The following is a 72,089-nucleotide window of genomic DNA, read 5'->3' as shown; positions in this document are numbered from 1 at the left end:
ATCAGATTATGGGTTCCCTTCATCTTCACCATCTTCCAAGCTTGCTACTTCCAAGGCTGCTAATTCTTCAACCCAAATTTTAGTTTCTTCTGGTGTTCAATCTCCACATCGTCGTTTGAATTCTCGTGGAGTTTCAACATGAACATGTACCCTTTGCAGACCAACCTGTTCTGGTACATGAATGTGATTACTGCTTGTAATGTTTAAGTGTTCAAGTTTGGCTTTTCAAGTTAGAATTTGCAAGTGTGTGGAAAACCAAAGGAGTCCTACGCTTGGTTAGTAGTATTGTGAAATTGTAAATATTGGTTGTGATTCTTAAGAAAGTGTATGTAATTCATGGCCAAAGGGTCATCATATACTATGTATGTGCTTTTAAAAATATATTAATAAGTGAAGTGAATGGGTTTCTTGGCCTAAGGGGTCATGGAAACTATGAATTTGTAGAATATCAGACAGCAATTGTTTGTTTGTTTGTTTGTTTTACTTTATGTTCTGATTTTTATTCTCAGTTTTGTGGGATTGGTTAATGTTTCTTAGATGTTATTGGCATTCGAAGCGTGGGTCTCTGAGAATTGGTGATCTAAAAGAAATAGCAATAAGAGTGAGAGCATATTTTTTATTTATTTGAGAAATTAAACTATCTTTCTAATCAGTAAAATACTGTTTTGGTAACCATCATCTAACAAGATTTTTATTAAACAAATTTTCAAGTATTTATTTATATCTGGTTTGGTGGTTGATGGCGTGTAAAAACGGATATTGTTTTCCCAAGTGGGCTCACTTGTGCCATGCCAGGTATGCTTACATGGATGTTTCAATATGTAAACCTAATCCAACTTGAAAATTTTCATTGTGCTGATTCTTATCCTATTGCTTTTTTGCTTCGTGGTTGGTTTTGAAAAGTATTGAACAGCAGATATCACTTATTTTTTTGTTTGTATCTCGTATATGGTTGGTTTACTGATAAACCTGTGTTTGAGACTATATTAGTATAGGAATTAATGTTTCTTATGTTATAGAGAACAATTTCATCTCCTTAACACACGTAAAAGTGTGTAGAGCTCATGAGAAGAGAAAAGAAAAAAATTGTAGTATAAAATTTTAAAATCCGTGTGCATTTTTTTTTCACCCACAGGATTATACATGCAATTAGTCCGTACAGAAATAACACAGGTACAAATGCAATTAGGTAGGTTTCCTCTTTTTCTGTCCTTCAAAAGAATTGCGTATTTCCCGTTAAAAAATAACTGAAAGGAAAAAAATAAAATAGATACAAAATGGAAAAATGGTTGTGTATAAAATCACTTGAAGTTCGTAATTTTGTGCTCATATTCATATATTGTGATGGGTCAAGATCAAAGTGTAAGGTATATTTTAGAAAATAATACGGAGGTTTTCAAAAGTAAATAAATAAATAACAATAATAAAAGAGAAAAACTAAGACGGTATTAAAAAGTGTAACAAGGTTATTATTATATTAATGTAAAAATAAAAAATCTTTCTCTCATTTTTTATTATTGATTCATTTGTATCCAATAACTCATATAATTAAAAAATTAAAACTATTAAATAAAAATAAAATTAACAGTTAACATTAAAAAATGTAAATTATACCAGTGTATAAAATAATCCTCACCCTTGACAAATATTGATTAGAAACTAATTTTCTTATTATAGAAGACTCAATAGTTATCATGTCACACACGGAAGTTCAAACTCCATTAATACTACTTAAACAAAATAGCATTTAATCAAAATTGTTTTATTTTTATTTTTTTCAAGCGAGAGTGCCTCTTTTCTTATTATTATTGTTGTCGTTGTTTATAGCATGTAAACATGGACTTTGCTTTCTAAAAGAGGCAAGTGATTTTTACCTCCTCGAAATTTTGTGGAATATTATTACTTTCTTGATTGCCGCATAAAACGTAGAAAATAAAGTTTTGTATTAAAATGAGCAACCAAATGTTTTTGTTATCCAGCTTAAATAAACCACATGCACACAAAGGTTTCTTAACACCTATTGTCTCCCTACATATCATGAAGCATTTGAGCCTAAATGGATTTCATTTTTTATTTTATTTTTTAAAATTCAGAGTTTCCTGCATGAAATTGTAACTAACATGATTCTACCTGCCCTTCATAATCCCCTGTATACAGATACCATAGATGCCATATTTTACATTAGACTTTTCAAGCATTAGAAATAACTATAGTAGGCTAATAACAATAGCCGTGTAGGTAATACAAAAATTAACTCCCTATTAAACCCCGCTTTGAGAGTGTAGATAATATAGCTAGTAAATAAGAATTACAATAGTTAACCCAGTCAAAGTAAAATAATATATGCAATCTGTATATAGCATGGATTTTAAATTATAATAAGTGGAATGAGACTCTAGTTGCTTTCCAAGTTTTACAGGCTACTAAATTACTAAATATATATCTTGGCTACAATAAGCAAGAAAGATAACATAATCATATCAAAGGGCCTAGATTAAACCAGAATCTATACCTAGATTGAGGCGTGGCAAGATTGAAGAAAGAAAAATCAATCATTGTTGAGCAGGGACAAGAAGGAAAATTATGCCCATATGTCATGGCAAGTAACATTCAAACAAAATTTACAAGAGCTATCAAAGATACTGATATGTGGACGGTGGTCAGAAATAAGTTAAGCTAAACTGAGGCCAAGATCCAAAACATCACATGTGATGACATTGCTGTAAGAACCCAGGTGATAAAAGCCATGGCAATAGAAATCTGGTACCTGTTGCAAGGGAGATTCTTACGAGTCGCACATAAATCCAGGTCTCTTGCGTATAAAACAATAATTCCTGCTGATGAGCATGCTGCTGCCAGTGACAAAGTAGCTGTTACCTGCATTTCATAAATCAATATGATCTGACCAGCTAATCAACACAATTTTCATCAGAATATAAATAATGTGATGCCATTAAAAAAAAAAGGAAAATAACAAAGGTTTGATTACAATCCCAAGACAAAACCAAACCAAAATCACTTTTCATTAAACTCAGACTAACGAGGATGGAGTGAGGGCAATCCTTGAATGCAGTCTTACCCTTACATATTTGCAAAGAAGCTATTTCTCGGATTCGAACATGTGACCTTTCAGTCACAAATGATCAGCTTTACCTCTGCTCTAGCCTCGACTTCTTTAAAATAAAATATGGAAATTGCCGCCCAATCAATACTTCACTTGAGTCTTAATTTTCATCAAGCATTATTTAAACAAATAGAGAATACTATTCTGCATTAGTACATAGATGTTAAAGCAGTAAGTGATGTTGCAGTTGGTACTGATTCATTAGTTGCTATTTAAAAATAAGAGCTCTCGCAAAAATTGAAGACATATAGACATTCAGACTTGAGAACCTGCAATAATTAAAATATTTAACTACAGATAGCAATTTTGTGTTTATTGCAAGTAATTAGTAATTACCAACCATAAATTAGCACAAATTGAATCCATGTTCAATTACATGATGCTTATGTTTACGCATATTTTTTTCTCCTCGGACTTTCTTTTGAGGAACTTATTTTTCCGCATGAAAATAGGAAAAAAGATAAGGAAAGTAAAATGATTATTACCCAATCGCCTACAACAAACAGGCTGACCAGAATTGGATTTTGTAGGTCTCTCTTTCTCCTCAAGGCATAAATATCAAGACATGCAAGTCCAAAGCTCCAGAAGACTTGAAGTCCCATTGATGCAGTTAAATAGCTGAAGTGCAGGAAAGTACTAGAGGGTTATGTTCACAAGAAAATATGACAATTTATTTAAGCACAGAAAAAATTAAAAAAATAATAAACAAAACGAAAAGAAGAAAGGAAACACTGTTTCTACTAAAAGAAAAACCAAAAACTTAACATTAAGTTGTAAACATTTAAGCATATTTTAACCAGAAAACAATGCTATCTGAGAATCCAGTGCAGTAAGAAATGACTAAGCACACACGTGCCATGGAAGATACAGAAAAAGAAATGCACTATCATCTTACATGACAAAGAACTCCAGTTGCTAAATTTAACCAAACTATTCTGGCAGCAGCAAGCAACCAAATTCTCTAATTCCCATTGCCAAGAACCCTAGAATTCGTGAATCTCCAGGGTCAAGGCTAGAGTATTACATTCATATTCATTGCTCAATTTCAACCAAGAATGTGAAATATTGAAAAACATTACCATTAGGATTTGGAACAAAACAATGCAACCAATTTCTAGTGAAAAAAATTAGAATTTGGACATTTTTAAGAAGAGTAAACATATATTTGGTGAGAACACTGTAGCAAGTGAATTGAAAGAGTACAAGTGTACAACACACATAATTATAATAGAGATTAGATTTAGAGGTGTCTAATTGGACCAGCCCCAGCTCACCACAGCCCTCGTAAGATAGGACTTCACGGGACCCAAAAGCCGACATGTTAAATGGTTTGTCAAAATTGTAGCCGGCCACCAATTTGCGGGGCTAAATGGGCCAGACCATAGGCAAAATCTCATTTTAAAACCTCAATCTAGAATATTCTATAAGAATCTAAAATGCTAGCAGGCTTAAACTAGTTTCCAACTTAACTATAAGCATGATCTAATCATGCCATTGCTCAAAAATGTCATGCTGAATATAGCGAGGCTCTTATTATGACAGAGGGTATCCAAGATAGCAATTTTTAAACTGCGAAAAAAGCAACATCAAATCCTGTGGAGTTCGAAAAATCTCATCTTCTTTTAGAGTGTGATCGGAAAAATTAAAAAAGGGATTTGATTTGATTTGTAAATCAATTCTTGTTTTTTGAACGTTAAAAAACATGAAATGAGTCAATTCGTAAAATCCCATGAATTTCATTCCTTTTAATTTAGAAATACTCTCTAATTTAGTAAGATTTGATTGATTTTTGAATAAATAAACTATTTTCCTTTACTATCCTCTTATAGTAAAAATTTAAAATAATAAAATAAATTCAATTCAAATTTTAATGAGTTCCAATCATGTAGATGGATATCAGGCAGAAAAACAAAGAACAGAGAAGAAAATCTATGGAATATATTTGATATATTGGAAAGAAATATAATAACTCACTCTTAGAGAGGTAAGCTCTCTCTCTCTCAGCACAAGTGCTGCCCAAATACTTCCCAAATTGACAGCCTACCTTAGGAACGTCATCCCTCTACCATTTTAATCATAACATCGACCTGAAAAAAGGATTGTATATATTGAAATTGTATACAACAGTAAAAAGAGGTCTCTATTTAAAGAGACTGAATGACTTATTGGAGTAAGTCCAAAGAAGATTCTAGGATAGAAAAATAATAAATTATAATTATTTACAACACTTCCCTTCAAACTGAGGAATAGATATTTATCATTCTCAACTTGCTAGTAAGCTCTTGAAATCTTTCAGAAGAAAGTCCTTTCGTCAGAATATCAGCTAATTGTCGCCCAGAAAGAATGTATGAAGTAATGATCAACCCGCTATCAAGTTTCTCTTTGATGAAATGGCGATTGACCTCAATATGCTTAATCCGATCATGTTGAACTGGATTATGAGCTATACAAATGGCAGACTTATTATCACAAAGCAGTTTCATAGGTCCTTCACATCTTATTTTGAGATCATCAAGTATAATTTTCAACCACAATAATTCAAAAATGCCTTGAGCAATAGCTCGAAATTCAGCCTCTGCACTTGAAATGGCATCCACATCCTCTTACTTACTCCTCCATGTCACTAAGTTACCAAAAAAAAAAATACAATAACCAGTGGTAGATCAACGATCACAATAACCAGTAGTAGATCAAGGATCAGTCACGGATCTAGCATCAGTATAAATTTCTAAAGAGAGATTGTCATCACGCTGAAATAACAGTCCTCTACCAGGAGTGGCTTTAAGATACTGAAGAATTCTCTCCACTGCCTACATGTGTTTTTCTTTTGGATTATGCATGAATTGACTCACAATACTAACAGCATAAGTTAGGTCTGATCTAGTATGAGACAAATATATAAGTTTCCCAACTAGCCGTTGATATTGTCCTTTATCAACTAGAGGACTCTCCTCTTCGTAACTCATCTTGTGATTCTGCTCAATAGGAATACTAAAGGGTTTACACCCAAGTTTTCCTGCTTCTTTAAGAAGATCAAAGACATATTTTCACTAACTGATAAAAATTTCTTCCTTTGAATGAGCTACCTCTATCCCTAGGAAATATCTTAATCTCCCAAGGTCTTTAATTTCGAATTCAAAGGCTAGTCGTACTTGTAGAACATGTCTCTCCGCAATATCATCCCCTGTTATAATAATGTCATCAACACACACAAGGAGCACAGTGAGCTTCCTATCTTGAGAGTGCTTAAAGAAAAGTGTGGTCTCTTGACTCTATTTGCATCCTAAGATCATCATAACTTTAGTAAACCTCCCAAACTAGGCACAAGGAGACTGCTTCAATCCCTAGAAGGCCTTCTTTAACCTACAAACTTTATTTTCTACATCCATAGAGTCAAAACCAGACGGGATTTCCATATAAACTTCTTCTAATTCACCATTAAGGTTCACATCAAATTGATTTATATCCTAGTTGTGATGGGCAGCAAGGGACAACAAGGCTCTCACAGTATTCATCTTTGCAATTGGGGCAAAAGTTTTTCATAATCAATGCAATAGGTCTGAGTAAAACCCTTGGCGTCTAATCGAACCTTATATCTCTCAAGAGTACCATCAGAATTATATTTTAGGACATAAACCTATTTGCACCCTACTGCTTTCTTTCCATTGGGTTTATCAACAATCTCCCATGTTTTATTCTTCTCCAAGGCATTTATCTCCTCTTGCATGGCCTAAACCCAATTCTCATCTTTTAATGCTTCGTGCATTGATTTTGGGATGGAAATGGAATCTAATGCTGACATAAAGCTTTTGTGCTGCATAGAAATGTTAGTAGAAAAAACAAATTGAGATATAAGGTGTTGGGTGCAAGATCTTTTTCATTTTCTTAAGGCAGTGGGTAAGTCATCAGAGGCAATAATATTATGTTTAGAAACAAGAGATTCAAGACTTACCAATGATTCAAACGATTGAGGTTGTTGGTGAAGCAGTATGGGTTGTTTTCTTCTCTGATATACCAATTCAGGTGTCAAAATTTTCTGTATCTCATGTGTATTTGAAGGTTCTGACACATCAGGAGTAGACACAGGAGGGAGAAGTGTAAGAGTAGACAAGGACGACCCAGACTCAAAGAAGAAAGGGGATGAGTCTTCTGAAGAGTTGTTCTCCCCCTGAGGATAAGGACCCGGGAAAAAACAGATTCATGAAAGGTGACATCCATAGCAACAAAAACATTTCGACTTGGAGGATGATAACAGTTGTAGCCTTTTTTATCAGGGGTATAACTAAGGAAGACACACTTAGGATCCAACTTGCTGCAATGTTGTTTATGAACTTGTTTATAAAACATGGACAAAGGCAACACACCCAAACACTCGTGGCAGAAGACTCTGCAAAATGGGAACAGAAGAAAGTCATGAAATTGATAGGATAGGTATTGTTAAGGACTCGTGAAGGTAAGCAGTTGATCAAAAAAGGTTACAGCTAACACGGCTTCTCCCAAATAAGAACTAGGAATAGATGTCTGGAAAAGTAGTGCTCTAGCGACTTCAAGGAGGTGACGATTTTTCCTTTGAGCAACCCCATTTTGTCGAGGAGTATCAACACATATGAGCTCATGAATCATACCTTTGTCTAAAAAGAATTGTGACAGACGGTGGTTGATGTACTCGGTACCATTATCAGATCTTAATCTTTTAAAATTTTTACCAAACTAAGTCTTGACCATATGATAAAATCGGATAAATATCTCTGGTACTTCAGACTTGTCTTTCATCAAGAATATCTATGTCACCCAAGTACAATCATCAATAAAAGAAACAAACCACTTTGCACCTAAAATACTATGCACTTTAGAAAAGCCCCAAACATCAGAATGAATAAGAGAAAAAAGTTCAATGCTTTTGATAGCACTAAAAAGAAAAGATACTCGATGGTGTTTTGCAAATTCACAAACATTGCAATAAAAGGTCTCGATTGACTGATTTAGAAACAGAGAAGGAGACATTAACTTCAATAGACTAAATGGTGGGTGCCCCAGAAGCTTGTGATGGAGCCAGATCATAGATTCTGAATTAGAAGGATAACGTGCCGTCAATAGCTGATTTTTTGTATCATTTGTAATGCTCTGGAAGGAGATAATACAACCTACCTTGCTCCTCAACAACTCCAATTGTCTTCTTCGTGGTTAGATCCTTAATAACATAATGAGAAAGGAAAAAGGTGATAGAACAATTCAAATCAATTGTAAACTTATGAGAGGAGATAAGATTAGTGGAAAGCTGAGGAACATAAAAAATATTTTTAAGAAACAAGGAAGGTTGAATTTGAATGTTACTAGAGCCAATAATTGATTTATGAGATCCATCGGCTACAACTATAGTACGATTATCAATAGTAGGACGATAAAAAAGAAAAGACTCAACAAGATAAGTCATATGATTAGTTGCACAAGAATCAAAATCCACGAGGTTTTAGAATCAGTGCAAGAAGCAAGAAGAGATGTAGAACATGTGTTCTTACCAAACAAGATCAAAGAACTGTTAGACGACTTACATAAAGTATCAATAATGGCCTTACACTTCTCCAACTCCCCTTGCCGAATATTCATATATGGAGTAGGATTATCACTCTTCCCATGAAGGCGAAAACATATGTCTCTTAATGTCCCATGGACAAAAACAAATCAAAGAGAACAACCCAAAAGAACTGGGTAAGTACCAGTGAAGTCACAGAAGTCTCCAGAGATCCCAAACAGCAACAAATATGTCAGATCCGATTAAAAGAGGCTCGAGTGGCTAAAAAAGATCCTACTTTTATGACATGATTGAAGACCCACTGTTGAAAAAATATCTAATCAAGCAGGTAAGGACAAATCTGGAACCGGGAAGACAAGACGATCAGAACCGTGGTGGTCCAAGGCAGAACGACGGCAGCACGCGCTGTCATGCGCCGGAAAGTGGTGGCAGGTGTCCCACGCGCAGAGAGTGCAGGGCTGCAGGCTGCCCGTGAAGGCGGCTGTGGGCACTTCACAACGGGGTCGCCCAGAGGTTACGATCCTGTCTATGGCTGGTCGGAGTTCAAAAGTTCACCGGAACAGTGTTTTTCGGTGAGAACAATGGCATTTTGGGTTATTTCGGGGCTGTTTGGGTCGTTTTGTGATTAGGAAACGTCCATAGATTGATAAATCTGGGAAAAAAGAGTCAAATGGTGGTCCTCTCAATCCAAAAGGTCCCCGGAAAAAATTTTCAGTGGCGTCAAAAGGCAAACAAATAGGGTTCCACTCTAAAGGCGACAGTCGAGGGCTCTGATACCAACTTGAAAAAAGGATTGTATATATTGAAACTGTATATACAACAGTACAAAGAAGTCTCTATTTAAAGAGACTAAATGACCTATTGGGCTAAGTCCGAAGAAGATTCTAGAATAGAAAAATAAATAAAATAATAAATTACAATTATCTACAACACATCGTAACAGAATTCCCTCTCACTCTATAATCCTCCGTGTCCATATCAGCCACTAGAGAACAAGATTTCCTACATCTTGCTTACCCTTCCTAGAGTAAACTCCAGCGAATACTGGCCTAACAATACTTCTACCATTCAGTCACACCTTGTACTCAAGGTGGAATCAAGGGAATTGCGATTGCATCTCCTCATAGGTTTCTTGGGTGTTTTCCCAAAGGGGGAGGTCCTGCCACTGAATAAAGATCTCTAACTTGCCTGCTGCAGAATAACAAGTGTCCAGCAAAGCCGTAGAAATGAGATGCAAATCCATATCTTCATTTATGCAGCAAGGCAGGGGTTGTGGATGCACATAGGGGGAGCCCAAACAGGAGAGACCCACATCAATGGGCTAAATAGGAAACCCAAACCACAATAAGTGGATTTGACACCACCTTTCAACCTAAAACCTTAATGAGTTTATGGCTTCTTTCACTTTTTTGGTCCTTACCTAGTCTATCCTTAACCAATTTGGACCTTCATTATTGACTCACATGAATTTCTAACAATCTCTTCATCAAGTATGAGATGAGTTAATATGCTATCCCCTCAATACACCAACCAAGAGTGGACCAGTCTTGGCTCCACAACATTGGTTTGGCAACCACAAAAGTGAATGCCAACCATCGTTTTCAAATATTCTCTAGAAGCAAACTATTGCCTTTTGTTAGAGAAGTATATAAACCATTGATGGGCCTTCACTTAACAGCTTAAACTTTTGGGTTGAATTGGTTCTTTCAAGCGCAATGCACTCTCGTGTGAGGGGTGTGTTAGAGATATATAAAACTATTAATGTAGCCTCACACATAAGCTTAAACTTTTGGGTTGAAATAGTTCTTTACATGGTATCAGAGCCTCGGTATCCCGGATTCAATCATCGATGCCCCCTATTTTCTTTGTAGAATTTCTCAGCACAGGTAAGCTGGGTCTGATGCATCATCCACCTTTCAAGCCCAATGGGCTCTTTTATAAGAGAGTGTGTTAGAGAAGTATATAAATCATTTATGAGCCTTCACTTAATAGCTTAAGCTTTTGGGTTGAATTGGTTCTTTACACCTTTGATACCAATTTGATGGATAACAAACAGGAAAGAAAAAAACAAAAAATAAATAAAAAATAAAAAAAGAAGAAAATCGGGGGAATATATTCGATATATTGGAAAGGAATACAATAACTCACACTCAGAAAGGTCAGCTCTCTCCCTCAGCACAAGTGCTGCCCAAATACTTCCCAAATTAACAGCCTACCTTACCAAGGTGATCCCTCTCTCTTTTTAATCTTGGAATTATAACAGAATTCCACTTATAACAGAATCCTCTCTCACTCAGCAATCCTGAGTGTCCATGCTCTTGTGATTGCTGGTCAATTACATACAAATAGATTTCCAAATCAATTCAAATCCCACTTTTTTTGATTTGGTTTCTATATCAAATCAAATCATTTCCAATTTTAGTTGATTCCAAGCACAACCTTATTGTCGATCTTAAGCACAATTATCAGCATTCCCTTAAACCATGAAAAAAAAAATCACTCCCCATTAAACCCAGACTAGTGAGGGCAGGGTTCTTAAACCATGAAAAAAGCAATAAATTAACATTCAATAGCAAACATTTGATAGCAAATGCTGTCAATGATTAGATTTTGCTCAAACTAAGCACTAAAAATGATACACAGAATGCATCTTCTTTATGCATTTTGATATCATCTGAATTGGTTACCTATTTGGGCACTTGTGTGTAGTTTGTTTCTTGGCATAGGACTTTGAAGACCCTCCACAAAACCCATGGAGATTTCAGCCCACACTTGAGTCAATACTGGTAATGGCTAAAGCAATCCTACAGAAGATAGTTCTTCTGTTTTATTGCGTTGACAACATAAGATAGTGCTTCAGTTTTATTGCATTGACAATCATATCTAGCAGTGAACTGCCAAATATCCTTCTTCATTCCTCCCAAAACAGCCAGGAAGTCAGTTTCTTGTACGTTTTAAAGAAACCTAAATGACCACCCAATGCATAACGGTGGAATTCTACTAGGATGGAAGGAATCATGGATGAATTCTTGGGCAGCACCAATCTTCCCTTATATAATAGCTTGTCCCCTTGTAGCTGATATCCTGGGGGTGACTCGGTATAGCTCAATAAATCTTACATCACTATACATAGCTCGGGATCTGCTTTAGTTTCTTCCAGCCACTCCTCCATGTCAGTGGAATGAATCTTAGAAATAGCAGCAAAAAACATCTTCCTTGAAAACGCATCTGCAGCAAGTTCTCCTTCCCAGGTTTGTACTTCATCTCAAAATGATACCCGATCAATTTTTGAACTGCTCATCACTCATCAATCACTGGTAATTCAAGAGCTTCAAGCTGCGCTGATATGTATGTATAATGAAATGTCTCCGCATGAGGTAATGTGTCATTTTTGGACTGCTAGAACTACTACCATCAATTCTTTTTCATAGACTGATTTGGCTTGTGCTTGTTCTAATAATCCTTGACTGAGATAGGCCACTGGCCTCCCATCTTGCAACAACACTGCCCCTTATCCCTTGCTAGTAGCATCCATTTCTAGTACAAAAGTCTTAAAAAATCTGGGACTGAAAGTGTAGGGAGATTGATCATTGTTGTCTTCCACTTTTCGATGGGTTCTTGAACTTCTTTTCCCCAATTAAAGTTGTCTTGTTTTAGAAGTTGTGTCAAGGGTCTAGCAATCATTCCATAACCTTGAACAAACCGCCTATTGTAACCAGTTAAGCCAAGAAATCCTCTTAAAGCTTTTAGATTTTGTGGAACTGGCGAAGTGCACATAGCTTTACTTTCTTTGGATCAGCTTCTACGCATGCCTAGAAATTATGTGGCCCAAATACTCAAGCTTTAGCAGCCCAAAGTAACACTTTTTCTTGTTAGCATACAACTGGTTTTCCCTCAACAGCCTTAAAATGATGCTTAAATGTTGAACATGAGTCTTTCCGGTGGGGCTATAGATCAAGATGTCATAGAAAAGGTAAAAATATAATAAAAATAAAAGAACAAGAACAAACTTCCCCAAGTATGGCCTCGCCAGTTCATTAATCAAGGATTGGAAGGTAGAAGGGGCATTATTTAGGCCAGAAGACATAACTAGGAACACATAATGCTCCTCATGAGTCCAAAATGTTGTTTTGAAATATCCTCCTCCTGCATTCTAATTTGATGATAACTGGAACTAAAATCTAATTTAGAAAAAATAGTTGAACCTCCTAACTCATCAATAATAGGGATAGGAAATTTGTCCGGTATTGTTATCTTATTTAAAGCCCAATAATCAATACAAGACCTCCAACCTCCATCACTAGGATAATGAAGCTTGAGTATGGACTCACACTAGGCCTAATAATAGCAGCATATAGCATCTTATTTACTAATTTCTCAATTTCAGTTTTTTGACAGTTAGGGTACCTATATGGACTCAGATTGGGAATTGCATCCCCTTCTTTGAGCATTATAGCATGATTGTGCCTTTAGTTGGGACTTAGTCCTTGAGACATTTCAAAAACATATGTAAATTCCCTCAAAACTCCTTCATGTGCTCCTTAAATAGCTATAGAAGCTTCTGGATCTGTTTGGATCTCTTGATAATCAATGAAAAATCCTTGCTACTCTTAACACCCTGAATCTTCCATCGACCTTCACCTTTATAGTTAAATCTTTTAAATTTGACCTTATTTCTCTGGGCCTAGTTAACCATTCCATTCCCAGTACCACATCAGCCCCCCTAATAAAAAAAAAAGTATAAGTTCTGCTGGATTGGCCATCCTTGAAGCCATAGGATCATTTCTAAATATATTCCATCATATGAAATTTTTCTGCCATGACCTACCTCTGCTTGATAGGGAGGTGTCCTCTTAATAGGTGATTTAATTTCTTGAACCAATGCTGAAGATATGAAATTGTGTGCAGCTCCACAATCTATCAGAACAATTACAACTTTCTCTCCTATTATTCTCCATAACTTGAGTGATCTCTTGGATTTCAACCCCATAGCACTGTACATAGACAGTTGCAACGCACGACACTGCCCTGTGGCTTGAGCCTCCATTTTTTCTTCCCCTTCACTGTCATTTCCTTATTCCATAAACATCAAATGAAGGTTCTTATTCTTGCAAATATGATCTGGTGGGTACTTCTCATCACATCTGAAGCTTAAGCCTTTCTTCAATTTCTCTTGGAATTCTTCTTCTAGCAGTCTCCAGAATCCCCGTCTTGCTCGTACTTCCTCCAACATTCTTGCTTGTATTACAGTCTAATACTGATACTGTTGTAAATATTAGGTTATTTTATTATTATTAGTATTTGTTGTATTGGGCCAAGCCCATTAGGTCAAGGATTAGGTTTTTTAGTCTCTATAAATAGAGACCTCTTTGTATCAGATTAATACACAATTCAATAATATTTCAAATACCCTTTTCTTTCAAGTTGGTATCAGAGCTCTCGATCCTGAGGGCTCTGCTTCCGCGCCTACGAAACCTTTTATTCTTTTTTACGTCTCTCGCTGCTATCAGCCGCCACCGGAAATTTTTTTTTTCAGGGGACCTCTTGGACCGAGAAGACCATTGCTTCACTATTCCTCTTTCTTTTTCTTGTCTATTACACAACAAGAAACAAACGTTCACAGAATTAACGTACAGAACCTAGAACCACCGTACAGAACCTGTTCATCGCGATTGGACCCTTTTTCCGGTGGATTTTTCACTCCGAACAGCCACAGAAACCATCACGCTCGTCGGACGACCTTCGCCTGAAAAACCCAGCACCATCGGAGGTCAGACGCGCCTCCACACGCCGCCCTTGTCTCTGCGCGTGAATCCCACGCGCCTCCAGCTTCACCGGCGCGTGATGGCGCGTGACGGCCGCGGACCACCACGGTTCTGATCGTCTCTCCAAGCCGGTTCTGGATCTGTGCTCTCCACTTTGATCGGACATCGTTTGGTATTTTTTCCGAATTTCTTGGCTTCTTGGAGTTTGTTCTTTCACCAATTTCTTGCCTCCGACCAGATCTGACGTTGTTTGGTATTTGTTCCGGCCACTGTGTTACTGTTTCGGCCGCTGTGTTACTGTTCCGGCCAGATCTGACGTTGTTTGGTATTTGTTTGTGATTTTTTGGCTTCTTGGTGTTATCCTTTGACCATTTGTGTGCAGTATGGCCTCTTCGAGTTCCTTTACAAAGTTTTCTGATGGTGCATCTTCTAGACCTAAGAGAGATGATCGATGGTGTTCTTATTGTAAAAGAACAGGTCATATCAAGGATCTATGCTTTCGCCTCCATGGAAAGCAAACCGTCTTAGAAAAGATGGCTAGAATGCGTGGTCAAGCGCATCTTACTTCCTCTGAAATAACTCCTGCACCTAATGAGACCCAACCTGCATTTCGTCCAGATGAATTGAAACGGCTCCGAACCATCCTTGATTATCTGAGTAAGCCATCCGATACTAGTGCTTTGGCTATGACTGGTATGAGCTCCAAAACTCATTCTTTCCTTTCTTCATGTAATGATTTTAAACATTCTTGGGTTGTTGATTCTGGTGCTACTGATCATATGGCTTGTTGTGCTGACTCCTTTACTTCTTATCATCCTACCATTGGAACTCATACAATAGCCATAGCTGATGGCTCACATACATCAGTTGTGGGTTCTGGTGACATAAACTTACAGCAGTCCTTACATCTTAAAGATGCTCTTCATGTTCCTAAACTCTACACGAATCTTCTTTCTATTCATAAAATTACAAAAGATTTGAATTGTACTGTAACTTTCTTCCCTACCCATTGTGTTTTTCAGGATCTCGCCACGGGGAAGACGATTGGTAGTGCTAAAGAGCAAGGTGGGTTATACTACCTGGTGTCACAATCTCCCGCAAATAAAGAAACAGATCACATCTTGATGTCTCATGGTCAATCAACTAATGATTCTTTGATTTGGCTTCATCATAAGCGCTTGGGTCATCCTCCATTTGGTTTACTCAAGTCTTTATTTCCGTCATTGTTTTTGTCTAAGCCTATTGAGTCTTTTCATTGTAATGTTTGTGAGTTTGCTAAGCATCATCGTGTGTCTTTTCCTTCTAGTAATACTAAGAGTATTGAACCTTTTGATCTTATTCATTCTGATGTTTGGAGCCCTTCTAAAGTCTCTCATGCTTCTGGAAATAGATGGTTTGTTTCTTTTATTGATGATTGCACTCGTGTAACTTGGGTTTACTTAATGCGTGAAAAGTCTGAGGTACCACAATTGTTCTTTCAATTTTATAAAATGATTGAGACCCAATTTGGTAGAAAAATCAAGAGACTAAGAACAGATACTGGTACTGAATATGTTAATCACAGTTTTTTTCCAATTTATACGAAATAATGGTATGATTCATGAACATACTTGTGTTGACACCCCTCAACAGAATGGGGTTGCTGAAAGAAAAAATCGTCACCTTCTTGAAGTGGCTCGTGCATTAATGTTTCAGACACATGTACCCAAATACTATTGGGGAGATGTTATTCTTACTGCAGCATTCTTGATCAAGCGTTTACCCACTCGGGTCCTTGACCATGTAAGTCCTATTCACTTATTCCAACTATAAGTCTTCCTCCACGAGTGTTTGGGTGTGTTGCTTTTGTTCATGTTCATAAACATCATCGCAGGAAGTTGGACCCTAGGGCTATTAAATGTGTTTTTCTTGGTTATGTTCCTGATAAGAAGGGCTACAAGTGCTATCACCCTGGTAGTAGGAAATTTTTTGTTTCTATGGATGTTACATTTCAGGAATCTGAGTCATTTTTCCAAGGTCCTCATCTTCAGGGGGAGAATCCTTCACCTCCCTTCTTTGAGTCTTCAGTGTCTACTCCTTTAGTTGTGTCAGTTGATCCTCCTGTGTCTGATCCTCCTGTGAGTGATCTTCCTGTGTCTGATCCTCCTGTGAGTGATCCTCCTGTGTCTGATCCTCCTGTGACTGATCCTCCTGTGAGTGATCCTCTTGTGACTGATACATCAAGTACACCAGAGATACGGAAGATTATGACACCTCAGTTGGTATATCAACGAAGAAAACAGCCCACATTGCCTCAGCAGCAACCTCAATCGTCTGAACCACTGGTAAGTCCTGAATCTCATATTTCTGATCATAATACTTCTGATGACTTATTCATTACTACTGATTCTGATGATTTACCCATTGCTCTTAGAAAAGGAAAAAGATCTTGTTCCAAGAAATCTTGTTCCTCTTGTCCCTCTTGTACTCAATACCCTATCTCCCATTTTGTTTCCTCTGCTAATCTTTCTGTGCAGCACAAAAACTTTGTTTCAGCACTAGACTCTATTGCAATCCCAAAATCAGTACATGAAGCCTTGAAAGATGGGAATTGGGCTCAAGCCATGCAAGAGGAGATGAATGCATTGGAGAAAAATAAAACATGGGAGATTATTGATAGACCTAATGGAAAGAAAGCAGTAGGGTGCAGAGGGTTTATGCCCTGAAATATAATCCTGATGGAACTCTTGAGAGATACAAGGCTCGATTAGTTGCCAAAGGTTACTCTCAAACCTATGGCATTGATTACGAAGAAACATTTGCTCCAGTTGCAAAGATGAATACGGTGAGAGTCTTGTTATCCCTTGCTGCCCATTACAATTGGGATATAAATCAATTTGATGTGAAGAATGCTTTCCTCAATGGTGAGTTAGAAGAAGAAGGAGCTGAAGTTCATGTGTACTAGTGATCTTTAAAAGAATAATGCTACTCGCACACACTTATACACACATCATTTCATATTTACACAGTTTTCACGATGTGATGACAACTAATCTTACCTCATTTTCCACATACTTGATTCTATCACCTATGCTCGATGTGAGGTATGTGCAACCACAAGATGTGTAGAAAGCATTATTCTATCTAATAATCAGATGTTTCCGCAGTTCTCAAACTCCCCAAAGCTAGCACTAACAAAATCTTGACACTTTCAACACCTAGGAAGAAGATCCCAATGCAAATTTCATCCCAATAACTCCAGTCCCCACTAAGGGTCTGCTTGAACAAGTAGGTAAAAAACTTGAAAAGTGGAAAATTAGGAATGAATGAACAGTGTTTTCTTACTAGGCATAACCAGAATAAAAAAATGTACTATATAAGTAACTCATTTCCACTCTTAAGAACCAATTTGCATCCCTTCCAAACAAATAAAAACGATGATTTTTTTTTTTGTTTCACGCAATTTTTCATATAAAGCACAAACCTTGAAATTTTTTTACATAAGACATGCATATACAACACACAAGTCTCACCAAAAGTGAACAAAGCGAGTCATTTTGAGAAATCCGTCATAAACAACCAAAAAACAATGACCCAACCTCATGACATTTTAACAACAGAAAACCTTCATTTCAAAATCACTCAAAACCCACATTGGAGAATCAAAGAAAAAAAAAAAAATCAAATTCGATGATTAATTTTTTTTTCTTTAAAAAAAAATGGCATAGTGGAATAGAATAGAGGAATACCAGAAAGCAGTGTAGCTAGAGAAACCAAAAGCAGTGACCATAACACCAATTGAAGCAGCACCAAACGCACATTGTCCTAACCTCAACAGGAACCCGCTTATCGTCCCTGGCCCACCCAACAACACCTTCATGATCCTCCTCCTTCTGTCCCTTTAAGAAAAAAAGAGGGGGAAAAAACCCTAGATTTCAGAATTGTTCCATTACTGGAGATTCTCTCTTCCTGTCTCTCTCTTCATTGGAGAGATTTCACTGCAAATTGTGAATTGTAATTGAAATTCTTAGAGAGGGAGAGAGAAAGGAAAGGGGAATCGGAAAATAGTGGAGTTTGCTGAAGATCACTTTTGAATAGTAGCAGTGAAGGGAATCTTTTGGTAAAGTTTGTGTGAAAATTATGGTTTGTGCTTCCTTCCTGATGTTGAGAAATTTTATTTTAGTATTTGTTGCCATGCAAGTAGGAGCAGGTTGATCCCTTTTTAGGTAAAAGAAAAAATATATATAATGATATATTATTATTTAGTATATATATCTACTTCATTGATTATACCATTAATTCGAATTTTTGGCTTTATCAACATGAAGAGCTATCTTAACTAATATTTTATGCTTATCACTCAATTTAATTACTCTAATATCATTTCTAAATTAAGAGGGGTTAATTTTTTATAAATAAAGAAATTATTTATAAGTAGTACGCAAGTTGAAGTCTAGGTTATTAAAAATTCGATTCTATTGTTTCATATTTCAAAATTTAATATGTTTTTAGTTTTTAATTAAAAAGTATGACTTGGATACAATTTCTTATCTGTCAAAAGATTATTACAATTGGACTAATATCGCAAGTGATAAAGTGAAATTGGCTGAAGGCAAAAACTAAAAACACCGTACATAAAACTTACTACTAATTGCTCAATTATTGAGTTTCTACATGACATAGTTGATGTGATTTCGGAACAATCTCAAAAGAAATACAGTTGTAGTAAAAAATACAAATTTATGTTTTCTATGGGAAATAGTAGTGTACCTGCTCCAGCCGTTTTTCTTTCTTTCTTAGGAAAGTAAATTAGTTTAAAGCAAAAATAAGGTATACATGATCCAAAGTAATTAAAAGGTTAGGAGAGTCATCCGAATTCTGTTATAGAGTAATAAAAGGTTAGTTTTTCTTCACTTACCGTCTTTAAATTTTGGGAATTGTTTTTCTCATGAAATATAAGATAAAAAAAAAATTCTACACACATATATAAAGAGTTGAGATTTATTTATATTTTTCTCTCTCTTATATTCTCTCTCCTCTCTCCTCTATATGTGTCTGTAAGAGAGAGATTTTATCTTATGTCACATAAGAAAACAATACCTCTTAAACTTTTGGATTGAAATAGTTTTTTATATAGTATCAGAGTTAAGGTAATTACGAGATCACGAGTTTGATCATCACTACCCCTTGAAAAATAGGCCTATAATATCTACGCTTCAATATCCAAAGAGCTCTTACGTACAGAGGAGTGTTTGAGAGACTCTTCATTTTATAAATTTAAACTTTTGAGTCAAAATGATTCATTACAAATTCAAATAATAACCAGAGAATTTTTTGTATGCTTGTACAGGGGGACTTCTCATAGATTATGTGACTTTAATTAACTGTAAATGTTGTAAATATATATTTAATAAGGGTTTAACATTTCTACTTTTGCTACAAAAAAAAAATTTATGTAACACTCACATCAAAGTGAGTTAATTCTATTATTTTTTGCTCTCTTTTCTTTTTAAAATGTGGCTCACTTGCTTTTATGTGAGTGTGACAGAGAAAAAATTTCTGCAACAAAAGAAGAAATATTTTTCTCATTTAATAAAGGTCTGATCGGATGGACTTTTACTTTTATATTTCTAGAAGAATTTTTTTAAATATTAAAACTATTTCGCATTTATATAATTATTTGATGTTAAAATTAAAAAGAATTTTTTATGCATGAATATACTAAAAGAATGTGTTAAAACAAACCATACTAACAATATTTAGTGATGTTGGTGACACGATGGTGGAATTGTGGGAGTAGTGGCATGTTGATAGCGACGACGACAATCATAGTGGTGATAAGATGATGATTGTGATGGCGATGAACATGGTTGCAGGATGGTGGTGATGGAGATAGTGTTAGTGGCAATGACAATAACAGTACTAGTGGTGAAAGTGATGGCGAAGTGATGGTGGTAATAACAATAGCTATCAAAGTTGGTCAAGATTGGGTTGGTGCGAATTTGTATTTTGAGAAAAGTATTTGACTTTAACTTAATTTTCTTTCTAGAACCTACAAACTTCGGCTTAAAAGAAAAAAAAGTGAGATTTTGACTTTTTGTAAACTCTACTTTTTTGAAAAACTAACATCCATGAGAAACATTTTTTTTAAATGAAATAACTTTTCAGAAGGGGAAAAATAATCTAAACAAACTCAGAGTATGTTGCTCAAGGGGAAAATATTCAACATACAAAAACATTTTTAATGACAAATGTTGTAACAGAAAAATCATCCTACCTGGGCTGAGCTTAATGACCTCAACGATAGATTAGCTAGATTGGTTGGCTATCACAGATAGATAATAATCTTCTTATTTGGTTTATGGAAAGTTGAGATAAGTTATCACCATGCATAGAACTACACATAAGCTAATAGGGCCAGTAGAAAATATATTTACTTCCTTTGAAAACAATATTTTGCTCCTTCATAGGTGTTTGCCTGATTATGCCTCTCACTTCATAAGCTCAACCTAATTTGGGGGAGAGCATTGGGTGAGATTCCCCCAAGTCTAACTCCAGATGAGATTTGGATCATATGTACTTATTTATTTATTTATTTAATAGTATGGACTAATTTTAATCATAGTAGTTAATTGCGTTGCAATAACGCCGCGAGCCGCGCTGTATGGGTGTTGCGGTGCCTCGCCGCAAGAAACCGCGCCGCTCCGCACCGGAACGCAATAGTGGCCATTGCGATCGCATTTGCGGCCATATTGCTGTCATAAGGCAAAATGTCAATTTTGTCCTAAAGTTAAATGTGTAACAGATAAAATTTAAGGATTTTTTAGTCTATTCGCGTCTCTTTCTGTCACTTCTGTTGTCTCTGCCTTTAAAAAATGTTTCTTTTTGTCATTATTTCTGTCATATATCTATTTCGCTATTTCTGCAACCGCAATCCGCTATGACGCTATAGCGTTTTTCAAGGTTGGCCGCGACATGCCGCAATCCGCATTTGATAACTATGATTTTAATCCTTTAGAGAGAAATATAAGGCTAAAGTTCCGCAAGAACATCATAATAATAACCACGAACCATGCTAAACAAAAGTTAAATTTTTATATCCTATCATTTGAGTTGAAGGTACAATTGTAATTTCATGATATAAGGTTTTCTTTTCTTCCATTATAAAACACCATTGTTTCAAAAAAAGCAGAATCAATACCATCAATAAAAGCTCCACGTGTTTATTCATGTTATTATCCCAATCAAGAAGTTTTCCCCAAATAAAAGATTGCATTTTGCATAATGCAAAAGCTCAAGAAAATCAGGGCAATCATATTCCACGGTTGAAAGGAGCTAAGTAACAATGCAAAGCCAAAAATTGAATGAATTTTCCTCATATCATATTTCACATTAGGAAAGATACCAATGAAATGTGACGAACCCTGTATGTATAAAGGCAAGCCTGTAAAATCCCAAGAACGAAGACATGGAAAAATGCTAACAGAGGACATGTTTACCAATAATAGCCATCATACACATTCAAATTCATCGTCTTCAAAAAGCAAAGCACACACACACCTTTGGATAATATGAGGATATAACACAAACAAAAACAGGGCTACATGTGAGCAGTAATAACATTTCCACAGTGCAGACTACTAATGTTGCTTTAAACCAAACCCAATTCTTTAACCAATCCAAAGGCGTATAAACATTTGGGACAGATAAGGAAAGAAAGTGTATGATACTTCTACAATCCTTAATATGTTAGAGGGGAAATAAATATCCACTTTGAAACAATTGTCTTAGTTCACAGCTAACTTCCACAGACCTGTGCTCAGCTCATAGAGAATATCAAGAGACAAGAAACACCATTGGTAAGGAAACTGAGAATTTACATATTATTTGATACTATTTAGTCTTCAAGAAGATCACAGTTCCTTTACCAGAATATGTTCCACCTCCCAGGGAATAGTAGACATTGAATCCTGAATAGAAGAGGAGGAAAAAATATATATTCAGAGTAGAGCTAACCAACGAGAGATATCAGTTACTTTTAAAATTAAAATCCAAACCTCTATAGAACTCTCAGTACATTTGAACAGTTGTTTTTTTTTTAAGTACAGAAGTAATATAATGAAAAAAAAAAAAAAATCCAAAATCTTAGGAAGTTAAATTTGACAGTGCAAATAAAGCATGTCTCTGCTAAAATTATCATGGCAGTAGGAAAACCATCAAAAGTATATAGGGAAAAGTAAACGAACATGTTTGTTTTTTTGGATTGCATCACTCATGGTAAAATGAATTAAGGTTTAGAGATAACGGAACATTGAACGGTCCTGTCACACTTGGCTTTGGCTTTTTATTGATATATTAAACCTGATACAAGTCAGAACTCAATATTTAGGACACTATCAATACATTTGAACTGAAACACTACATGACAATAAATGACTTCAGAACACTGCAACAGTTAATTAAACTGACAAAGAGTATTATCACGTGAGCACCACAACATTATTGTTAATCCAATAACTTCAAGCACAACGGTCAAATCAAAAATAAATAAATAAAAATAAAATTGAGAGTTAAATGGAAGTTGTTAATCTCACCTTGTTCCCTCGCTTTAGTAGGCCTTTACCGATCATTTCACGAAAAAGCTTCTCTACCTTTCCTTTCTCATTTTTATTCAAAAGAGCACGAATAATTGTTTCATAAGTTACTGCATCAGGAAGGCAATCATTGCCTTTCATTACTGAAAGTAAAGCTGTGGCTTCATCAAGGAAGCCGTGTTTACAGAACCCACTGATCATAATATTATAAGTCCAAACATCTATACGATAACCATGGTTCAAAAGATGATGAAAAAACTCTTCAGCTGTCTTTAGTCTCCCACCTTTGCACAAACCATTCAGAAGAATATTGTTTGCATACACATCTAGACGTATTCCTTTGTTAATAATTTTCTGAAATAATGCAATTGCCTCATCAAGAAGTTGGGCTTTGCACAGAGCATCTAACAAGATATTGTAAGTAATTAAATCAAGGGCCTGACCATTTTGATGCATATCATTTACAATATCTTGCACACATGTTATTCTCCCCGATTTGCACAAGCCATCAATAACAGAATTATATGTTACACGATTTGGAACCAAATTTTTGTGACGCATTTCATTAAAGAGAGTTACAGCTTCATCGACCTTTTTATTTTTGCAATATCCATCAATCATAATACTGTAACTCCAAACATCTGGTGTCAAACCTATTTTGTCCATATCATCAAATAGCTTTCTTGCCTCGTTCACTTTATTGATTAAAAAGTATCCATCCATCAAAGCACAGTGAGTGACAACATGAGGCTTAGGACCTCTTTCCAACATCATATCAAATAACTCTTGAGCTTCTACTATGCTTCCTTCTTTACATAATGCATCAATCAAAATACTAAGTGTATATAGGTCTGGGTTGATTTTTTGTTGACCCATTTCATTCAGCAATCGAGCTGCTTCTTTCAATTGACCGGCACAACAGAAACCATGAATTAGAGAATTGTACGTGACTATATCAGGGGAAATTCCCTGGGCAATTGCCTTAGAAAACAAATTGTTAGCCTCAGTTACAAGCCCATCTTTGCATAACCCGTCAACGATCGTATTGTACATGACTAAATTAGGCCTAATCTGTTGCCGCTCCAGCTTTAGCAGCAACTCAAGGGCAGCTCTTACTTCTCCCATTTTACATAACCCGTTGATCAATGTCCCATAACTAACCTCATCAAGCAGAAATCCAAATGCTCTTACCCTGTCATGAAATTCCAGAGCTTCCCTCATCTTCCTATTAATACAGAGTCCTTTCATTAGTGTTGTCAAAGTTATGGTATCCAATTCATAACCCATCTTGATAATCTTACCCAAAACAGAAAAAGCAAAATCCATCCGACCCGCGTGGCAATAACAATTAATCAAGATGTTCAAAGTAATAATGGAAGGAGCGATTCCCTTAGAGTCCATAAGAGCAAAGAGTGAAAGAGCAGTAGGGTATGCTTTCATCTTAACAATAGATCCCAAAATCTTATTAAATTCAATTACAGACGGAGGATGAGGCTTAGCGAGAGCGGACATGAAAGAGGAGACAGCATCATCAATGTTATGAGAAAGAGGAGAATATAACCTAATCAAAGACAGAGAAGCAGTGGAAGAGTGGGTGCATCTCAAAGAGAAGTGGAATTTGGAAATGGCATACCTCGTTGTTGTATTCAACATCGTTGTCCGTAAATGTTATCTATTCACCGCTGGGTTCCTCTTCTCTCCGGGCTTCTTACCCTAAGCTGAGGAAATGCTGAAGATCGACAAAAAAGCGTCCCAAAGTTGGCATATCGTTGATTACTTCTTGAACTTACCCAGCAACTTAATTTTGTGAAAAGTATTTCCTATTTTAAATCTTCTTCCCATTTTTTATTTTTTAATTTGAGATATTTGAATCGATTTATTATTTTGTGACTAATTTGACTTGAAGTAGACTTCAGGATTAAGACTTTAAATTTCTATAAAAAAAAATGATGCTGAGGATGCTCTCACCCCTAAATGTTTAGTAATGCCAACTAATCTATCATCATCTAGTTATGTTCTCCCCATTTATTAAAAAAATTATTTTTTTATGCATACTTTGTAACTTTTTACATGTTCTTCTAATTTTATCCGAATATGTATCAAAACACAGTCATTTCACAATAATGTGACCTTTAAAATATAATTAAAATGCCATGCAAGTAGGAGCACGTTGATCCCTCTTTTGGTAAAAGAAAAAAAAATATAATGACATATTATTTATTTAGTATATGAGTTTTATTAATATCATGTTAAAGGAGATAAGTTATCTCATGTTATAGAGATACATTTGTAGGATCCACCACCTGAAAAAAAAAGTGCACAATTATCAAAGGGTGTGTAAGAAAGAAATTTACCACAAATAATATAAGAGTAGTTTTTCCGTTAGTATATATATCTACTTCATCGCTAATTCGAATTTTTGGCTTTATCAACATGAAGAGCTATCTTAACTAATATTTTATGCTTACCACTCAATTTAATTACTCTAATATCATTTCTAAATTAAGAGGGGTTAATTTTTTATAAATTATCAAATATGTATCAAAACACAATCATTTCATAACGATGTGACCTTTAAAATGAAAAATATTTTTTCTTTAATTTTATTGATTGATTTATTTTTAAAACTTACACAACAATTAAGGGAGAAGTAAGTTTTTTTTTTTTTTTTAGAAAATGAAAATATGACAAAAATGAAAATATGTATAAGAGATAGGATCAATGTTATTAAAACCGGTTCGGTCAATGATCCGGTCGAGTTACCGAGTCACTGGTTCAATCACATGACCCGGTGATTATATATAAATCTATAATTTATATTAAAAAAAGGGAAAAATATTTATCCTTTTAAATGACATAACTTATATCATTTCACTTTCATAAAGAGGTGGGACCCACATCTTTACTTTTTGTCAACTCTCTCTCCTCCTTTATCTATCTCTTTATCTCTCTTAAAATGACACAATTTTACATCCTTTAAAATGATACACATTTTTCCTTAAAAAATTATAAATATACTCAAATAGCTGAAAAAATAATATAAATTCTAAATATTTTAATATAAAAAATAATAAATTATACATTGTTGTCCAATAAAGGATCAAACAAACACATAATGCTTGTTATATTGGTGTTTCAGATTCGGTAAACGACATCTCTAACTATCAAATCAAAATTCCCTTCATAATGCATAACTGAGATAATATTAGTATTGTAGGTACATAACTTATGTAAGTCAATAAGTAGCAGATCACTCAAATATGTCAATTATGATTTTTTTATGAAACTTTTTTTTTATGAATTTTTTTTTTTTAAAACCCGGGCTGAGTTACTGGTTTTTCACCAAAACCGGCCGGGTCGTACCGGGTCATATACTTGACCGATCCAATGTGATAATCGGACCGGTCAGATGACCGGTTCACCGGGTTCTGGGTCAACCAGGCTGGTCTGGTCCGGTTTTCCCAACATTGGATAGGATCAACTTATAACTACATAAAAATAATAAATCTTACATCTAATCTTAACTGTTGATTCTCGTATATCTAACGATTGTGATTTATTGGACCACATTCATTAATTAATTATTAATTTTTAATAAATCATAATCATTAAGTATACAAAAATCAACGATTAAGATCTGGTATAAAACTTATTATATTGCATAAAAATAAAAATAAAAAGCTATCCTTACCAATTTTTTAACTGAGATGTATATCAAGCTTCGAACTCGAGATCACAGATCAAGCTACAACAATCATCGAGTAGTGCTTGATGGTATTGAATCTAAATTAAACTTATATTCATTATTATTTATATTTTTTGAAAAATTTATCTTCATTAATTTGATAGGGAGATAATTGACTTAATAAAAATAAGCAAAATATAAGTGTGATGAAATAAACATTCACTAATCAATGGAACATTGATCAAGGGAGGTTAGGGACATAATAAATGAATATATATAACTTGGCTTTATTATTTCTCTTATTATTGGAAATAAAGTTTTCTCTTGTTATTGGAGATAAAGTTTTCTCCTGTAACCTTAAAACTACATCATTTTGAGGGTAATTAATGAAGAGTATTTTAGTAAAATTCATATAGTAAAAAAATAAACAAAATTACTGAAATAACCTTTATTAATTCTCCTAACTCTCAAAATGATATAATTTTGGAGATCTGAAGATAATTTTATCTCCTGTAATAAAAGAAAAAATATCAAACAAAACAATAATAGTTATTGGAATACATTTGACGAATGCATTCTTTATGAGAAAAAGATATTCAAATACTTTTGAAAAAGTAATGAAAAATCTTTTGCTACATTAAAATATTCAAATACTCTTTTATTGAAGCAAATCATAGAGCATATTTCAACCTGTTTTAGATTCTAATGACTTTCACACAATTCGAATGCATATTCTTGACTTGAGAAAATTATTGTAATGTTTTAAAAAGGGATGGCAAAAACGAGCTAACCCGTCGGGTTGGCTCGTAACCCGTAAAAAATGAGTCGGGTTGGGTTGGCAAAAATGAGCTGCCAACCCGACCCGAGCCAGCTCGGAAAAAAGCGAGCCAACCCGCGGGTCATGTAAAGAACCACTTCAACCCAAAATCTTAAGGTGTTAGGTGAGGGTCTTTTTAATGATTTATATTATTCTCTAATATACCCCCTCACGCAAGAGCCCTAGAAGCGTGGGTATTGCACAAGCCAAATTTTTTGTTTACCTTTTGTGCTTTTATTTTAATTCCACTTTAAAGTGGGGGGCGATGGCCGGTGAGGATCGAACTTATGACCTTGTAGTCACTCAAGCTCTGATACCATGTAAAGAACCACTTCAACCCAAAACCTTAAGGTGTTGGGAGAGGAACTTTTAATGATTTAGATTATTCTCTAACAGGTCAAATGAGTTAGCTCGCGGATTGAGTTTTTTTTTATATAAAATATACAAAATATAATATACAAAAATAGACAAAACTCACAAATGCTGTCATCGTCTTTCTTCCTTCTTTAAACCTGAGTCCCTAATCTTCTTACATCCCTGCCATTTTTATATTGTTAGGTTGTGCTGGCTCTGTTTGGTTCAAATATCTTACTCACTTGGTAACAAGTGGTTCTGATTGTTTCTTGATGTTGGTGTAAATTTGTTGTAAAAAAATTAGAAACTAGAATATTTTGCTTTTATTTATCATTCTGTAACCTTTGGTTAAGCTGATGGAAGCCACATAGCTGGTACATTAATACTACAGGTTCATTTAAATAGGCTGAAAACAAGTCAACCCGCGAGCAATTTTCGAGCTAACCCGCAAGCCAATTTTCGAGCCAACTCGCGAGCTATTTTTTCAAGCAACCCCCGAGCCATATTTTTGAGTCAATCCGCGAGCTAAGCCTAACCCGACTCGGGTTAGGTTGAGTTGAATTTCCTGGCTCGTTTTTTTTCGAGACAACCCTAACCCGACTCATTTTTTTCGAATTGCATGCGAGTTCTTGAATCAGCGTGTATATATATATATATATTGAATCAGCGTCTATATATATATATAAGCGTACGAGTTCTTTAATCAGCGTGTGTGTGTGTGTGTGTGTGTGTGTATATTGAATCATTGATTTGAAGCTGCTTGTTGCTGTCCAGTTTTTTTTTTTTTTTTGAGATTAATATGCTTGAAAGGAGATTTTTTTGAAGCTTGTTCTAATTTTTTCAGATTTTTTGGAAACCCATTTTTTTTGCTGTCCAGACATGTTATCTTATGGATAATAGTTAATGAAATTGGTCCTTTAATTGATTTTTTTGCTGTCCATTTTTTTTACTTGCTAAAAATATTTACACCTTTAGTCCTTTAATTAATATATGGAAGCATTGAAAATTGGTTCATCTTTGACAAACAAAAGGTGAAACATATAGTGGGGCTGAAAAAAAATATTACAAGATAACAAAAAAATCCATGTTACTTGAATGGTAGTTTTCAGTAGATCATTGACGATAGTTTGTTATCTCTTGCTAGCAATAAGGTGTCGAGGGGTTAATTTTTTTTTAAAGGGTAGTGTTGGTTTTTAAAAGACTAACACCGTTAACTTTAATTTGGATGGAAAATCAAGTTAGGGGAGTAAGTGATAAAAAAAAGTTTTAAGTAGGAGTGTAAATGATTAAAATTTTTGGGGAGAGGGGTAAGTGATTCTGAAGAGATTTATAAGGGGGTTTCTGAAATTTTCCCTAAAACTAATTAGAAGTTTCGCATTGGACCTCTTATACAAAAATATTATGGTACAAATTCTTGTATATATCCTAGTCTATTAAAGCGCTTGCTACCATCATGTACAAGAAAATAAGAAACATTAGCTTGATGCTAAGTCAGAAAAATTGCACCAATGTCTAGCCTTTAACAGAAATGAATACTAAAGCAATAGAAGAAAATATTAAAATCTTACGAAATACAGATCAAAACACATTTTATTTTCTTGCATTACCATGAAGGAAAAACCTAAGGGGCTGTTTGGTTGAAGGAATCTTGTGAGAATGATAGATAAATGGGTGGTGGGAATGTATGAAAGCAGCGTTTGGTTGAAGGTGGTTCTTTACTCTGCTACCTAGATCTGATTCCTAGCAAACGTATTTGCATAGGTATTTCAAGACAAAAAGCCGGCCAAGATTGCCCTTCTCGTAGGTGGTTTTCCTGAAAGGCTCGATATTTTCTCACACCACTTACAAACCCAAAGACGAGCGTACCCCTTGTTTGAAGTCATTTCTTGAAATGCTAATCTCAGACATAGAAAATCAAACAGAGGAGACAACAGCATTGGAGCTAGGTTCCAAGCAGAACAAAAATGCACAAATTCTTTCAATGCTTTTATATCCTTTCGGAACTTACATCTTCATCAGCATATAGACACGTACGGAATTGATAAAACTATCACAAATCGATCTAGGAGTGAAAAAAATCATTTAGGATGGGATGAAATCGAGCGGGGAGTAAGACAGTCGAGAATAGACCATGCACGGAGCTGGGTAGATGTGAAGCCTGGGATTATAACACCGGAGAGCTTGGAGTAGTCGAGCTCAGCACCATCGGCGGAGGAGGCTCCGGCGACGGCGAGAAAGGCAAAGAGGACGTTGGGAAATGATAATACGGATAAAGGGCAGCAAGGCTGTTGTTTCGTCATTTTTTAAAAACAAGGATATTTTTGTAATATCACATTTTCTTCCCATCTATATTTTATCAAAAGCCAAACATAGATTTTACAAAAGTTACCTAATTTCCCCAGTAAATTTCTTTCCTACCAAACAACTTTTTTTACATTTTTCTACCAAACTCACTTCCTAACCATTTCCCTACTAATCACATTTTCCTATGATTCATAAAAATTTCTCCTCAACCAAACGTCCCCTAACTAATTCATGTGTGATGCTCTCAACCTGGGACAAACCAAAGTTGTTCTAACTTTGAGCACAACTCATTGGTAAAACCTGATGTGGCACCTTTTTTTGGTAACGTGTCTATTCCTTTGACATCATTAGCCAGCGATAACGGTTGATTGAAGGAGGTTGTGACATTGCGTAGCTTACTAAATCGATCAAGTTACTAGATTATTAGGATTGAACCGGTTGACTCGATTTCAAAAAGACACTTAATGAGAATATTTTAATACTACTCCCGAATTTTATTGTAACTTTTTACTTAATTTGAGATTATGATTGGGTGACTTTTAATTTGAACAGTTTATTATTAATTGATGTAAACTTGCATAGAGAGAATGATGCTATTGTCCGAGAGCAATTATCGAGTGATAATTAGGACTTATCATTTGAGGCTTACAATTAAGTTTGGTTAAATACAATAATTATTGTAAGAGTAGACAATATGGGAACAAGGATCTGTGTTTTTTTTTCTTCTATTGAATCAAGGAGTTTTTCCACGTTAAATTTTTTGTGTTCTTGGCTTTTGGTCATTGTCTTTTAATATGAAAAAAATATTCAAAACAATTATTGAAAATTAAATTATCACTCAATTCAACCCCCCCGCTTAAGTACTTTTAGGATTGGTATCAAAGCTTGTCCCTCTTATAAATAGGCAACTCTTGGAAAATAGATCAACGCAATGAACGAAGTAGAGAAATTAATTCAAGAAGTGCATTCAACTCAAAAGCCTCCTCCTTTTTTCAATGGAAGATTTTATAGCTACTCCATGGATAAGCATGATGGAAATATTTTTAAAGGCTGAAAATTATCGGGTCTTAAATGTGGTGAGTAAAGGAGATTGTGCAGTTACTACACGAAATGAGACAGGTGAAGTTGTTGCAAAATGTGAGGAACACTACACCGATATGACCGGAGAAAGTTCAAATTTAATGGCCAAGTATACTCAAAATTTTGCTTTGCATTATGAGAAATACCCCGCAGTTATAGAAGGGTATTGTGATGCAAATTGGATCACCGGCTCTAACGATACTAGACCACAAGCGGATATGTGTTCACCCTTGGTGGGAGTGTTGTGTCTTGGAAATCGTCCAAACAGACTTGCATTGCAAGGTCAACCATGGAAGCAGAATTTATTGTTTTAGATAAAGCCGGTGACGAAGCCGAATGACTTCGTAATTTTTCAAGGCTGATTCTCTAAAACACTTGCAGAACCAGGAAAATGTCCCACGGCCAAAACGGGCACAACAAAGGACCAACAATGCTAGAGAAGCAATTGTGTGACTCCTATTGTCTATGTATACACTAAAGGTTGACGGTTCAAGTCGCCCAGACCATCGATTGACCGAGTATATCCGACAGGTTTTCACTAGAGAAGGTTCAAAGGTAACTCTACCTATCTCGATGCAGTTGTTTCTTGTTGAGGAAATTATACTTTGCATTTATATTCTTATGCATTCTAGTCACGATGAATTGACTTCTTATCCATGTGGGGGATTGTTGGAATTTATATATAAATTGTGTAGACAATCTATTGGTTATGAATAAGAAGTGAGTTAAGGAAGAAAGAGAAAAACGAAGTTGAAGGGGTGTGTGGGTTTAAGAAGTCCCACATTGGACAACTAGTAGGAGGTGAGAGAGTTTATAAGCTCTCACCTCACACTCCTAAATTGGCCCTTGAGTCACTACACATTTTGTGGAGGGGGAGGAGCTAGGTGGGCTTAGGTCCACCACACATACGCGCGCGCGTGCCGCCGTCCGTTCAGATCGGTTCGGTTCGGTTCAATAAGTCACTGGTCGTGTCCGATCGCGGCCGTGAGTCACGGTGGTTAACCGCCGACGGCAGTTTATCGTGACCGGTGAATATCTATAAATAGACCCTTCCCCCCAGAAAAATAATCCGATTTTCTGCACTGTTACTTTGCCTGAATTTTTCCTTTTTTCGATTTGCATCCTCCTTTTTGTTTTCTGGTGTACTTTCCTTTGGCAATTTGTTGTATTCGTTTGGGCTGTTGACTGGTGGTGCCACCACTCCTCAGACGAAATCCGTTCTATCCTGGGAGACACTTGTCCATCAACCTTTGGCATCAGTGAGGGGGGAAAATTGTCTTAAGGAGACACATTCTGTGGGCTCAGATTTTTTCCCCATTATTCTGCATACATTCATCTTTCTATTTCATTATACTAATATCAAGTAAGTCTACTCTAATTTCCATAATTGCATTGTGTTTGATAATTACTCTCTTATGCTCTTTACATGAGTTCAAACCTCTTAGTGATTTAATATCACTCACTGTCTTCATTAACAAGTGCACAGGTCATTAAGTAATATAGTGTACCGGAGTACAAGATCGTTCCCACGAGGATTGGTTTTCAAGCACTAGTTCGCTAACAACAATTTAGTTCGACAACCAAAATTGAGATGAAGAGAATTGAAATTAAAAACAATCAATAACATGTAAATTCAGAAAAAATAATAATTAAAAAGATGAGTTGTTTAATTATCAAGAACAAGCATAGTTAGGGTTTCGACTTCCTCCAATCTCTTCTTTATGCTATGAATTAAACAGTCAAGAATCTGCTCTTAATATAATGTCAATCAATTCTTTCTAAGTTATTATGGCTCAATTCCTTGTTACCCTAAATCTATGTGATCTTGGAAGAACCCTTGTTCCCCGATTGTTCATCAAGAAAACATGCATTAAAATCAAGAATTCAAAGATTGCACAATTGCCCTATGTCTATCCCTAGATCACAAGAATTATGATGAATTTATCAGATCAAGGTTCATGCACCAACATCCCTATTGTCATACAATTTTCGTAAATCAATCTATAAGGAGCAAACTCATAGAAAGCATTAAAAACAGATAAATTCATTCAAATATAGAAAGAGAAGAATTCGAAGACAATTTAATTTATAGAACAAAGATTCAATTGGGTTTCATCTTCCCCTAACTACATAAAAAATCTAGCCTAGCATATTGAAATTAATAACAATGGAAAAGAAAATAATTCCCCAAGACTCCATTGATGTGATGTTGTCTGGACTCTTTAGTGCTTCAATGCTCCGCAACAGGATTCCTCCTCTTGATTCTTCAAACCGCTCTTCTCAATTGTTCAAAAGCTCTATTCTCTTGAATGTGCTAGACCTCTTTTTATAGAAGAAACCATATCTTTTAATTTTCCATAATATCTGCAATGGAATCTTTACTATAATCTCCAATCATATCTTTAATCGAATTTTTAAAATCTTCTCTTTTATATTTAAAGGAAACAATCTCCTTAAAATTATTTAAGAGAATCTTCAATAAGATCTTCAATCAATTATATGATTTAGAAAAACAAATCCACTTGAGCTCTCCAATGTATCTTTTTATAGGGCTGAAAACTACTGCAAAATATAATAATTTTTATTAGAATATTTCTGAGAATAAAATAACACTTTAATTATAATTCTCATGACTTTTAATTACTTTTAAATCAATTTCATGCTCCTATTAACGCTTAATAGATAATAATTTGTAGACTCATCACCTTACTATACTTGATTACAAACTGACCTAATATTATATTTAGTGTAGGATTATGTGCTATATATTAAAATAATCCTAAGGAATCTCACCAAAAATCTGTCAAAATAATTTTGAGATACTTGAAAGTTGTAGGAAATTTATGCTTACGGTAACCCAAAGGTTCTTATTTTGATCTTGTAACTTTTAGTGATGCAAATTTTGCAGTGTAGATCTTGTTAATAAAAAAACCAATTCAAGTATGAAATAGATTGTTGGTCATTGCTTGATTTCTTAGGGTTCAAAGAAGAACAAATCAGCTGCCTTATCTACCACTGAAGTTGAATACATTGCAGCTACACTTTGTTGTGCATAATTATTGTGGGTAAAGCAACCATTACTAGAGTTTGGTGTTAATGTGATTGCATATTCTTATTTTGTGATAATAATAGTGCAATCAGCATTTCTAAGGACCTTGTGTTGCAAAATGGAGGCCTAATGCTTGAAATGGGTTAAATAGGCGCGTATAGCTACGTGCGCGAAAAGTTTGCTCTCTGGTAGGGTTTTCTGCGAAATTTGCTGGTTCGATGGGAAATTTGAAGGAGATTCAGTCTGAATCGTTGAGCGTGACAAAAAAAGAACACAAAGCGCACGAAGAATGGTGATGAGATCCCGACGGAGGGACGCATGCGCGAGGTGGTGGAAGAGTTCCAATCGGGGGAAAAAGTTCTCGCGAAACAGAGGTCATTTGCTGAAGTTACAGGGGTTGAAAATGGTGTTTCGGGCGAAGCATCACCCTGGCTGATGGAGGAGGAAGATCTGGATCTGGATCCTCTTGATCCGAACAAGGGAGCCGTGTCTGAATGGGGTTTCCAAACTCTGGTTCGAGATGATAGTCTGGTGGAAATCAAGAGTAGTAGTGAGGCTCGAGCTCGTATGCGGCAGCGTTGGAAGCATGTCTTGATTGTCAAGTTGCTAGGTAAGAGAATCGGTGTTGGCTTCATGAAAAGGAGATTGGTAGTGCTATGGGCCAAGGCAGGCAGCATTACAGTAGCTGATTTAGGGAATGGTTATTTCTCTGTTCGGTTCAGCTGCCTGGAGGATTTAAACTTGGCTATTTCGGGAGGACCCTGGGTGATCTTGGGTCACTATCTGGCAACTAGAAGATGGGAGCCTTGTTTTGATCCAGAGAAGGCCAACATCCACAAGGTTGCAGCATGAGTGCGTCTTCCAGGTATACCACAAGAGTTTGTGAGTTTCCTTTTCTCAACCATCTAGGATCTGTTATTGGGAAAGTCTTAAGAGTTGATAGGACTACCTCAACTGGTGATAGGGCTAGGTTTGCTAGAGTTTGCATAGAGATTGATCTAGCTAAACCTCTGAGAGGGATGTACGTCTTAGATGGCAGTTTGAAGAGAATTGAGTATGAAGGTTTGTATCTTATTTGTTTGAAGTGTGGGAGATACGGGCATAATTCTGAAATCTGTCCAGAGGTTGCCAAACAAACTCCTACAGATAAGACCTGTGAGAATCCTGTGAAGTCAGGAGAGAAGGCTGATGTTCAGGGGGTGGGGGAATGGATGGTAGTACAGAGAAGGAAGAAAGGGGGACCAGCTGCTTCTAAAGGTGATCCTAAGGGTTCTAGAATGTTTGGGGAAGACATCTCCAATACGAAGAAAGTGGGGGTTAAGGCTGATGGTAGTAGTGGGAGTGGGTTCCAAAAGAAGGTTGTTGATAAGGATACTGGAGTGAATATTCCCAAACCTTTGGTGAATAAGGAGAACCTGATCATTGGAAACAGCTCCCAGATTTCTGAGGGGGTGATAAATTTCAGTGCCAAGGCTCAAAGTACTCCTAAGAAAAATGTTAGTGTGAAGCAAGGAGCACAACCTTCTAAAAGAAATTCGAGCAAGACTGTAATAGCTAAAGGGAAGGGGCTTCAGCAGCCTCCTGTCCCTGTTCTGAATGTTGGCAATAACTCTCTGGTCCAGGTATCAACCCAAGAGAACTTAGTTATTTGCAAAGGAAAGCCATGGGGGGATTTGGTGAAGTTAGTTGAGCCTACAGTTGTTGAGGACTCTTTGGCTAGTGTTGAGCACATTCAGCTTGTTGGCCGTATGCTCTTTGAGTGTGACTTGAAAGATCCTGAACCACCTGATTTAGTGATGGAAGAAAGTGTGAAGGCTTCAGTACCTCTTGTTGGTATGGAGATGGATCAACATTCTGGGACAGACCAGAATTGTTCTATGATTAACATGGTTGAGCCTAGTGATAGAGGAGGAGTGTCAGTTATGCAGGAGGCTATTGAGGATAGTCTAGATGAAAGCAGCAAGAGCTTTGGAATCTTGCAACAAGCTCAATCTTTTTTATGAATGTGATGACCTGGAACTGTAGAGGTGCTGGTAAGAAGCAATTTAAGAGCACCTTTAGGAGGTTCAGGAAGAAGCATGGGGTTGGTGTGGCTGCCATTCTGGAGCCTAGAGTTAGTAGTAATAAAGCCTTGACTATCATTCGAAGTTTGGGGTATTCTTCTTATATAATTTCTGAAGCCAATGGGTATGCAAGAGGTGTGTGGATTGTTTGGGATCCGATTGAGGTGTGTGTTACTCTCATAAGGAAACATGATCAATTCATTCATTGCTGGGTTGACTTCCCTGAAAAAGAGGGCTTCTTCTGGACAGCAGTGTATGCCAGTCCTAAAGAAGACAAACACAGATTTTTGTGGGAGGAGTTGAAGCACAATGGCATAACCATGAATGATCCTTGGCTGCTGTCAGGTGACTTTAATGAAATTTCCTCATCTGTTGAAAAGAAAGGAGGTATTCCTGCTGATGTTAATAAATGTAACAACTTCAATAATGTGTTAAATGCTTGCAGGGTTATAGATTTTGGGAGGGGGGGGGAGGCAATCGTTTCACTTGGAAGGGACCTAAATTCCCTCATTTGGATAGAGTTTTCAAGAGACTTGACAGAGCAGTGGCTAATGACGCTTGGGGATCTTGTTTTGAGGAAGCTGTGGTGATTAATTTACCTAGAATCTTTTCAGATCACTGCCCTGTGTTGGTGAAGTTAGAAAAAGAGGAGCTTTGTTGGAGAGATAGACCCTTTAGGTTCATGGCTGTATGGCAAAATGATCCTAGGTTCAGACCCTTTCTTGAATCCAATTAGGACTCCAAGTCTAAGCTGTTGGACAGTCTGCTTTCCTTTACTCCTTCAGTTAGAAAATGGAATAAAGATGTCTTTGGTTTCATTCTTTATAGGAAGAATAGGGTCATTGCTAGACTGGATGGTATTCAAAGACAGATGAGCTTGAATAATAGCTGTCATTTGGAGGAATTGGAAGCTAATCTCAATAAGGAGCTTTCTGATATCTTAGCCCAAGAGGAACAAATTTGGTATCAGAAATCCAGGAGTGAGTGGATAAAAGGGGGTGATAGAAATACAAGGTACTACCACACTTGCACCTTGATCAAAAGAAAGAGAAATAAGATCATTAAGCTACAAAATAATGGAGGGGGCTGGATTTCTGGAGAGGATGATCTTATTGCTCTAGCCAGGAATTTCTTTATCAATCTGTTTAAGGAAGATATGTTAGCTCCAGTGTGGATACATACTGATTTCTCTTGGCCTGATATCAGGGAGGATTGCAGAAGCCTTTTGTCGATAGATATCACCCTTGAGGATGTTGAAAAAGCCTTTTTCCAGATGCCCTCTCTGAAGACTCCTGGTCCGGATGGTTATCCTGCTCTATTCTTCCATAAAAATTGGGATCTGATCAAGGAACAAGTTTTCAGTAGCATGAAATTGTACCTTAATAATCCAGAGCAGATTAAGGAGATCAACCAGACACTCATTACTCTGATCCCTAAAGTGGAAAGGCCATGCCTTATGAAGAAATTTCGTGCCATTGCTCTCTGTAATACAGTGTACAAGGGGTTAAGTAAAATTCTGGTTAACAAGATTAAGCCAATTATTGGTGATCTTGTCTCTCCTAACCAGGTTAGTTTCATTCCCAAGAGGAATATCCAGGATAATATCATCATTGTCCAGGAGCTTGTTCATTCTATGCATAGGATGCAAGGGAAGAAGAGCTATTTCTCTATCAAGATTGATCTGGAGAAGGCTTATGATAAGCTCAAGTGGGATTTTGTTAAGGTTGTGCTTGAAGATTTGAAGCTACCTGATGATTTGATAGCTGCAGTTATGGGTTGCGTCACAAGTCCCTACATTGAAGTGCTCTGGAATGGGGCTAGAACTCAGGGCTTCCTCCCTCAAAGGGGGCTAAGGCAAGGTGATCCCTTATCCCCTTACCTTTTTGTCCTTTGCATGGAGAAGCTGACACATCTAATTATGGATGAAGTGGATAGGAAGCATTAGCTCCCAATCAAAGCTGGTAGGAATGGGCCTCAGATCTCCCATCTCATGTTCGCATATGACATCATTTTATTTGCTGAAGCTACTCTTAACCAGATGGAATGCATTATAGGCTGCTTGGAGGAATTATCTTGTATGTCTGGTCAGAGTGTGAGTATGGAGAAGTCTTGTCTTTACTTCTCTAAGAACACACCTCAGGAAACTGAGGGATCTGGCAGAAATTAGTGGATTCCAAGTTGTTAAGGGGATTGGCAGGTACCTTAGAACTTTGATGAGGCATGGGAGGACCACTAGACAACATTATTCTAATGTTATAGATCGAGTGCAGAACCGGCTTCAGGGGTGGAAGGCTAAATGCTTGTATATGGCTGGTAGGATTACATTGGCAAAGAGTGTGATTTCAGCTATGCCAATATATCATATGCAAAATAATACTCTTCCTGTCCATATCTGTCAGGATATTGAAAAGCTCCAAAGAGATTTTATCTAAGGAGACTCAGATGGGAAGAGGAAAGCTCATTATGTGGCATGGGAGCAGCTCTACAAGCCAAAGGATTGTGGTGGCTTAGGCATTATTAATCTTAGAGTTCAGAATGAGGCCTTCATGCAAAAGAGAGTCTGGATGTTGATTAATGAGCCAAATAGCCTATGGGGTAGAGTCCTTCTTGGGAAATATGGGAGAAAACAGGATCCTAGGAGAGGCTTAATTGTTAAAAGAGGTAACTCATCCTTATGGAAGAGTATCTGTACAGCAAGAATTAAGCTAGATAAGCATCTTAAATGGGAGTTAGGTAATGGTAACTTGGCTTCTTTTTGGGTAGGCTGTTGGCATGGATGGCATGACTCCCTTTATGAGCTTGCCTGCAATAAGCCTTGTACTGATGATCAAAACCTGAAGGTGATTGATCTGGTAGAGGAGTCAACAGGGGAATGGCAGTGGGAATATCTGAAGGAGTATCTGGATGCTCTCATTCTAGAAAAGCTACAAGGCATTCAACCTCCTAGCACAGATGGACCTGAGGACAGAATTGTTTGGATTAGGAATAGTCCTAGCTGCTCTATGGTCCGAAATGCTTATCATCAACTTCTTGATGCTAATTGGAAGCAAGATAAAGTTTGGTCCTTCATCTGGAAATGGAAAGGACCCTTTAGGATTGCCGCTTTTATGTGGTTGGCTAGCCTCAATAAGCTACCAGTAAGAAGTATCACTAGTAGTTGGAATGGAGGTGAGGTAATATGCCCAACTTGTGTCGGTTCTCATGAGGCTTTATTGCATGTTCTAAAGGACTGCCCGCGTGCTAGAAGAGTGTGGGAGTATTGCTTTGCAGGTATGGTTCCTGATGAATTTCTGTCAACTGTTGATTTTGACTGGTTTAGAGTAAATATCTGCAAAACCTTCTCAACTAGCTTATGGCACTCGTGGAGAGAAGTCTTTTTTGTTACCTGTTGGATGCTTTGGCACTGGAGAAATCTAGTTGTTCATGATGAGGCATTCTCTTAGCCTAGTGATCCGATGCATAGGATCCTCCTCTACTTGAATGATATGAAACTAGATTGTGCTGTAGACCCTCTTTCCCAGGAGATTGCTGACCCCAACCTACTGTGTGGGCTTCGGAATCAGAAGCAGAAAGAAGTCCTGAAGATTCTTGTTGATGGTGCTGTTAACTTGAAATCCAAGCTGGGATCGTGTGGAGGTTTGATTTGTAACTGGAAAGGTGATTGGATTAGTGGTTTTTCTCTAAAGATTGGTGATTGCTCAAGTCTCGAAACTGAACTCTGGGGCATATGGCAAGGTTTAATGCTGGCTAGAAAATTAAATATTAAAAAGGCTTGGCTTGGAAGTGATAGTAAGGAAGCCTTATTTTGTGTTGGAAGGCCTAATGATCCGGATGACTGTTCCCTGCTTGTCAGGAAGATTAGGAATTCTTTACTGTTTTTTGAGCACATTCAGCTCGAGTTTGTACCTAGAGAACTCAATGCTTGTGCTGATGGGCTTGCTTCCTTAGGCTTTTTGTGTAGGAGTGGAGAGTTGGAGACATATTCCTCTCCTCCTACCAGTATTTTTCCTTTTTGGTGTGATCTTTGTAAGTTTTTGCTGATGGAACATGTAACTTTTAACATGCTCCAGCTTTCAATTTAATCCTATGGGCTTGACCCACCTTTTTTACCATAAAAAAAAAAGGACCTTGTGTTGCATTTTAGGACTAAGCATATGCATAATAGGTGTCATTTTCTTAGTGATTGTATAGAAACTAATTTGATCAAATTTAATTTCTTCCAAACTGAACACCGAATTGCTGATTTTTCCACTAAAACTATAAAGAGACAAATTTGAGAAACTAAGATTGGAACTAGGTCTTATTAATCTAAAGAAGGTGTCAAAATCTTTTTTCCCGATGATTAATTAGCTAATTAAGACGGTTTGAGAACACATGTTTGTGTTATTTGTGCGCATTCACAATATGATTTTCACTTATATGTGATCCTCGTAAGTGGATCTAAGTAACTTCACGTTCAACCTATATTTGATTTAAAAAATACATTTGTTTGGGTTAAAAATATGATTAAAAAAAAAAACAGTTCAAACTTCACAACACATTATGTGCAAGGCACCAGCTCTAGCCTCCGGGTACGGGCAAGACCTCTGACTACAACCAGGACTTGATTTGTGCGGCACAAGCCACATCTCCAGCTGTGAGAAGATTCACCATCGGTAACGAGCTTGGTTTTCTCTTACAGTTGGTTATGAAGTTAAAATGCAAATAATAATAATAATAATAATAATAATAATAAGAGGACTAATGGACCATGTTGATTTGTTTTAAAAACTGCAAAAAGCTATATTAGCTTAACAAAATTAACACTATCGAGTTCGGAACAGTGACCAAACTGCCACTGTTCATCATAAAATTTACCAGAATGCCACGCGCACAGTAAAAATTCCCAAACTGCCACGCAGGCTAATTCGCTACACAGTGTAGCGAATTAGGCCTGATGATGTGTCACGTCCTCACTGGTCCACGTATTTCGCTACACAGTGTAGCGAAATACGTGGTCAAAAGGTCAGCCCGGTCAGTCACCTTTTGGACACGTGTCAAGCCACCCGTATTTCGCTACTCTGTGTAGCGAAATACGTGGCAACGGTCACCTGCTGCCCTGCGCATGTCAGACACGTGGCAGCATGGCACTAATTCGCTGCCTTGGGTAGCGAATTAGGTATAAATTTTTTCCTATATAAACCCTTCCGTCCCCACCCCCTCCCCCCACCATTTCCTCTCATCCTCTCCCTCTCTCCCTCTCTCTCTCTAAGTGCATTCTCTCTCTACAAGGTTAGTAATTTGTTTTATTGCTTTTATAATATGTTTATTTCATTAATTATGTTTTTTTTATAAATATGTTATATTATTTAGTGTTTAGGCTTGAAACTTTAGGTTAGTAAATATGTTATATTATTTAGTGTTTAGGCTTGAAACTTTAGGTTAGTAAATATGTTGTAGTATTTAGTGTTGATACTTGAAACTTTAGGTTAGTGAATGTGATATATTATTTAATGTTGATATTTCCAACCTTAGACTAGTAAATGTGATAATTTTAAATCATGCATAAATGATTAGGTGTAATTTATTTAATTTATTATTTAAGCTTTAATACATGTGTAATGTTATTTAATTTTGGTTTTTGAAACCTTAGGCTAGTAAAATGTGTTAAGGAATTCCATGCTATAATGCTTAGGCTAATGTAAATAAATTTTTTTATTTATGCTGTAATATTTTGTGAATATTATTTAATGTTGGTATTTGAGCCATTAGGTTAATAAATGTGTTAATTTATTTTATGCATAAATGAATGGTTAGGTCTACATAATTAAATTTTTTTATTAATTTGTAAAGGTTAAAAATTTAGAATATTGTTTAATTCTTAAAATTTTGAAACCTTAGGTTGGAAATTATGTGAATCTATTAAGTTATAAAATCGTAGGTTTAATAATTTAATTTATTATTTATGTTTTAATACTTATTTCATTGTTAGTTACTGTTGATCTTAGACACGATAGGTTATCAATTTATTTTAATTTAGTTAAAGCAGTAACTTAAATGGAGAAAAACCTTTGAATTGTGCTTTTATTAATTTTATTTATTTAGCCAAATATTCATGAATCTTTGGTTGATGAATATTAATTTAATTGTTTAGGATTAATTTATTTAGATATGGAGCATGATGAGGCACCTCGTCCTGGGTCTCCACGCAGCGTGATTGACCCTGGGCCTTCAGACAAGACTCTCCTAATTTTACAGGAGAAACATATATCCACACATGTGTGGAACACCTATGAGGATCCGAATGTCCCAGATCGTGTGATTAATGTGCGACATGCTGCGACACATGATCACCGTGCCATTCCTGAAGAGATTGAGCCATGGCTGAGGCAGGCTGGCTTCTACCATGTTGCGCGCCTGTGCAATCATGAGGTTAGTAGTTTTTTATTTTATCACTATCTCCTGACTTTGACATATGGCATTGTGATAATAATATATTTATTGCTGATTGACCACATATTTTTTATGATTTCAGATAGACCATTCACTTGTTTCTGCGCTTGTCGAGCGATGGCGCCTAGAGACACAGACATTTCATATGAGGATGGGCGAGGTCACCATTACCCTGGAGGATGTGCATCATCTACTAGGATTGCCCACTGATGGTGAGGTTGTGTCCGGGCGCCACGGACGACATCCATTTAATCAGTTAGTCAATGACTACTTAGGCGTAAATCCACAGGCTGGTAGGGATTTGTCTGGAGGTTTGATGGGTCTCCATTTAATCAGCAATAGCAGTGGTGCGAGCGTTGGGGACGCGACCTCAACTTCCAGATTAACCTCGGGCACCATGTTTATGTCGATGATGTCAGTGCATGGATTGCTCGGTTGACTGCTGGATTGTCCACCGTAGTTGACTTCTGCATACAATTCAATAAATCTTGACTCGCCGTGTTCAGAAGTTCTTGCATCTACTACTAACGTTACATCTTCATCGTCGACAATTTCCACACCAACCCATTGCACCGGGTTACCCGAGGCACATCTAGCGGTCAACCGAGCAAGAGTTTGACCACGTTCTAATCTTAACTTCTTGTATATTAACTTCTTCAGCTCGTGAAGATTGCATCTTGGGCTCATGCGAAACATTTTTGCATCACCTTCAAACACTTGCCTGTTTGGACCAAAGTATTTTCTTCCATTATAATAAACAGTTGCTATTAAATCATTCCTACCCTCACTCATCCTACAAAAATAGAAAAAAAACTAAGATTCAACAACAACACAAAAGTAGTAAACCTTAACATAAAAGGAAAAATATGGCACTGGTAGTTCATACCCGAAATGGAGTAATTTATAGCTCATAATTCGCTAAGGGGGTAGCAAATTAAGTATCATAATTTCGCTGTACCCCCTAGCGAATTAGTGGGGAGATGACACTTGGCAGATATTACATATTTCGCTACCAGTCATGCCAAAAATAACCACATAATTCGCTACCTAGTACATCGAATTATGTAGGGAAGTGACACGTGGCCTGACTTTGAGTTGACATGAACTGACCCTTCTGCTGCATAATTCGCTATACATGGTAGCGAATTATGTGTCCAACAGGGGTGTGACACGTGTCCAAAAGGTGACTGACCCGGCGACCTTTTGACCACGTATTTCGCTACACTATGTAGCGAAATACGTGGACCAGTGAGGACGTGACACATCATCAGGCCTAATTCGCTACACTGTGTAGCGAATTAGCCTGCGTGGCAGTTTGGGAATTTTTACTGTGCGCGTGGCATTCTGGTAAATTTTATGATGAACAGTGGAAAATTGGTCATTGTTCCATCGAGTTCAGCCAAAATATTTCATAGGGGGCTGGTTCAAATGGGACAAAAGTTTTTGAGTTTCTTAAGGTATTTTTCGTCCGTTAGTTGCAAACTAATTTTTTTAAGGTGTAAAGATCACTGAAGTAGATTTTGCCTCTACCAACAAAATATTTTTCATACACAGTTAGAGATCGAACCCTTGTCAATATACTTAAAAGACCCAACCATCTATCAAATAGGACTAGTTAACTAGAATTGAAAACTCTGATTTTGCTATTATGAAATTAACAAATCATCCTAAACAAAAACTCTTCAAAATTTAAATTTAAAGACAAGGTTCTTGTTAGAGAAATCATATAAAAATCATTAATTTAATCTTTACTTAATAGTTTAAGTTTTTGGGTTAAAATAATTCTTTATACAATATCAGAACTTGTGACCAAGTGGTCATAAATTTGATCTTTATTGCCCTTATTCTATTAAATAAATAATTAAAGATTAAAGTTTCTTAGCACAATTGACAAGGCATGATACATCATTGACCTTTCAAATCCAATAAACTCCTATGTGAGGAGACATAATAAAAAAATAATATGAAAACCATTAATAATGAAATGGTTCTTTACAGTTGTATAGCTTTATTAAGGTACCTCTACTCGGTCAAATTTTTAAATTCTAAAAATTTATACTCTAAAATTGTGAAACTTGCTTCCAAATGGGAAAGAATGGAAAAACATCTTTCACATCAAAGCCTCGCAATATTATACACAGGGTATCGTGAACTTCATGTCTTAAGTAAGCAAATCATTATCTCCTGCAATGTTAATATACCACCATGTCTCAGTTTGGAGCAGGTCTTCAAGTAATTCAGAAGAGATAAATAAAATGCAAAATAATATCAATAAAAAAAAAATAAAAAAAAAAGTAGTGCATATACACCGAAAGAGTCATTCATACACTGCACATAAAGTTGAACATGAGATTAAAATAACAAAATCAAAAACATCAATTGAAGCTCCACGTGTTTATTCATATGTTATCAGCCAATGAACAAATTTTCCCTAAAAAAGATATCCTATTATATTCATAGGCAAGATTTTCTTGGAATTATAGTCTAAGTTCACTGCCAGCTTCAACAACAGACCTGTGCTCAGCTCATTGAGAATATTAAGAGACAAGTAACACCATTCGTAAGGAGATAGAAAGACTGAGAATGTGCCTATTGTGTGATACTATTTAGTCTTCAAGATGAGCATAGTTCCTTTCCAAGAATCTGTTCCACCTCCCAGCGAAAAGGAGACACTGCATCCTGAATGGAAGACGAGAAAAAAAAATCTATTCAAAGTAGAGCTAACCAATTAGAGATATTACAAAGGATATGCTATTACATTAAAATTAAAATCCAAACCTTTTATAGAACTCTCAGTCCATTTGAACAGTTATTTCTTCTATTTTTACAGAAGTAATATAATGAAAACAAATTCCAAAAATCTTAAGGAATAAGATTTGACAGTGCAAATAAAGTATGTCTCTGCTAAAATTATCATAGAAGTAGGAAAACCATCAGAAGTATATAGGGAAAAGTAAAAGAGCATGTTTGTTTTCTGGTTTTCTGGTTCTCAAGAATTAATATATTATTTTAATATTAATTTTTTAATATATAATTTTTTTAAATATTGGATATTTTTATTTTTATAAAAAATATATTTTTTGGACACACTCATCAACATATTTCTATAAAAAATAATTTCATCTGATATATTTGGAAGAATTATGTAAATTCATAATTAAAAAGTATTTTTGACAAAAATATTTATTTTTAACCTATTTAGTATTATACAGTGTATTACCAAACAATGGATGATATTATCTTAGATAATATATATATATATTTTTTTTTATCACAATCTTAGATAATATATTATCTTATACAATATCATGTCAAACGCTGGATAGTATTAAAATTTAATCAGGCCTTACACAATCAGGCCTTATACTATCAGGTCTTATACTATCAGGCCTTATACTATCAGGCCTTATACTATTAGGCCTTATCCTATACTATGTATCAAACATGCCATAAGTTGGCATATCGTTGATTACTTGAACTTACACAACAACTTAATTTTGTGAAAAGTATTTCCCATTTTAAATGTTCTTTCCATTTTTTATTTTGAGATATTTCAATCGATTCATAGTTTTGTGTCTATGTTAGAGAATATAATATAAATCATTAAAAAGGCCATCACCGAACACTGAAATTAAAATAAAAAAAGCACAGAAGGTAAACAAAAAATTGAGCCTGTGCAATATCCACGCTTCTAGTCCCAAAGGGCTCTTGCGTGAGTTGGATGAGGCTACATTAATGATTTTATATATCTCAACAGTCTAATTCGATATGGGACAAGTTCTGAGATCAAGACTTTAAACCTACCAAAAACGTGTTGCGGATGAGAGGATCGAACATGCTCTCACCCATCTACTCAATTCTCTAGTGCCAACTAAGCTACATCATTTAGTTATGCTCTTCCCATTTAAAAGTTAAATTATTTTTTTATGCATATTTTTTAATTTTTTACATGTTCTTTTAATTTTATGGTAAAGAAAAAATATAAAAAATAATCAAATATATATTAAAACACAGTCATTTCACAATGATGTGTCCTTTAAAATGACAAAAGGAATTCTTTAATTTTATTGATTTATGTATTTTTAAAACTTACACAACAATTAAGGGGGAAGTAAGTTTTTTTTTTTTTAGAAAATGAAAATATGACCAAAATGAAAATGTGTATAAGAGATAGGATCAACTTACAACTGTGTAAAAATAATAAGTCTTATATCTAATCTTAACTGTTAATTTTCATATATGTGACGATTGTGATTTATTGGACAACATTAATTAATTATTAATTTTCAATAAATCATAATTGTTAAGTATACAAAAATCAACAGTTAAGATTTGGTGTAAAATGTATTATATTGCATAAAAATAAAATTAAAAAGCTATCCCTACCAATTTTTTAACCGAGATGTATATCAAGCTTCGAACTCGAGACCACATATGAAGCTACAACAATCATCTACTAGTGCTTGATGGTATTGCATCAAAATTAAACTTATATTCATTATTATTTATATTTTTTGAAAATTTTATATTCATTAATTTGATAGGGAGATAATTGACTTAATAAAATAAGAAAAATATAAGTGTGATGAAATAAACATTTACTAATCAATGGAACATTGATCAAGAGAGGTTAGTGACATAATAAATGAATATACATAAATTCTTTATTGTTTATCTTGTTATTGGAGATAAAATTATCGCATGTAACATTTAAAACTACATTGTTTTGAGGGCTTTAAGGAATTAATGAAGAGTATTTTCGTAAAATTCATACAACAAAAAAATAAACAAAATTATTGAAACATTCTTCATTAATTCCCCTAACTTTCAAAACGACATAATTTTGAAGATCTTAAGCTAATTTTATCTTCTGTAATAAAAAAAATATCAAACAAAACAATAATGGTTACCCATTGTTAGAAACTTACGGGCTAGTAAGTATTGGAATACATTTCACGAATGCATTCTTTATGAGAAAAAGATATTCAAATACTTTTGAAAAAGTAATGAAAAATCTTTTGCTACAGTAAAACATTCAAATACTTTTTTATTGAAGCAAATTATGGAGCATATTTCAACCTGTTTTTTATTCTAATGACTTTCACACAATTCGAATGCATATTCTTGACTTGAGAAAATCATTGTAATGTTTTAAATATTATCAAGAATGCTTTCTATGGATTTGTCTATCATCCATTAATGAATACATAATATACACCTCTGCATCAGGACAACGTTTGGTTGAGGAGAAATTTTTTTGAATACTAGTGAAATGGTTGGAAACTGAGTTTGGTAAGAAAATGTAAAAAAAGTTGTTTGGTTGAGTAAAATTTTACCAAAAAAATTAAGTGAAATTTGTAAAGAGTGTGTTTGGTTGAATATAAAATAATGATGGGTAACTATTCTGAATTTACGAAACTATCCTTTTAAACATTGCCCTTTTTATTTTATTTTTTTATTTTTTATTTTTTATTTTTTATTTTTATTTTTATTTAATTTTGAAACCCTCAGCCTTCACCACACACTACCGTCATCCTCCTTCTCTTCACCACCTCATCGTCCCTCCAAAGCCCATCGTTCCACCATGACCGCTGCACCCAAACCACTACCCCACCTCATCGTCCTCCTTCCATCAACCCACCACTAACAGCCTTTACTTTATTTTTTTTTGTGAACCCACAACCACACCGCCGACCACCATCTCCATCCAGCCACCACCGTTCAGCCCCCCATCCTATCTTCATCTTCAACAGCCCATCACCGCCCCTCCTCTTCTCCTAGCCAGACAAACCAGCCATACCCCCACCTCAGCCAACCGATCCATCTCCAAACCGAGATAATATCAGAGGGTATTTTCGGTTGATTTAAAATTGCCTTTTGCAATTTAGACGGCTTTCCACCAAAAATCACGTCCGAGTTCTCTTTCTGAACAGTGCCAAGTCCCTGCTTTCATCGACCAAATGGGAAATGCCATGCAAATGGAATAGATGGGCATCGTTGCCAAATCCGTCTACCAAACAGAGACAAAGTGGATGCCCAAGTTCATTTGCATGGAAAAATTATAGGAACTCCTCAACCAAACAGCACATGAGGGTAATGAAAAGGAGGAAAATGAATCCATTATTGATTTGTTTTTATATTTCTGAAAAAGGAGATAAAGCGAAAGTGTAGGATAAGAGGTTCGATAGAGACAAACTTGTGTTTCCTTATTGTTGTTGCCACTTTTCAAATGCTCGATATGAAATGAATGATGAAACTTAAACAGTCCATTAGGGATATGATTACACATATTATGAATGAGTTAACTGCCCTCAATAGGGAAACAAAAATCGAAGTGTGAGTTATGAGTAGGGATGTGCATGGTTCGAACCGAATCAAATTTTTTGAAAAACCGAACCGAATTGGTTTAAATGGTTCGGTTCAGTTCAAAACTGGTTCAGTTCGGTTGGAAACGGTTTGGTTCAGTTCAAAAATGGTTCAGGTCGACCCTATTTTGAAAAGAAAGAAAAAATTAAAAAATCTAAAAATAAAGTTATAAAAATCAATTTGGTTCGGTTCGAAAATGGTTCGATATGTTCGGAAATGGTTCAATATGTTCGGAAACGGTTCGGTTCATGAATTGGTTCTTTAAAAACCGGTTCGGTTCATGAACTGGTTATTTGAAGTGTAGTTCAGTTCATGGTTCATGATTCGATTCGATTCGATTTTTTAGTTATTTTGCACACCCCGAGTTACAAGAATTCTGAGTAGTCTTCCATAAGAGGAGAAGTTCATGAGAAATAAACCCAACTCTTCCTTATCTAATGATAGATGCTTCAAATGGGGAAAATAAGAGCACAAAATTAAGGAGTATCCAAACTAGAAGATCGAGCAGAAGAAGATGTACAAATTAGAACGAGGTAGAGATCCCAAATCTTATGGCCAAAAGCAATTCAGAAGAAATAAATAAAATGCAAAATAAAGCCAATATAAAAAGTAGTACGTATTCACCAAAAGAGTCATTCATACACAGCGCATAAAATTGTACCTGAAATTCAAAAAAGCAGAATCAGTACCATCAATAGAAGCTCCACGTGTTCAGTCATATGTTATTATCCCAATCAACAAGTTTTCCCCCCAAAAAAAAAGATTGCATTTTGTATAATGCAAAAGCTCAAGAAAATCAGGGCAATCATGTTCTAGGGTTGAAAGGAGCTAAGTAACAATGCAAAGCCAAAAATTGAACGAATCTTCCTGATATTTCACATCAGAAAAGATACCAATGAAATGTGACTAACCCTGTGAGTATAAAGGCAAGCCTGTAAAATCCCAACAAAGAAGACATGGAAAAATGCAAACAGAGGACATGCTTACCAATAATAGCCATCATACACTTTCAAATTCATCGTCTTCCAAGAGCAGAGCACATGCACCTTTGGATAATATGAGGAGATACCACAAACAAAAACAGGGCTACATGTGACCTGTAATAACATTTCCGTAGTGCAGACTACTAATTTGCTTTATACTAAAGGCGTACACTCATTTGGGACAGCTAAGGAAAGAAAATGTATGATACTTCTACAATCCTTAATATGTTAAGAGGGGAAATAAATATCCACTTTGAAACAATTGTCTTAGTTCACAGCTAACTTCCACAGACCTGCGCTCAGCTCATAGAGAATATCAAGAGACAAGAAACACCATTGGTAAGGAGACTGAGAATGTACATATTATTTGATACTATTTAGTCTTCAAGAAGATCACAGTTCCCTTCCAAGAATATGTTCCACCTCCCAGGGAATAGTAGACATTGAATCCTGAATAGAATACGATGAAAAAAAATATATTCAGAGTAGAGCTAACCAATGAGAGATATCAGTTACTTTTAAAATTAAAATCCAAACCTTCTATAGAACTCTCAGTACATTTGAACAGTTTTTTTTTTTTAATACAGAATTAATATAATGAAAAAAAAAAAAAAATCCAAAATCTTAGGAAGTTAAATTTGACAGTGCAAATAAAGTATGTCTCTGCTAAAAATATCATAGCAGTAGGAAAACCATCAAAAGTATATAGGGAAAAGTAAATGAACATGTTTGTTTTTTTGGTTTGCATCAGTCACGGTAAAATGAGTTAAGGATTAGAGATAAGGGAACATTGAACGGTCATGTCACACTTGGCTTTGGCTTTTTATTGATATATTAAACCTGATACAAGTCAGAACTCAATATTTAGGACACTATCAATACATTTGAACTGAAACACTACCTGACAATAAATGACTTCAGAACACTGCAACAGTTAATTAAACTGACTAAGAGTATTATCACGTGAGCACCACAACATTATTGTTAATCCAATAACTTCAAGCACAACAGGCAAATAAAAAAAATAAAAAAAAATAAAAAAAATAAAAGTTAGAGTTAAATGGAAGTTGTTAATCCCACCTTGTTCTCTCTCTTTAGTAGGCCTATACTGATCATTTCATGGAGAAGCTTCTCTGCCTTTTCTGTCTCATTTTTATTTAAAAGAGCACAAATAATTGTTTCATAAGTTACAGCATCAGGCAGGCAACCATTGCCTTTCATTTTCGAAAGTAAAGCTGTTGCTTCATCAAACAAGGCATGTTTACCGAACCCATTGATCATAATATTATAAGTCCAAACATTTAGACGATAGCCATGGATCAAAAGATGCTGAAAAATATCTTCTGCAGTCTTTAGTCTTCCACCTTTGCACAAACCATTCAGAAGAATATTGTACGCATGCATATTTGGACGTATTCCTTTGTTAATAATTTGCTTAAATAATGCAATTGCCTCATCAAGGTGTTGGGCTTTGCATAGAGCATCTAACAAGATAGAGTAAGTAATTAAATTAAGGGCTTGACCATTTTGATGCATCTCATCTAAAATATCTTGCACACATGTTATTTGATACTATTTAGTCTTCAATAAGATCACAGTTCCTTTCCAAGAATATGTTCCACCTCCCAGGGAATAGTAGACATTGAATCCTGAATAGAAGAGGAGGAAAAAAATATATTCAGAGTAGAGCTAACCAATAAGATATCAGTTACTTTTATAATTAAAATCCAAACCTTCTATAGAACTCTCAGTACATTTGAACAGTTTTTTTTTTTTTTTTTTTTTTTTAATACAGAAGTAATATAATGAAGAAAAAAAATCCAAAATCTTAGGAAGTTAAATTTGACAGTGCTGCTAAAATTATCATAGCAGTAGGAAAACCATCAAAAGTATATAGGGAAAAGTAAATGAACATGTTTGTTTTTTTGGTTTGCATCACTCATGGTAAAATGAGTTAAGGTTTAGAGATAAGGGAACATTGAACGGCCATGTCACACTTGGCTTTGGCTTTTTATTGATATATTAAACCTGATACAAGTCAGAACTCAATATTTAGGACACTATCAATACATTTGAACTGAAACACTACATGACAATAAATGACTTCAGAACACTGCAACAGTTAATTAAACTGACAAAGAGTATTATCACGTGAGCACCACAACATTATTGTTAATCCAATAACTTCAAGCACAACGGGCAAATAAATAAAAAAAAGTGGGAGTTAAATGGAAGTTGTTAATCTCACCATGTTCTCTACCTTTAGCAGGCCTTCATTTATCATTTCACGAAGAAGCTTCTCTGCCTTTTCTTTCTCATTTGTATTTAGAAGAGCACGAATAATTGTTTCGCAAGTTACAACATTAGGCAGGCAATCATTGACTTTCATTTTTGAAAATAAAGCTGTTGCTTCATCAAGGAAGCCGTGTTTACAGAACCCAGTGATCATAATATTATAAGTCCAAACATCTATACGGCAACCATGGTTCAAAAGATGATGAAAAAACTCTTCAGCAGTCTTTAGTCTCCCACCTTTGCACAAACCATTCAGAAGAATATTGTTTGCATACAAATTTGGACGTATTCCTTTGTTAACAATTTGCTGAAATAATTCAATTGCCTCATCAAGGTGTTGGGCTTTGCATAGAGCATCTAACAAGATTCTGTAAGTAATTAAATCAAGGGCTTGACCATTTTGATGCATATCATTTACAATATCTTGCACACATGTTATTCTCCCCGATTTGCACAAGCCATCAATAACAGAATTATATGTTACTGTATCTGGAACTAAATTTTTGTGACGCATTTCTTTAAAGAGAGTAACAGCATCATCTACCCTTTTATTTTTGCAATACCCATCAATCATAATGCTATAACTCCAAACATCTGGTGTCAAACCGATTTTGTCCATATCATCAAATAGCTTTCTTGCCGCATTCAGTTCATCGATTAAAAAGTATCCATCCATCAAAGCATTGTGGGTGACAACATTAGGCTTAGGACCTCTTTCCAACATCATATCAAATATCCTTTGGGCTTCTATCATTCTTCCTTCTTTACATAATGCATCAATCAGAATGCTAAGTGTATATACGTCTGGGTTAATGTTTTGTTGAACCATTTCATTCAGTAATCGAGTTGCTTCTTTTGATTGACCGACACAGCAAAAACCGTGAATTAGAGAATTGTACGTGACTACATCAGGAGAAATTCCTTGGGCAGTCGCCTTAGAAAATAAATTGTTAGCCTCAGTTACAAGTCCATCTTTGCATAACCCGTCAATGATCGTATTGTACATGACTAAATCAGGCCTAACCGGTTGCCTCTCCAGCTTTTGCAGCAACTCAACGGCAGCTCTTACTTCTCCCATTTTACATAACCCATTTATCAATGTCCCATAACTAACCTCATCAAGAAGAAATCCAAATGCTCTTACCCTGTCATGAAATTCCAGAGCTTCCCTAATCTTCCTATTAATACAGAGTCCTTTCATGAGGGTATTCAAAGTTATGGTATCCAATTCATAACCCATCTTGATAATCTTACCCAATACAGAAAAAGCAAAATCCATTTGACCCGAATGGCAATAACAATTGATCAAGATGTTCAAACTAAAAATGCAAGGAGTGATACCCTTAGACTCCATAAGGGCAAAGAGTGAAAAAGCAGTAGGGTATGCTTTCATCTTAACAATAGATCCCAAAATCTTATTAAATTCAATAATGGACGGAGGATGAGGCTTAGCGAGAGCGGACATGAAAGAGGAGACAGCATCATCAATGTTATGAGAATGAAGAGAATATAACCTCAAAGACACAGAAGCAGAGGGAGAGTAAGAGAATCTCAAAGAGAAGCAGTGGAATTTGGAAAGAGCATACCTCGTTCTTGTTGTATTCAGCATTGTGGCGTCTCGTGTTAATGTTAAGTGTTCTCTTTACAATCCTTTCACAGGCGGGTTCCTATTCTCTGGATCCTTACCCTAAGTTGAGAAACTCCTATGTAGAAACGGATGAATTGTTTAGGGCAACAAGACGAATACTAATGTATCATAGGCGACCGTTTGCTTGAGCACAATTTTTTTGAATACTAGCAATTTTCTAATTATTAGAAAAATGATTAGAAATTGAGTTTAGTAAAAAAATGTAAAAAAAGTTGTTTAATTGAGTGAAATATTACTAGTGAAATTTATTTAAATTTGCAAAATCTATGTTCGGGAGAAACTTCGCACTTGTTTTTTCACTTCCCCAGTTATCTTAAAATACCACATCTCAAGTCGTATTCTATAACAGTGAATTTCATCCAAAAATCAACACAAAAGTCATTTTCCCATCTATCCTATTTACCTAGTATTTTTTTAAAAAACTTGAATCAAACGTGTATTTTCCAATAGCCACTTACACTTTCCCATCAATCCCAAAATAAATCTTCAACCAAACACTACGAAAGTGTATGACTTTATTATTATTAAACTTAATTCAACATTATAGTAAATAAAAAATACTATTTCCATTTTTGTCACTTAAAAAAAAAAATACACATATTATTGCTTTTTTAAGAACTAAATTATATCTTTATTGAATTTTTAAAAGAACATATTTTTTAACAACTAAAATTGTAGAGGGAATAAAAATTAAATTTTTTTTTTTTATAAAACACGAAAGTGAAGATGTATTTTTTGTTATGGACACAAAAAAGACTTTACTCTAGTAAATTTTAAGTAATTGAGTAAGAAGCAAATGTTTAATAATAATATATCAAAATATAATGCAATGATCATGTGTCCAAATATTAAGTTAATGTCACAACAAAATTAAACTTTTATCTAAATGTGACACATCCTTATATCATTTGACTTTATGATCATGATTTTCATACCATGTTATTTGTTTTAAAGGAAGATTAAACATTGGATATCATAGTCATAGTTTAAAAATAAATAAATTAAATCGACCTATCAAACTAATTGAATTGAGAACCGATTCACGATCTAATCATACTCTAATTACCCGTCTACAAAAGAAAACCATTAAAAGCATAAAACCAATCTTGAATTGTTCTGTCATTGGACCGTTGGAATTAGCCTAATTTTTGCACTAAACTGGAATTATTGATAATATATTTATTTTATCATCATTAAGCTAATTTAACTTCCATTGGAACATACATCTAAGACGTGAGAATGGAAAATTGTAAAAATAAATAAATAACGAATCCGTACCCATAAATGAAAATTAAACAAAAAATAGAAACAATTTTTTTCTTCGTTTCTAGGCACACTATTTATTAAACATATATAGTAGAATGTATTATTACTATTTATCATAACAATGATGAAAAAAAAATCAAAACCAACAAAATATCAAGTATTATCATATCTAACAAGTCAAAGCATCAATTTCAAGTGAGGATCAAGATCCAAGAATCAACATAAGAAGCTAAATCAAATTTCTTATTAGAATACACTTATAGGACTTAGATATAATATGCAATGGTATATGGTAGAATGCATTGAATGAGCTCAAAACTTTTCTTAAAGTAAACTTATTTTCATACATGCATCATCCATGGTTTTATGTACTTGAAAGAAATTTGAGAAACTCATTGAAAAGATCCTTGACGTGTTTTATAATTTTAAAACATATTTATCAACTCAAGATCTTTCATAAAAAGTGGTTGGAAGCAAGTTGGAATGCATTTAAACTTAAATTTGCTGCATAATCTGGTTTCTATCTTTCGGACAATTTTTCATATAAAAAATGATGGATTTGGATCTTGTGTTCTTTATATAAGTTGTATATTTCTGTTTTATCTTTCCAAAAAAAGACCAAGATCACATCAATCCGATAAGAATAACTCACGTTATACCCAAAATATGAAACAATACTTTTATTGTCAAGTTGCAGATGAGAGTAATCGATTACATTTTACTCCATGAAAGTAATTGAGTACTTGTTGTCCAGAAAGTGTTCCAACAGTTATAAATAGTTAGTTTTGGATAAAATCACTATATATATATTCCCAACAAATCCAGAACCAGTTGGGCACCATTCTAACACATCTTAAGCATACTTTGAGAATATCTACACTATCATTTGCATATTATTTCATGTTTTTCAAAAATCAAACATATTTGAGTTCATATTTTCATAATTCATATACTCATAGTGCTTCAAGTTGTATATCTAAACTTTGAGAGTGTATATTTATTTTCAAACACCTTCCCTTTGTATTCTTGAGTTGAAAGAGTTGTGAGACCCATTTTATTTGAGATGTAGCCAAATACCCAAGTAAAATTGTAAGGTTGTCAAGTATCTGTAAACTTGGAGGTTGTAAGGTATTCAAGAACATGAAATCTTGGAAGATTGTAGCGGTTTATCAAGCATCCTTGAAGCTTGATCGTCAGTGAAAGATTTGATTAAGCGGATTCAATTCGGACATAGGTTACAAGTGATGGTGACTGAATCAGGATACATTATGTTTGTAATTCTCTAAACTCTAAACTCTTTAATTGCTTCTTTGATATTATGATGTGCTAACATAAGCTCTATAATTATGATATATTATATGTTATGGATTATTTGAATGTATTGATTAGTTTTCCATATATCAAAGTTTGCTTGAAATAATTATTTAGAAACTAATTTGGGGAAAAACTTATAATACTCAATTTACCCCCTTAAGTATGGAAGCCATATTCTTATATAAAAATTTCTAGCCTAGTTATGGCTAGAAATATTATATCTTTGTAAAATAAAATAAAAATTTAATTGTTAATCTACGAAAGTTAATATATCAGTAAGTGTTTCAGATATTGAAGACAGAGAATAAAATATTTGTTCATCATAATATAAGTTAAAAATGTCTTTACACAACAGTTGTTTACAAAAAAAAAAATGTCTTTACAATTATTTGTATTTTTCGTTATCAATTACGGAGCTATTATGTAACTGAAATATCATTTTTCTATTGTAACATTTATATTTTAGTTAAATTGACATATATTTGTATGGGGCAATTATACTTACAATCGTTTTAGACGTATTACTCTTACTACCTAATTGGTTATCGTTGGATCAATTTGAAATCAATGGTTAAGATGAAAAAATTAACTGCTTTTAATTTCAAATTGTTCCAATTGTATCAAATCAGATAGTAAAAATAATAAGACTAAAATGGTAGTAAATATAACATTTTCTATATTTATATTTTGTATTTTGTACAATACCCTAGGTCGATTTAATGTAATATAGCCTAACATGTCTGTAAATGCGTAGTTATTTAATTAAAAAACAAAATTACATAAATAATGTTGTCGTTGAAATCGTGAAATGTTACATTTACAATTTGGGTTATATAATTTTTATATCACAATAATATTTTTTTTCCTCAAACACAGAATTGGATGAGGTTTACTGTTTTTTTTTCCTCTTTCTTGCTCCCACTTTTGTTTTCGCTGATGTAACATGATAGTTATATAACTGATAAGTCCATGGGATGTGACTTAAAACATATAGTTGTTGATATGAAAATGTGAGGAAACGAATATTTTTTGTATAATACTAACTCAATTACATTGAGCTGAAGTTATGTTGAGTTTAAAGTAATGGACTGTGTTTTGATATTTCAGGCCCACAAAGTCAAGTGAAAGAAATGGTTTATCAAAGCAGAAAAAGAAAAAAAGAAATGAGCTTTGGAGTTCAACTCAGAAAGGCCCAATTGAGAGATAGAAAGAAAAATAGAAAGAAACTGGATTTGTATAGCGTAAACCACTTTTGGGAAAAATACTCTTGAGCCAGCGAACCCTAACCCCCTCACCGTTCGAACCACCCATCTCATTCCAACCACAAAGCCGTTCAATCAACCTTCCAGCTTGATTTCTGTTAGCCATCTAACCACAAAAGCCTCTCCTTTTAGTGATTCACTTAATCATTCATCTAAAAGTTTGATTCTAACCATTGTCCCCTAAAAAGAAAAAAAAGCAAACACTGACCCTAATCGAATAATGACCTGGAGCTTGTTACAATCGGGTAGTGGGATTTTTGTGTGTGGAGTGCTTGGTACGAGCGCGAAGCAAGAAAAGGAAGAGCAAGGAGTGCTCGTGTGGCTCGTGCGGAAGGAGCGTGTAACACCCCGTGTATACCCGGTAATGTTATCATACTATCGTATTAAGCTGCGCTTAATTGAAATTGCAGAAAATCTTTTCTTTTCAATTATGACGTCATTATACTTAGCCAAGTTGATTACTTAATCAATTTCATAAAATACCGCCTGTATGTAAATTGCAAATAACATCTAACAGAAAACCTCATAACATAGATAAAGTGAGTATCTAAAGTCACGGATCTACACACGTAGTCCGGACAATAATCCTGATACATTATTACAACTCCAACTAAAACAAGACATAAACGAGTCTACGTGGCATGGACAATTCCCATGCTCACCAAATCAACGACATAAACAACCAAGTCTCAACATAATAATCCAAAATCATAAAGAGGCTAAAAGCATAAAAGCAGCATGCATAACCAGCATCCAACAAGTCAGCATAAAATAACAGCAATATCTAACTCAGCTCCGGCTTCCTGCCGCCTGAGGTCTCAACCCCAACATTACCTGAACCTAAAATAAGCATTCCCCAAACATGGGGTGAGATCTCTAAACCAGAAATCTCAGTAAGACAAGGGGTCCTCAAGGATCTTCCACCCCAAGCTCACTTACATGAGCAATATAAGTTCTAAAAGCATTTATATCAATATAAGTTCCAAAACTATGCAGTGCAACAGATATTCATGCCATGTGTGTTTATCACTATTCTACTGGCCAGAGAAATGCAGGAATTCGTCTATTACTTACAGATAGTACAAGGAACACCGCTTGCGCCTCACCCACAGCCTCACCATATTGTATGTACTACATACTCAAGCTTACCGTATAGGTGCAACACCACATGCATATCATAAAGGCACTAGCATATAACAGCTCAATAGCATTTCCAAAACATCAAAAGCATGTAACACAACATGCATATAACCATACCCCCATGGGACATGGTGGAACCACAACATAGCTAAACCGAGGACACGAAAGCTTACCTTGCAAGCTAACAATCCAAGCTAAGAGTCCACACAGCTCAAGTCCAACACACAGCAGATCACAATCTGATTTAGGACCAGCAAGCATATCAACATTCATAGCTCATAAGCATAAACATAAAGACTATGTTTTCCTTTTACGATTTACGTCTTAAGGCTTCACACAAAGCCATAAGCCCTTCATCATTTGATTCTGACTTAGTTAAGTTATTACAGAAGTCTCACTTCATCAATCTAGGGTCCACAAACCCCCAATAGCCTACTATATGAACAATGCAGCTGCTGTTCTTCGAAATCCCAGAATATCCGGATATTCTTCGAGGACATATCCGGATATGCAATATCCGGATATCTCTCTGGAAATATCCGGATATCAGTATCCGGATATCCAGATCCCCATATCCGGATATCAATATCCGGATATTTCAAGGGCAAATATCCGGATATTTCGCGACAGAATGCAGTTTCTGCATTTCACGAAGATATCCCTTCAAGGTTCCATTTTTAACACTCAAACACGTTAAAGCATGCATCTTTACACTGTTTTAAGTCCATACTCAGATTACTTACTTGCTTAACTTATAAAACATGCCAAGACATTAACTTTAAGCATTAAGACTCAAGAACAAAGGTTGATGGAGCTTACCAACAACACAAACAGTGGAAAGAATGCTCTTGGAGCTCACTCTTCAACTCCTAGGGTACTGACTTACCAATAGAACGAAAATGGCACACTACCAAGGTTCCTCTTCACCAAAAATGGCTTCTTGGAGCTACCAAATACATGAACAAAAGCTCACCCAAGGTAACACACCAACTCAGCCTTTCCCCACCTCTCAAGCAGCCTCAAAACTCAGAACATAAGCTCCTCTCCCACTCACAAGTGACCATCACACCCAACCAAAGTGTTTACTTAACAAAAGAGAAGAAGAAATGGAGCAAAGGTGACCACTTGGCTCAAGAAATGAAGGAGAAGCCAATGAAACAGTGCACTAACACTCAGCCACCAAGAGAGTCACGAAGAAATCTGAGTGCCTAGGCTTTTGTGCCTTAACAAGCCTATATATAGTCACTTAAGCATAAAACACATAGTATTAACTTTAATTGCTATGCTTAACATTTTAATCCCAAACTCAGGATTCTTAACCTACTCAATTTTACAAGAATTATCATATTTTTCTTATATTTTTCGGAGTACATTTCCGGTACGCGCTTTTCATAGCCAGTTTCTAGCATCAGTTCTCATTATTTTAACTTGAAACTTGTTTTACAAGTCAAATATATTATTCTAGGAATTATCATGCACTTATTATAATTTTCTGGGATACTTTTTCGGTACGCATTTATACCGACTAGCAGAACCGGTATCTGTATTTTTCTTCCGAAAAGCGACTTTCAGCATTCTTAATTACTTACTATAATTATTAAAGCCTCTTAATAATTATTAGGGTCAATTATGGAATCATTTCTTAATTTAACATAATTAATTAATTAATTTCCTTAATTAACGGTGCGGGTTCTTACAGAGCGCGTGTAGATGCTGTTGGTAAAGAGGCCCAAAGCCCATGCATGCGAAGGAAGGAGTTATAAAAGAGAATGAATAGTTTATTTGAGATCTTCTTCTTCTATAATCTCTCTTCTCCATTTTTTTCAAGTTTTATTTTGAGTTTCCAGTACTGTAATAGCTGGTTATTTTGTTTGTGAAGATGAGCACAGTGATGAGGCTATTTCTGTGAATAGTACTCGTACTGTAGTTTTTAGATTTCTCTATTTTATGCTCTTTGTATTTTCATTTTCATTTCTGTATTTGAGCTCAATCCTCATGGATATGAGCTAAATAGTATAGGTTGGGTCTATGTGATACCCAACCATCAACACTCTGTGGATATTTTTCTTTACTTGCACTGTTAATGTTAATTTAGTTGTTTAAATCTGTATTTCGTTGTTGAAGAATTTCTGCATATCGGCTGAGTGTAGGAGCTTCCTTAAAAACGAGTTGTTGGGAAACAACTCTTTTCTGACCATGGTTTGAACACATGGACTTGAATGAGGGATCATTCAAGGGGTTCAACTCAAACATGAGTGAATCGACCATGTAACTAAGGTTCTGTTCTTTAAGAATCTAGGCACCATCTGCATAGGGATATGCTTGTGGTTGATTTTGGATTAAATAACTTTTAAGGGATTAAAGGTTAATCATTAAGCCAGTTAACTGAAAATAGCCGTTGAGCATTTTGGTAAAGAAATTTATCCACTTAAGCATTGTGGGAAGGGGGGAACCAAAGCCCAACCCATTTTTCTAATTAGAGTTCTTAAAACTTTTTTAATTCTGATTTTTCTTTATTCATTTAAACTCTTAGTAATTCTGTGAAGATATAATCAAACAGAAAATCTCAAAAATAAATTTCTCAATTTATTTTATCCCTTTTATTTTGTGTATTAAGCAAGTGATTTCAATTTTAAATCAGAAACCTTCAAGTGAACGTTAATCTTTAGTTTCTTTTATTTTCTGTTTACCCAATTTAATCTTAGTTTTTATTTAGGAATTCAGTCTTAAGCAATTGCAAATTTTTGCTTTTGAACTTTTCGCCAAAAGATCCTTGTGGGAACGATAACTGGGACTTAAATATCCTATATTACTTTTGGCTGCATATACTTGCGCATTTCTTGCATTGTTAGAGAATATCATATAAATCATTAAAAAGGCTCTCACCTAACTGAAGTGGTTCTTTAACATGGTACCAAAGCTTCAGTGACCATGAGGTCACGAGTTCGATCATCATCGTCTCTCACTTTCGGGTGGAATTAAGAAAAGCACAAGGCAGACCAATAATAGGCTTGTGCCATATCCACGCTTCAAGCTCAGAGCACTCTGACTCTCACCTAACACCTTAAGATTTTAGGTTGAAGTGGTTCTTTAACCTGCATAAATGTTAGTAACACCAACAATAACCCTTACAATTTTTATGAAAAATCCCAAACCTGAATCAAGAATCTAAACAATTTATAATTGGTTCCAAACAATTTATAATTGGTTCCAAACAAGAGGCGGGAAGTTTTGTAATGCTTGAAAGCCTAACCCGAGCCCATAAACTTGCCCATTTTTGGAGTTATCTTTGTACAAGACCAGGGCCCCAATAAGTCTTCTATGTAGACCACTAAATCTAACTACATCGTTTTAGTTGTGTAAATTTGGTTGAATGTTGGATGGTCATATGATTTTTGTTTGTTCACATAGAATGTTTGTTTAATTTGTTTTCTCTTTATCCATCTTCTTCCTCCCCCGCCACCCCCCCCTCCTTTTTCATTTTTCTTTTTGGCACTTTCTCTTTTGCAAATTACAATACTCGTGGCATATGTGAATTCCTTGGAGTCTGTTTCGATATCATTTTCTCAGTTTATGGCGTAAAACTTGATGTTGGTTCATCAATGTTAATTTGACATGATTATTCACCAAGTTCAATTTGGCCAATAATATAAATATGGGGTTCAACGTGTAATTATGGTTTGGTAGTGGGAGGTAGGTAAAGCGGATATTATACTCCATATAATAAACAATGTTCCATTAAACAAGGAAAGAAATAAGGAAATCGATGGTTTCTGTTTTATTTCTTGTTCTTTTGGAGATTTTGTGAATCAGTCAAATTCCTGGTATATAGTATGACTAACATATAAGCAAATTGGTCAGAGATTGAGGATTTTCCTTTCTTTTAATAATTTTTTTTTGCTCTTGCATGATTTGATCTGTTTGTGAGTTTGGGTGTGGATTTATTTTTTTGGAGGAATATAGTATGTTGGCGTAATAGGGAATCAACAAGGCAATAGTATGAACTAAAACTCAACGATGGAATCATAAGCAAATTTAAGACAAAAGAGAAGTGTGATATTGATACAGAAAGAAGATTATAGAGAATTGAGTAGATGAGTGTGAGAGTATGTGTTCGATTCTCTTTAATACTATTTTTGAAAGGAATTTAAAACTTTAATTACGGGACCTGTTCCAAATCAAATTAATCACGAAACGATGAATCAATTAAAATATATCAAAAAGGAAAAAGAATGCTTGAACTTAACTGTTTTATCCTGTGAGCCCCACTCTAGTGTGAGACAGTGTTCCCTATCTTTAAGAATGTTGGTGCTAGGTCTCCATTTTGGGCCTAGTAAAGGGTCCAGAACAAAACTCTTGTAAAGTAAAAAGTTATCACCGGGCTTGGAATTGGACAAAATAGCAAAGTCCAGGACGAAGATATCAGCAGAATTGGTATTTGTTTTCCACAAAACAATATAGCAATACACAATTATCCATTACTTTAAGTTTGAGCCACCAAACCATATATGCATTTCGATTACTTGTATCTATGTACCAAAAAATTGTGATCCTTTATCTGCACATCACTTCCATCAATATAATGCTCATGCATAGACATAGTTATATGGCTGCGTTTTACTTTTTTTTTGTAACTTTGCAAGCCACCACCCCCATTAAGCCTTTACAAGCACTAATCTTATTGTTAATAGGGGCTATGACTGATTAATCATGTTGTTATGACATGGATTCCTACTTGATTACGAGTGAGTTATATGTAATTAATTCCACCAATCATATGGTATACTTATGTGACTCACTCTGGATTATATTATTCAGAAAACTGTGGCTCTTAAGGCTCGGACAGGACTAATGGAGGGATCTTAATTTCCTTATTCCTAAACCTTTCATATATAAATTTTCAAAGAAAATATATTCTTTTGTAAGATCATTTTGTTAATTATATAGGTAAACCTGCATTTTAAATACTACTTGGAGTTAGTGGCAAAGCCTTTCATGCTCTGGTCAAAAAGAGGATTAGTGTTATTCAAATGGGTGGGAGTACCTGTTTATTTTAAGTTAGTGGATAGATTCTAGGTAGTTACTAGGTAAGTGCAAATAATGGGTAGTTTATTTTACTTCAATATATTTAGTTGTTGTAATAGGTAGTTATTATTTTCAAATTGTACTTTGTCAATTTAAAATCTCGTTATATGGAATAAAAAATCATCAGATGAATTAATTGAAAAAATAATTTTTGCATGAGGTCAAACTTTTTCAATAAAAGTGTCATTTTATGAATGTAATAGTATCCCGTTAAAAAAATACCATTTTTTAATGGTCAAAAAGTTCCTTTTTTTTTCGGATGGTATATTATTATTATATGATAATGTCTAATGATAACCTCAAAGGGTGGAAGAGAGAGATTTGAATTTCAGACTGAGATTGCTTGACAATAACAACTTATAAACTTCGTTGATATTATAATATCAATTTGAAATGTTCTGTAATGAGGAACTTTTATGCTACAAATTAAATAACATAGGTTTATAGCTGTCGGTTTACCACTTCAATAATGGAACTTTAAACCATGAACAATATAAGAATTCATACCGTTAATTAAGAAAGTTAATTTATATGAAATTAGAAACTAATTTCATAATTGACCCTAATAATTATTATTAGGCTTAAATAATTATAGTAAGTGAGTAATAATGCTGAAAGTCGCTTTTCTGACGAAAAGTGTAGATACCGATTCCGCTACTCGGTATAAATGTGTACCGACGAAGTATCCCGGAAAATTATGAAAAGTGTGTATATGTCACTAGAATAATATATAGGACTTGTAAAACAAGTTTCAAGTTAAAATAATGAGAACTGGTGCCGGAACTGATACTGGCTATGGAAAAGCGCGTACCGGAAAGTTGCTGCGAAAAATAAAATAAAAATATGATAAATCTTACAAAATTGAGTAGGTTCAGAATCCTAAGTTTGGGATTAAATTGCTAAGCGTAGCAATTAGCGCTAATACAATGCGATTAAGTTTAAGTGGGCTATAAATATAACTTTTTGGCCCAAAACCCTAGGTCATACACTATCCTACGTGAGACTCCTTGGGTGGCTAACCAGAAAACACTGTTCCATTGTCTTCCTCCACCTCTTGTGAGCCAAGTTGCCATCTTTTCCTTGATTCTTCACACATTATCCTTGTAAACACTTGTGTGTAGCATTGTGAGGGTGAGAGGTAACCTTTTTCTGGATGTCCAGCTACTGTGTGTAGAGTTGTGAGGCTGACTTCATTGTTTGAGTTGGTTGTGAGCTTGTGTCTTGTTGGTGTTGGTCTAAGAAGCTTTGTTTCGGTGAGGAGGAGCCTTGGAGGTGTGCCATTTTCGTGCACTTGAAAGTCAGAACCTTTGGGGTTTAAGGGAGAGCTCCAAGAGCACCTCCTTATTCTGTTTTGAGCTTGGGTAAGTGTCACCAACCTTGATCATGGGTTTTCTTGGTGTAAAGGTGAATTCTTGGCATGTTAATGAGTTAAACAAGTATGTAATCTGTATATGAACCTTGAACAGAGTAAAAATGCATGCTTTAACGTTTTAATGGGTTAAAAGATGAACCTTTGGAGTGATATCTCGCGAAATGCAGAAACTGCATTCTGTCGCGAAATATCCGGATATGGGGTTCTGTGATATTCAGATATTGATATCTGGATATGCCGGATATTCTGGGTTTTCGAAGAACAGAAGTTGTTCTGTTCGTACAGATTGATATTTATGGGTTTATGGACCCATGATGGGTTATGTTGAACCTCTGTAATAATTAGTTACGCCAGAATCAAGGGATTAAGGGCTTGTGGCTTTGTGAGAAGCCTTAAGACATAGAACGCAAAGAAAAAACGTTGTGTTTATGTATATGCTTGTGAGCTATAGTTATTGATATGATTGCTGGTCCAAAACAGATTGCGATTCTGCTGTGTGTGGACTTTGAGCTTGGGTGGACTCTTGGCTTGGATTGTTAGCTTGCAAGGTAAGCTTTCGTGTCCTCGGTTTAGCCATTGTTGGTTCCACCATGTCCCATGAGGGGATGGTTTATATGCATGATGTTGTTTCATGTATTGTTTTGATAAATGCGATTGAGCTGTTATATGCGAGTGCCTTTATGATATGCATGTGGTGTTCCACCTATACGGTAAGCCTGAGTATGTGGAGACATACAAGATGGTGAGGCTGTGGGTGAGGTGCAAGCGGTGTTCCTTGTACTTATTTTGGGGTTGTAGACGTACGTCCCGCATTTCTCTGGCCAGTAGAATAGTTATAACACACATGGCAAGAATATCTGTTGCACTGCATAGTTTTGGAACTTATACTATTAAATGCTTTTGAACTTATATTGCACGTGTAAGTGAGCTTGGGGTGGAAGATCCTTGAGGACCCCTTGTCTTACTGAGATTTCTTTTTAGAGATCTCACCCCACATTTGGGGCACATATTTCAGGTTCCGGTAATGAGGGGGTTGAGACCTCTAGCGGCAGGAGGCCGGAGCTTAGCTGATTATATGGTGTTATGTTGCTTATGTTGGATGCTGGATATTGACTGTTGCCTTTTATGCTTTTAGCTTCAAGATGTTATTGTTGAGACTGCTGTGGGGCTTTGTTGCCTTATTTGGTGAGCATGTGGATTGTCCATGCCACATTAACTTGACTTTATGTTTTGTTATTTCTAGTTGTAATTAATAATGTATCAGGATATTGTCCGGACTACGTGTTGTAGATCCGTGACTTAGATACTCACATCTATGTTATGAGGTATTTCAGTTAGCTGTCTTTTGCAATTTACATACAGGCGATGTTTTATGAAATGAATTAAGTAATTCAACTTGGTTAATGTTAATGACGTCATAATTAAAAAGAAAAAGATATTCTGCATTTTTAAATTAAGCGTGGCTTAATACGATAATATGATAACAAACCAGATATATACGAGGTGTTACAGACAACACCTATAAATAATAAACAAAGGCATTGTGAGCTATGTGGTAAACTTGTGAAGTTCACTATAAAACACATCACCATGAATGGTTTGTTAATATTTAATTAATATGCATAATTTTGAACAGGGTTTTTTTAACTGAATTAATCTGATTTAAACAGAATAGATCGAACTAAAAATCTGATAATTAGTTTGTTTTTTATGAAAAATTAAAATTGACTCAATTTGGTTTAAATTTTGGTTTTCATTTATAAAATCGAAATAAATTAAACCAAACTTATTAATAAAATTGTACACACGCATATTATAATCAATATGATTATAAATTATTGAATTTCAGTTTTTATTGGTTTCATGAATAATCTTAGAACAATTTGATGTTTTGGAATATTTTTCACTTCAAAATTGAAGTAATTCAAAGCACAAACACCTCTAATTTTAATAGAAAAATCGCAAAGAAACTATGTGTTAATGATTAAATTGTTTATATCTTAATTAACATTGAGAATTGAAATTTTTTCATGTTTAATTTCACAACACAATAAAAAAATTTAAAGGAAATAACTTTAGAGAGTTCAATAAATACTACATTGTATACACAATATTTTTAAGTGCACCCATTGTACCTTGTGTTTTGTAACAAGGCTTTTTAACCATTGTGCCCTTAATTCCAAAAAAAATATATATAACTTTGTCCCCGCATCAAAATATTTCACATATATATCCCTGTTTGACAGTTAACTACGCAATATACTCGAGTACAGGACCTTATACTCGAGTATATTGCCTGGAACAACAAATACTCAAGTATAGAACCCTGATACTTGAGTATTGTTCGTCATCTGGGTTTTTTTAAACATTTACTCGAGTATATAACTCATATACTTGAGTATTTGCTATTCTACACAATATACTCGAGTATAAGATCATGTACTCGAGTAAATGTTCAAAAAAATTCCTATGGAAAATTTCCAGCGTGTAGCTCTCAAAAAGTTATATGTAATAAAAAAAAGCATCTGATTCGGATACCGAAGTCAAAACCTATGGTCTTCCAGAGTTTTACTCTAAAATTTTATAATGCTAATAGTTTTTGTGATACCGATAAAGCTCCTTCTGAGGTTACTCGAGTCACGTCCAATATTATGAGTATATGACTATAGAAACTTGTTAGATCCAAAAAATCTCGTGGAAAAAAATTTAAATGTGAAACTTTGGAAGACCATATTTTTTGGATCAAACAAGTTTCTATATTCATATACTCATAATAATTGGATTTGACTCGGTGACTTGAGGAGGAGCTTTATGGGTATCACAAAACCTATTTGCATTACAAAATTTTGGATATTTTACCATAAAACTTCATAGGAGATTTGAACCAAAAAATTTCCCAAAAAATACTTTTTTGTGCTCCGTTTGACATATTTTATCTTTGTGAATGATGTTATTTAAATTTTTATTTTTCAAGACTAACAAATAATTCTCCGGGAATTTGCCGGCGCGTAGCTCTCGAAAAGTTATTTGGAATAAAAAGCACCTAATTCGAACAACTGAGTCAAAAGTTGTGGCTTTATGAAGTTTTATAGTTAAAAAATTTTCCACAAGATTTTTTTGGATCAAACAAGTTTCTATAGTCATATACTCATAATATTGGACTTGACTCAGATAAATTGAGGATGAGTTTTGTAGGTATCACAAAACCTATTGGCACTATAAAATTTTGAAAAATTTAGATTAAAACTTCGGAAGGTCATAACTTTTGACTTGGGTGTCCGAATCAGGTGCTTTTTTTTATTGCACATAATTTTTTGAGAGCTATGCATTGGAAAATTTAAATTTTAATTATTTACTCAAGTACATGATCATATACTCGAGTATATTGCATAGAACAACAAATACTCGAGTATCTAGTCATATACTCGAGTATAAACTCATGACACTTGATTTACTTGAGTATGAAGGTCACGTACTCGAGTATGAAGGCCAGTCAACTGTCAAACAGGGGCAGATTGGTGTTATGTTTAGAAAAATATTATATTTTTAAAATAGTTTAAAAATAGGGACAATATGGTACTTTTTTATGTAATTAATGGCACAATGGTCAAAAAGCCCTTGTAATAGAATTGTCATTTATAACAATTTTTTCCTCACAAGTCTTTTTCTCATATAACTAAAGGACTTAGGCTCGTTGTGTTTAAATGCATGTCAGAACATGGGCATTATGAGCTCCTTTGTTGTACTTGATTAGTAGGAGTTTAAGCTCTTTGTTATTTGTTTATCATGTTGAACATTTTATTTCGAATATAATTAGTTTTTGGATTATATACAAATTTTATTTTGAGCAATTGATGATGCATTAAGTTTTGTTATTGTGTGTGTTGTGTTTATGTTAATGTTTATTAATGGCAAAATTTGGAACTTAGTGTCATCATAACCATCTTGCCTATGGTTGACACTATATTGGAGTTTAAGGCATAATGTTTGGATCTCAATGTTGTTGGGACCACCATGCCTGTAGTTGATACTACGTTGAAGTTCGAGCCATGATAATGAGATTTTGGGACCATCAGGTCTATGTTTTGACACTATATTAGAGTTTGAGATATAGTGATTACCATAAAACTTGGTGTTGTTAGGACTATTGGGCCCATGGTCGACACCATATTTGAGTGTATGACAGTTTTTGATAAACCATACAATTTTTTGGCTATTAATTTAAGAGAAATTTTGAGGAATGATAGAGAAAATAGTAGTTTGGTTGTTGTTGGATCACATTGGCCTATTTATTGCTACACTCCACACTAACGACTAATTGATAGAGTCGAATGACATTTGTAACCATGGAAGGTCTTATATTAATAAAGGATGTAAACACTGCTTGATTCATTATTGTTAGGATTTAGTCGCACGAAGTCTTATATTCGAATATCACACTTTAGATTATGTGTTTTCTTAAAACGTGACCATATTATAAAAATTAGTCCTTGTTCCAAGAGTTATTTTCAAATAATTTATTTATTTTTAAATAAAATTGTACAATTGATTTTGCCCAAGTGGAAGAACATTAGAATTTTTACAATTATTGTGGGCTACAATCTATTGTAATTTTTCTTGCTTCAATAAAAAACAGAATAAGTTGTAATTCATACAGAGGTGCAATATATAGCTTGTATCATTAATTTATCCTTTTGTTGGGCTTGGATATCTATAACACTAATTGGTGAGGTAACAACATAGGTCTAACCCTTAAGCCCGTGATGCAAAGGGGGTAAGGCTAATAAGTTTAGCTAGGTCACCTTTGCTCCCATGGTATGATGTAGAAATAGTCACTTCACAACTTGCCCCATCGATAGTTATGACAAGGAGTGATGTGAACTATATATGATGATCCTATAATGTCAAAGCAGTAACTCATTGATTAAACAGAAAGAAAGAAAGAACAACACTAGGATTGCAAGGAAAAATTATTTCTCTTTTCTGAATTTTATAAAACAAAAATGACCCAATAACAATATGGTTCTCCACAGCTTCAATAGGCGAAACAAAATAAAATGAAAATAAAATCAAATAGAATCAAAAGGAATCATGCGCAATCAAATGAGATAATCAAAACAGAATTAAAGAAATAACGGAAAGATAAAATAATGGACAATGACTAAAATACCCTAAATTATGGAATAAACCTAAAAAGTCCAAAATAACACACACAAGCATGCACAAATATTTCTAGGCCAATATTAGGTGCATCATCCTTCACTGTTAGGAAAAGATTCTCCCTCAAATATGCTTTGTCTTCATTGATATCAAATCCTTTAGGCGGTAAAGGTGGCAACTCTTTTGTTACAATATCACCAAATTCCCTAATTAAGGATTGATTGTTAATGTAACTCTTTGATATGCTTGGCATGTTCATCTACATTTGAACTACACGGTTTCAGGACTAGAAATGAGGTGAGTTCTAAGAGAGTAAGTGGATTACATCTATAGACAATCTCAAAAAGACTATTGCTTGTAGTTCAGTTATGTGATCCTATATGTGATTTGTTTTACACAAATTTTGCATTAGCTAACATCAAGTCCATTTATCGCAGACCATCTCTAATTAAACTTCCATCAAAAGCTAAATCATTATCTCTATGGAGCACAAGGTTTCTATGTCTGTTGTGCCCAAGTTCATAATTTTTCTTGCAAACTAACGATTTCCTGAATGAAGGATCAATCCCCGTGGCATCTTTGGATAGAACTGTAAATTTGTCAAAGATAATAGAATTTCTATTAACTGACTTTCCACCAACACTTTCATCATTTTCAATGAAAGTACGATTTGAGTGATGCAATCCAATATCTTCATTTGAAAGTTTGCATCCACCATCAAAGTAAGCATCTCATTCTTGTAGCTCCCTTTGTCTATTATCATGTTTGCACTTAGTGTGAAAGATTTTATGTCTAAGCCACAATTCATCTTTTGCTACAGCGACATTTAAAGCTTTATTGACAACTAGGAACTTACTGAAATCACTATAAAGGATTTCTCCCACGTCTGGACTCTCATTGTGTAGCTCTCTATCATACTTATCATAGGCAGACAACTCATCATAGACTAGAGCATCGATAATTGGATTCTCTTCATCTTGCTCTCAATTAGATTCATCATAGATAGGGACCTCATCGTAGAATGGATACTCATTGTTCTGCTCTTCATTGGATTCATAATAGTCAGAGACCTCATCATAGATTGGAGCTTAAATAAGCATCACAATATGTTGATGTGGACAATCCATAGCAAAATGCCCCATCCTTTAACACTTGTAGCACATATTGGCTATAGCTCCTCTTCTAGCAGATTTACTTTATCCTTCCTTGAAGGCAAGTTTGGAAATTGCTTCCATGACTACAACTGGTGTTGGTTTAGTAGTAGTCAATAACTTAGGAAATTGACTCTGAAATATGAGATTGCTACCTTTCCTTTCACACTGTTCTTCCACCTTTAAAGCCAATATACACACATCATTATAGCTCTAATATTGATTTACTTGAACAACATCAGAATCTCAACTCGCAGCCCTCTCAGAT

General features: G+C 35.0%; 4 protein-coding genes across 7 annotated transcripts in view; 1 reads left to right on the top strand and 3 right to left on the bottom strand.

Annotated features, from left to right (window-relative positions):
- Positions 1 to 445, top strand: part of LOC133314433 (uncharacterized) — a 712-nt gene extending 267 nt beyond the window's left edge. Inside the window, exon 1 of the mRNA XM_061515915.1 lies at positions 1 to 445. This exon is cut by the window's left edge and continues 267 nt beyond it. Coding sequence (XP_061371899.1) covers positions 1 to 142 — 142 coding nt within the window. The 3' untranslated portion in view covers positions 143 to 445.
- Positions 446 to 2,374: 1,929 nt separating this feature from the next.
- LOC133314428 (CASP-like protein 5B2) lies at positions 2,375 to 18,577 on the bottom strand. The gene is made up of 3 exons (XM_061515906.1): positions 18,151 to 18,577; positions 3,610 to 3,742; positions 2,375 to 2,877 (listed from the first exon to the last, which is right to left on the bottom strand). Exons 1-3 carry the CDS (start codon positions 18,279 to 18,281, stop codon positions 2,677 to 2,679), a joined length of 465 nt encoding a protein of 154 aa, XP_061371890.1. The 5' UTR covers positions 18,282 to 18,577; the 3' UTR covers positions 2,375 to 2,676.
- A 3,377-nt stretch (positions 18,578 to 21,954) lies between these two features.
- Positions 21,955 to 24,752, bottom strand: LOC133314429 (pentatricopeptide repeat-containing protein At1g62670, mitochondrial-like). Of its 4 annotated transcripts, none has more exons than XM_061515909.1 (3): positions 24,629 to 24,752; positions 22,996 to 24,220; positions 21,955 to 22,371 (listed from the first exon to the last, which is right to left on the bottom strand). In XM_061515909.1, exons 1-3 carry the CDS (start codon positions 24,646 to 24,648, stop codon positions 22,315 to 22,317), a joined length of 1,302 nt encoding a protein of 433 aa, XP_061371893.1. In that variant the 5' UTR covers positions 24,649 to 24,752; the 3' UTR covers positions 21,955 to 22,314. The 4 variants fall into 4 exon arrangements, with proteins under 4 accessions (XP_061371893.1, XP_061371892.1, XP_061371895.1 ...); XM_061515908.1 differs by having other exon boundaries at positions 22,996 to 24,489; positions 24,629 to 24,688; XM_061515911.1 differs by lacking the exon at positions 24,629 to 24,752 and adding an exon at positions 24,297 to 24,379.
- Positions 24,753 to 50,365: 25,613 nt separating this feature from the next.
- Positions 50,366 to 54,032, bottom strand: LOC133314420 (pentatricopeptide repeat-containing protein At1g62930, chloroplastic-like). Its single transcript, XM_061515899.1, has 4 exons — positions 53,660 to 54,032; positions 52,856 to 53,617; positions 51,209 to 51,678; positions 50,366 to 50,578 (listed from the first exon to the last, which is right to left on the bottom strand). Exons 1-4 carry the CDS (start codon positions 54,030 to 54,032, stop codon positions 50,522 to 50,524), a joined length of 1,662 nt encoding a protein of 553 aa, XP_061371883.1. The 3' UTR covers positions 50,366 to 50,521.
- Positions 54,033 to 72,089: the final 18,057 nt, after the last annotated feature.

This window comes from Gastrolobium bilobum, unplaced genomic scaffold, assembly GCF_033153095.1.
Source record: "Gastrolobium bilobum isolate Gb01-03AN ecotype WA unplaced genomic scaffold, APGP_CSIRO_Gbil_v1 utg7070, whole genome shotgun sequence".
NCBI classification, from domain to species: Eukaryota; Viridiplantae; Streptophyta; class Magnoliopsida; order Fabales; family Fabaceae; genus Gastrolobium; species Gastrolobium bilobum.
This window is presented reverse-complemented; position numbering and strand designations above follow the sequence as displayed.

Bases quoted from the DNA above. Each gene is read 5' to 3' on its own strand.
- LOC133314428 (XM_061515906.1), bottom strand. From the start codon at position 18,281: ATGAAGGTGTTGTTGGGTGGGCCAGGGACGATAAGCGGGTTCCTGTTG. The intron at 3,743-18,150 runs GTATTCCTCTAT...CCTGCACTTCAG, and splicing joins TCTAGCTACACTGCTTTCTG to CTATTTAACTGCATCAATGG. The intron at 2,878-3,609 runs GTAATAATCATT...TATGAAATGCAG, and splicing joins TGTTTGTTGTAGGCGATTGG to GTAACAGCTACTTTGTCACT.
- LOC133314429 (XM_061515907.1), bottom strand. From the start codon at position 24,648: ATGTTGAATACAACAACGAGGTATGCCATTTCCAAATTCCACTTCTCT. The intron at 22,372-22,995 runs GTGAGATTAACA...TCTTCTATTCAG, and splicing joins TACTAAAGCGAGGGAACAAG to GATTCAATGTCTACTATTCC.
- LOC133314420 (XM_061515899.1), bottom strand. From the start codon at position 54,032: ATGCTGAATACAACAAGAACGAGGTATGCTCTTTCCAAATTCCACTGC. The intron at 53,618-53,659 runs GTTATGAATTGG...CCCTCATGAAAG, and splicing joins GGGTAAGATTATCAAGATGG to GACTCTGTATTAATAGGAAG. The intron at 50,579-51,208 runs GTGGGATTAACA...TATTCTATTCAG, and splicing joins TACTAAAGAGAGAGAACAAG to GATTCAATGTCTACTATTCC.